The sequence below is a fragment of the Ambystoma mexicanum genome, chromosome 3p, assembly GCF_040938575.1.
Source record: "Ambystoma mexicanum isolate Mex_15411 chromosome 3p, UKY_AmexF1_1, whole genome shotgun sequence".
In the NCBI taxonomy this organism is placed as follows: domain Eukaryota; kingdom Metazoa; phylum Chordata; class Amphibia; order Caudata; family Ambystomatidae; genus Ambystoma; species Ambystoma mexicanum.
In genome coordinates this window covers 35,766,759-35,838,847 of record NC_090925.1, presented here as the reverse complement: position 1 = coordinate 35,838,847, position 72,089 = coordinate 35,766,759, and positions in this window count along the sequence as shown.

Sequence of the window (72,089 nt, the reverse complement as noted above, 5' to 3'; positions counted from 1 at the left end):
TTGGGATAGGCCAGTATCAAATCCAACAAACACAGTAAATATTGTATTTACGCCCATACGCTTCTTCACTATTTGGGAGCACAAATGTCAGGCTTCCCCCTGCCACTTTTCCTTCTCTCATCTCTGACTGTCTGTCTGCTATCCATGAGTGGTGTGTCGCCAAAGATCTCTACCTTAATGCCATTAAGACAGAGATTCTCATCATTGGCACACCTGCACGCTCCATTCCTACCAATCTCTGGCCGGCCTCCCTTGGCCCTCTTCCTGCTCCCTCCTGTGAGCCTAAGAACCTCAGGTCATCTTCAACGCCACACTCTCTTTTTCTCCTCACATCTCTGGCATCTCTAAGAAGTCCAACTACCAACTGCACCTCCTCAGAGGTATTCCTTCCTTCGTCTCCTTCCCCCAGAAGTTCACTGTCTCTAGAGCACTAGTTCTCTCTAAGCTGATCTACTGCAACAGCCTCTTTCTAAATCTGCCTGCTTCTACTCTCCGCCCTCTGCAACTCAACCAGAACAGGACTGCAAGACTTGTCCTTGGCCTCAAGCCTGGGATCGTATCGATCCAGCCCTGAAATCTCTTCATTGGCTCCCAGTGGCTGCAAGGATCAAATTCAAGATGAGGTTTTCTCTCTCTTCATGAACCAGATGTTGCGATCAGGAGTCTGTTGGAGCAGTTTGATGGAAATGTTTTATTTTAATTGTAATATGTGTTGAAAGCACTGGTTGTTTTAGTATCTTGAGTGTATGGTGATTAGCATAATTTGTTTTGTTCTCACTTTTTTAAGGTAATGTTCCTATCATACTGTGATACCTGCAGATACCGACAGACAATGAAACCCACCCATACAGAATTCACACCAGAGGAAAGTGCACTTCAGCTAAACCTGAAGCGCCAACCATGCCGTTCCTCAACCTCAGACATTATGCTGATGCTGTGCTGTAGAAGAAGAAGGCTCAACACACCTGGAGGCTGGCCTTGCCCCATTCACTGGTCTGGAAATGTGTAGCCTCTGACATCTAACAGACACAGATATGCAGCAGTGCAAAAGGAACACAACTCCAAGGAAAACACAATGAAACAGACATGCTCCACCCCCAATGCCCGCAATGTGTCTCCAGAAAAGGAAACGTAATTTATTAGACCTGTGGGAATTCCCCCAAAACATTTCTCATGTGTAAGACTCTGGTAGTGACTCAAATGGTATTCTGCAGAGATCATCGATCACTCGCGCCCAATTTCTGCCGAAACATCCATCAAACCCAACAATACTGATCAAGCTGCACTGGAGGAATAATTGACGTGTCACCGCAGGCACAAAATTTGACATGTCGACAACATACTACATGTAGGAGACAAATTAAGTTAAGTGATCGTACATCTTAAAAGTACTTCATCAAAAAGGAAAATGGATAATCAGACGTCTTCGAATGAATTCTTTATTGTTGGATTTTCTGATTTTCCTCAGCTGAAGGTCCCACTCTTTGTTGCTTTTCTAATGAGTTACCTGGCTACTCTTGGGGGGAATCTTCTTATCATCACGCTGGTTTGCTGTAACACACAGCTTCATACTCCCATGTACTTCTTTCTTACCAATTTGTCATTCATTGATGTTACTTTTACCACCACAATCTTCCCTAAAATGCTTGCAAACTTTTTTGTCGAGAGGCCTCAGGTTTCGTTGAAGGAATGCCTGGTTCAGCTGTATTTCTTCATGGCCATGGTGTGTGGAGAATTCCTCTTGCTCACAGTCATGGCTTACGATCGGTACGTTGCTATCTGCAATCCCTTGCGTTATGCAGTTATTATGAGTAAGGCTCTGTGTTCTCAACTATCTGCTGGAGTCTTGCTCTTTTGTCTCCTTGAGCCGATACCACACACTGTGATGACCTCTATGCTGTCTTTCTGCAGGTCCCATCTGGTCAACCACTTCTTCTGCGACATCACCGCCTTAATGAAGATTTCCTGCACCAGCACCCGCAGTATTGAGACACTCATCTATGCTATTGGCGCGGTGGTGGGGCTCTTCTCTTTGCTTCCTATCCTAATTTCTTACACCCACATCATTTCAGCCATCTTGAAAATCCAATCCGTCGAGGGGCGATCTAAGGCCTTCTCCACCTGCGCGTCCCACTTGACCGTGGTGATTTTATTCTACGGGTCGCTTATCATTATGTACTTGCGACCGCCCTCCATTTACTCACTGATTCAGAACAAGGTCTTTGCCCTCCTGTACTGCGCTATTGTACCGCTGTTCAATCCTATTATATACAGTCTAAAAAACAAGGAACTTAGAGACACTTTGAGCAAGAACAAGGGGGCAAGCAGATAATGAGAGCGCAAAATCACTCTGCATAGGTGTGAAAGAAATGATTCTCTGCAGTGAAAAAACTGAAGATCCTTTGGAAGAGAGACTTGAATAGAATTCTTTTTCAGCCATTCGATTGCTCCCCTCAATGCACCTGACCTGTGTGGAGGTGCCATTCACACTGTGGAGGCCAGAAACAGTCAATTTCACAAATATGGAATATATTGAAAAAGCATGCAAACAGGCGGCACTGTAGTTACACACATAATGGTGTCAGCGTTGTTGTACCTTTTATATATTCCAAGAAAAGAGCACACATACTACTCTGCAGTACCCCACCTCTTCTATTTACCCTCGCAATGGTCCTTCAAGACACATTAGCTATTTGGGATGAACATTTCAAAGGTTCTGCACTGAGGGCATGCCATTCAATTAGCTGTGAAGGGATTCTAATTTTCAATCTGTGTCGGTCATAATTACTCTTTTCCTTTCTTCTCACCCTGGTTCTTTCTTTTAGTCTCCCTGGTGCTCATTTACTCTTTTATTTTTTTGTTTTGTGGTATTATGCAGTTAACAAACAAATCAACTTTTAATACACATTCATTCATTCAATTTACAAAAATAAAAGTAAAATAAGTATCAACTTCATTAAATCAAATAGTAAAAATCCTTATAATTGCCTCTATCGTTGTCCAGAGCTTCATCAGGTGGAACATGCATGCATTATCAATTCCAGTCATATGGTATTTTCATATTTTCCTCATTTATTCTTCTCAGTTCATCTAATTGCTTTCTTTCTCCATGTTCCTCCCGTTGTCATGCCTGCCTCATCTCCTAATGTCCCTCCATCACCCATTCTTTCGCTTGAAGCTTCTTGTTTGTGCTCTTTTCTATCTTGCTTTGTCTCTCCGTGCGTGCCTTTCTCTGTCTTTTTCTATCCCTCTTACTATTTGCCCCTTCTTCTTTTTATTTGCCTTTCTATGACAAGACTGGAGGCGAGCATGATGCTTCAACTTCTTTTATTACTACTACTCCTCAGCAGTTTCAACAAACTAATCACCAAACACTGTAAAAATGTCCAAAGTGACTTTTCTTTCATAGAACTACAATCCCCATAGTCTCTGTAGTCCATCGCCAGCTCTGTTCAGCTATGACCACATCCTGTCCCTTAGCTCCTCCTCTTCTTTTACTGTTCTTCAAACAGATAAGTACTATTTCTCCTCATCTCCCTATATGTCATGTCATTTGGTTTGGATTAGTGAGATATAAACATTATGTGCAGATATTATATTGCATAATTTGTAGGATATTGCGTTGTACATGTGCGCATTTTAGAGCCTCTCCTCATTTAGAATTGTATGCGATATGCGTGAGATTTTCCATTCGCGCAACCTTTTTGTTTGACATTTTCATTATGGTATTGTTTTGGTGGCGATACGGGCTCCCGCAGTGGATTCGCCCCGTGCCGCATGACCTGCACATCGGGGGTCTGCCCAGCTCCACTCGCATTCTGACTGTGACGCGGAGCAAGGCAGCTCGATACTTGTGCCCGGCGGTGAACGCTCCATTGTTAAGGATTTCAATCAGGCACACCCCCAGTCTTGCCTAGCATGTAATGCGCAATGAAATACTTATTTTATTTGTGTCTATAAGTTCAATATTCTGAATGATATACCACTCATATGACACCCTTCGCAAAATACCCCGCTAGGTCACAGTGGATCAGGAATCAGGCTAGTTTGTAAAGGTAAATATTTATTTATTTGTTTAATATTCAAATCACACATACGTTTTAATAGATATATATATGGGGCAGCAATCACCAAGCGGTGACAATACAATTCAGAAAATAAGTAAAGCAATTGAATTCACCTATAATAATGCAGAATGCAAAACACAGGAAAAAGACAGTTTTGGTTTGTGAACAGATAGCGTTTAGGTTAATATTTCCCCCTGCACAGTTCTCAAGGTACAAATGAGCAATCCTACACAGATGTCATTAATCAGCAGGTATTCAGGAATGAAAGACAATGGGCCTCATCACGACCTCGGCGGTAACCCTTAAATCTGGCGGTAGCACTATTACCGCCAGATTTAAGGGTCCACCGAATCAGGGCCTCAGCGGTTTTCAACCCAGCTCTGAGCTGGTGTGAAATCCGCGAGAATTTGCGCTCATACCGCCGGCGGAAAATCCGCCAGTAGTATGAGTGCGAAATTTCCCCATTGAGCCCAATGGGGAATGGGGCATTCCCGAATGGGCTCAATGGGGAATGGGGACTTCCAAGTCCGCCCAACTCGTGATCCCGCGCTATTAGCGCCGGGGGCTATGGCGGTCGCGCTAATAGCCCCCACGCTAATACCGCCGGCGTTACTGCCGAGGTCGTGATGAGGCCCAATGTCTAGAGTTTACATTCAAGTTTCCCTCCCCAAACAAGAGAGAAAACCGTTTCTGGAGATTGACACTTTTTAAAATTGACAGGTGAAAATGGCTTTGTGACACAATGCAAAAGTTGCAAAAATGCTTAAATGGATAAAAATTCTGAGGAAAGCAACACTAAACGGGTCCTAACAAACATGAGCTACAATATAAACAAACGCACACACTTTAGATCAGGATGGGATTGAAAAACCTCTTGGGGAAAAAGACACGTGTAAACTTTGGAAAACTGCAAATTCGCGGCAAAATTCCACTATGCGATATTTGAAAAAAAAGGGGTCAAATACATTTTTTTGATTGTGGGTGTAGCTAAGGGACTTATGTATCAGTGAGAGTTGAACTTTCGTTTCTATCTTTAAAATTAAAGAAGTTATAGAGGTTTTAGTGAGAGGGGTTTTTTGCATAATAGGCGCGAAAATGAAAACAGAAATTCGGTTTTAAAAATGACAGATTGGTTTGATTACACTATATTATGACTATGATACGTGGCCAGCGTAACCCTTCACGTGGTGGATACTCTAATTCCTTTCTGGGAGTTACTTTAGTTACTCAAAATCTCTAATGACTTAAAGTGAGAAAAAATCAGCGCAAGAATGCTTCTAACAATACTAGGGTTCTGAAATTAAAGATGGGATGGTTTGAGATTGGGATAAGACAATGCAAATATACTATGGGTCACTGTTCTTCCTATTACTACTTACAGTCCCTTGTGATTAAAATGGACCGTCACGGTTCTGGTCATGGATCGGGTCAGGTCTACCGGCAGCAGGGCACTTCTGGCGGGATTGGATCAGCGGTGCAGTTCTGGTCAATTTTGGACTGCACCTGAGACTGGATTTTGGATGTGTCCTTCTGGTCAATGGACATGGCAGATTGCAGGATGCAAGTTTCAGCAGGCAAGCCTTTGTTGTAGCAAGCCAAACTGGATCAGTATTAAATCCCTTCAAGGTTGGGATGTTTGAAATTCGGTCTAGCTAGAAAGAGTTCAGCAATGCTAAAGTCTGGATTCTGAAAAGAAATCTGGATCCTCAAAGAAGTCTGGAGTCAGCTAAAAGATGAAGAGTTCTGGAACAAGGTGCTGCACGGAAAACTGGATGTGTTCTGGAAGCACTGTGTCCTACGTGTTGTGTAGTTCCTAGAATTTATATTACCAAATTACATCACCAAGTTTATGGTGTGGGCAGAATTTCAAAAACACACCCCCACGGCGGTGAGTGGCCACAGGCACTTGCCTTGTTTTGGTTGGCAGTCAGAACAGAGCTGTCATCTTTACTATGGGATTTAGGAACTCCCACATTCATTTTGACCACAATTTAGCTTTCCCATAAATACAAATGTTTACAACTATGCCCTCTACTAAAATCAGACACATGCATTACATTTTTTGTGGTTTATCCTGGCGTCCAATTCCCATCTCTGTGAGAGCTGTCTTTCTCATTCTACGGGATTTCATCAATTTTAATCATAACAAATTGGATTAATAATTTCTAATTTGGTACATCTCTGGGCGCTTATCAGTGGATCATGTACATACAATCTTAAGCTTGCAACATTAATAGTTCTGCTACAGTGAGAGTAACTTTGGTTCCTTAATTGATACAGGTTTCATCAATGTCTTCAAAGCAAAAGACTAAAATTAGGTTAACATCTAACAATTTTGTTAGGGAGAATTCTCTTTCAAGGCTAATTTCCCTTACCTATAGAGACCCCAGCAGCTTTGCTGGATTTGAGGGGTTTATTTTGTTCTCCTGCTTAGAGTGAGACCCTTTCTTCCCACTCTTAGACCGTTTGCTAGTGTGTGTTTTAGGCTATCTTGCGTGCTTATGGTCTATGGGGTTTTTCTCACCCTCATAGGAATCATCTTTTTACATGTGTGGTACACAGCACCCTCCGTGCCGTGCCGCAGGGGTGTCGTAGTGACCCCCAAACATAGACTCCTTACCCTGGTACTGACTACTTTCTCCCTGGGCATGTAAAGTTACCATTGACTTTACTAGTCAATAGTTATGAACCAAACCAGTACAAACCATCTTACTATGGAGGTACTGGGAAGGGTTAATAGTTTTTCCCTAGTGTTCATTTTCGAGGGGGTACCGTACAGTCCCTCTCTCAAAAGTTTCTGGCTGGTGGCAGTGGTTACTACTGTAAATATGTAAATATTCGACCGCAAATATTTCCCTATGGGATTTTCCCATTGTTCGAGGCTACCACTTTTACTGACAGCATCTAACATACCGCCAGTGTATTTTAATATTAACTTTACTCCAGTGGGTTTTTATTGCCAGAACTTTAATAATATTTCTTTCTCGTGTCTTCCTCTGTAAACCTAACCCAGGTCGGTGATACTTTGTTCGTCCTTTTGGTGGGCTTCTGCACAGAAGCCCTCCTCTAGGCGCCTCTGAGTCTGGGGTAGGCAGGATGTGTGGGAGGGGGAATCGGCACCCTGGACCGGGTTGCCTACGCAACCCAAGTCGCACTCTGCCCTGATGGGCGGGTGTTTCTTCCGCCAGGAGAGCCACCCCACTGTGTGATTGACAGCTAGGCTGTATGAATGGGGGTCTTGCTGCATAAAAGCAGGGTCCTGAGGACTGGAGGACAAGATGTGGCCACTGGAACTGAAATGCCAAAGAGGAGAGAATCCCAAGACATCTGCAATGACTAAACCACCGGTGAAGCCCTGCTGCAGATCCTCACCACTTTTCTCCAACGACTCGAGAAGATCTTCACTTGCAAGAGTCTTCTTCTCTTGAGCTGGTGGGGCCAACCAGTTTGCCAATCACCTTCCAGGACCTGCCTTGGTCGAATCACCAGTGCCAAGCACTAGGAGACCGGATACCCAGGCACCTGTCCACCACAACCGCGATTTAAAGGAGCGTACAATTTATTCGTCGGGCAGCACCGTGGCTGGTTTCATCCCTGGGCAGTGCAGTAACTCGAACCTTCCTCCATGACGAGAGCCTCTCTTCCTCTGCTGGATCTCCTGAACTGCAGGAACTGCCAGGAACTACCACCACCGCAGGAGCCTCTTCCACTATTAAGGTACATTGTTCCGCCAGGCCGCTCTTTCCGTTGGGTACTGTTAAAGGTGTTTTAAATCCTTGTCTTATCTACTGGGTTGGCCGCCCCTATCATCTAACTTGATCTTTCACCTTCTGCAACAGTCTTTTCGAATCATTAAACAAAGCCTCAACTGCAGTGACTAGAACATTTTGCTCCTGGGCACTTTGCCCTGTACCACTGACTCTGGCACAGGCCGATTGACTCTGGCTAAATCTGTTACAACTGCCTTCTCTAGATTGCTTCTCACCTAGAAATGTGTTGGTGCACCTAACTCTTATAACCACCTTTTCCTTCCCTCTTTTTAAACTTGTGAAGTGCCATTGTGCTCGGTGTTCACCTCAGTATTGCATATGCTAAAGTACTGCCTTGCCTAACTTGTTCACATTCTTCTTGGGAAGTGTTGCTGGTGTGTAAAGAGTATATTTGTGTATAACTTGTCCTTTCCCTCCCTTATGAGAAATTGTTAGAGTGCCATTTCTGCTTGTTTTTCACTGTGCCGTTTTGCTAAGTTTTCACTCTTGCTCAAACTTGTCTACAATTTAAATAGGGAGTTGTGTATACTTTTCTTGATTGATTTAAACTTGCTTTTACAATAGTGATTTGTGTGTGAACATCAGAGTGTGTAAAATAAATATATATTATTTTTGATACAAAGCTTTGGTCAGTGTTTCCTTGTTCCATAGTGCTATGGTCCTAATGTGTAAACCCTGAATACTGCTAATCTCCCTCTTGATATAAGTCTGACTGCTTAGCCACAGCTACCAACTAAATCTTTGTTGTACAGACTGATACCAAAGGAGATTTATTGCATAAACCTCTAGCCTTAATCTTCGGTAGTGCTCCCCAGGGGAACTGCACAGGATTCTGCCTAACAAATGTTCAGACTTATCCTTCTTTAGGTTGCACAGTTAAAGAGTTTCAAACTTAACCACAAATACAGATTTAAACACCAAGAAGTTCACACAACAGCTGTCAGATCCCTTTGATCAGGGTGGGGTGTAGAGGGAAGCATCCTGTCCCTCCCCAGAAGAGCCTGTCCTTTGTTCTTGGCTCAGCCACAAGACAAATGTCTAATTAAGTCTCATTTTGCTCCTTGTTGTCAATATGCAGGAACCATTAAGCAGCCATTAGCCTTCCTGTAGCAAGGGGTTTTCAAACTAAAGTGTCAAACCTTCCCAGGCTGGCCACTGTCCAATCAGAACTAAGCAGTTACTTAACTCCAATACTGGGTTGCTTTTAAAATTCACAAAAAACAGGCCAAATCATGGAATTAATGTGCACTGAAAATCGCAGCGCAAGCGTGCGAAAGCGTGCCAATCGCAGCGCAAGCGCGAAAATCGCAGCACAAGCGTGCCAAAGCCGCGCACATCGATTCATGGAAGTCCGTGCGCGTGTAAATCCTGGGATGTGCGCTGAAATTGTGGGTGGCGCACGCGGGTGCACACGTAATCAAGCGGTGTGCGCTACGCACACAGCGAAAGCGCACATAGCGCGGCGGACACAACAAAAGTGGGCGGAACACCAGGCGTAACGCGCGGAATGGGGAACAACGCGTGAAAATGTGGCCGTTATGGGGGAAGTACAGGAGGTAAATGCACGGAACGCCCACACGCGCGCCCACAACAAGTATTCATGGAATCGAACAGGGGAAAAACGTGTGCCAAAAAAGAGGCTCTAATCTGGAAGCACGTACACCAGCAGGAAGCAGGCGTACGCGGCCCCGTGCAGCATAAAAGTGTGCGCAAACAACAAACAAGCTCAGACGCTACGATGAATATACCATTCCTTGCAGCAGTGGTCGTGGGACACCGCAGGAGGAGGAGGATAGCCAGGCCCAGAATTTTTACACCCAGGAACAGCCTTTTTGGGATGCCTGATGACCAGGTGTATGTGAGGTACAGGTTCACCCCACACATAATACTCGACCTGGTGAGTGAGAGGGAGGATGACCTCACATCACCCACCCTGTGTTCCCAAGCACTGAGCCCCTTGGAAAAGGTGCTCAATGTACTGCACTTCTTGGCCACTGGTTCATTTCAGCGGAAAAGTGCCATAGTGGGGGGGGTGTCACAGGCCACACAGTCACGCTGCCTACACCAGGTGATGGCCATCATGACTGCACGCTCTTCAGTCCGCAGGGACATATACATGCCCAGAACACCTGCAGAAAGGCAGGCTGCCGTCCAGGACTTTTACGGGGTGGCACACTTCCCCAAAGTGCTAGGTGCCATTGATTGCACCCATGTGTCTCTACGTCCTACCAGGGCAACTCAGCACATCTATAGAAAGCGCAAGCACTGGCATTCCATCAACGTGCAGGTAGTATGTGATGCCAAGGGAATCATCACCTCAGTATATGCCAACTATCCAGGATCCACCCATGACAGTTTCATTTTCAGAATGTCATCCCTAAACCGGAACCTAGAAGCTGGGCGGCATGGCGATACATGGCTGCTCGGTGAGTATAAATGCCACAACACATGCATGCATGCGGGATTATGAGTAATGTCACAACCCCACTAATGATACCCATCACCACCTCCCCAGGGGAAAGTGCCTACCCTCTGAGCACCCACATGATGACGCCAATTCAGAACCCCACTACGCCACCCGAGGTAAGATACAACACAGACCATATTGCAACCCGGGGCATAGTGGAGCGCACATTCGGAGTGCTCAAGTCACGCTTTCGCTCCCTTGACCGTTCTGGTGGGCAGCTGTTATACGCTCCTCCAGTAGTGTGCAGGATCATAGTGGCAGCATGTGTCCTGCACAACGTTGCAACACACCGGGGCCTGCCGGTGGACATGGTGGTGCCCCCACATCCCCAACCACATGCACGCCCGCTGTGCATGGGAGGGGAAAGGGCACGGGGTGAGGCAGCCTGAACACAGCTGGTGGCTAATTACTTCACTTAGAATCACACCCCTGTGGAGTGCACACAGCCCTGGCACATACCAGCTGACAATCAATGATGATGACATAAGGGACAGTCAACTGTCACAACCATACCAGCCTGAGATTGGTCACCTAGAAGTGTTACATTGTGTGCATCCCTACCTACTTAAAGACAACCAATGCTGTGTGACAAAAAGACACACATTTATGCTGCTTGAATGACTACCCCCTTGCAAAATACAACATGAAAATAGTGCCGTCACCCAACCCCTCCCCATCTCAGCTACCCAACACACCATGGCATGTCATGCAATCTGAAAGCAACCAAATGAATGCACAACACATGACACAAGTGTCACAAAGTGCACTGTCCCAAATGTAAACAGGCCACAGACAATATGCTCCCAGTAATGAATAAGAAACAGCACACATGAAAAAATACTTACCAGCAACACAATACAGCAACACAGAATGAAACAGTGGCAAAATATGACAGTACAAAATCAAAGTAGTGCAAGTCTTACAACCTGAATAAGCCAGCACATCAACCCCTTCCAACTGCAGAGTGTTGTGTCAGTGTACTGCATACAAGATGAACTGCATCTGCAAAGGAGACGGCCTTGTGAAGACATGAAGAAGGTACATGTGAATAAGGAGGAAGACATGGATGCACAAGCACATATCAATATACCATGCAGTGTTCAATCCAACAACAATCCCCACTACGGATGTCCACACAGTTTTGACTACAGACTGCCCACACAGCTCATGGGAGCCCAATGTCACTGTGTAAGTCACTGTCACTTGGTCACACCCTATACAAGCCCATGGAAAGGGGAAGCAGGAGGGGTGTGTGTGTCAGGAACCCAATCATCTAACCCAAAGACAGGACAAGCCTGCATGTGCCCAGCTGGAATACACAGTGCAACACACTGTAAAAAAAAATAATACAAAAATCAAAAATGCCCACGTGTGGACCGGGGGAATGGAGACAACCCGGGAGGTTCGAGGACAGGGTGCACACCAACACCCACCTGCGTGGATGTTGCAAAAAAAATACCTCCATGGGCTCATGGCCTGCACAGCTACGCTAATGTGGGAGAACTGCTGTCGCTCTCTTCACCCTCTGCTGCTACACCAGGAGGTGGCGGTGCTATGGGAGGCAGCCCAGGCAAAGCCCTGGTATGGTCCTTCATGGCAGAAAGCATGCAGGTGTGGAAGGTCTGGTTCTGTAGGATGATAGTACGGAGATCCCCATGCAGCACCTCACGGGTTGCTTGCATTTCTGAATGCATGGCCTCGCGTGATGCCCGGATCTCCTCACGAGTTGCCTGGAGCTCAGCTGAGAGCGAACGTGTGAGCTGCTCCAGCTGCTGTTCTGACCTAAAATTTCGGGAAGCCTCAAGGTCACCCAGAGTCTCCCTGAGGAAATGGAGTTCTAACCTCAGGGCTTCCCTGTGGCCCTGTGACTTTACAGATATGGCTTCGTGCAGAGTGTCCAGTGGTGCCCGTCGGTCCCTGTTGGACGCCAACATGTCTTCCCTGTGTGATTGGCAAATGGAGTCTGTTGCCTGCTGTTGGAGCTCCATCTGCCTTTCAGGGGGGAGAATGGAAGTGGCCACCCTCTCCATTGCCTGAGCCATCATTTCAACTGATGCTCCCTGTTGTGCTGCTATACTGTGCATGGAGTTTTCCCATACAGTATTGCCTGGAGGCGTACGGCCACCGCGTCGGCGGGCACCACACCTGTTTGCGGCAAGGCGATCTGCACCTTGCTGTGCTGGCACTGCCTTAGGCTGCAGGACTGCATTCCCCCTCTGATCTGCTGGCCCAGGAATAGGATCAGATGTTGTGGAGTGTGAACCTGCATCCCTAACCGCCAAAGGCGGAGTCACCAACACTGACATCCCCATAGAGGGGTCTACCACTGGTGCAGGTGGGTTGGACAGAACAGCATCCCTGCCAGAAACACTCACCTGCGACGGCACATAAGTCCCACTGTCCGATTCAGCACCTGAATCATAGAGGTCTGGGAGGTGCACCCAGAGACAAAACCGTGGACAGTATGGTCTGCAGGAGGATAGGGTTTTCACCCACCACCACACCACGGCCCCCACTGGTGCCCGGTCGTGGCTGAGATTCCTCCTGGGTCTGCACCATCTCATCCACCTCAACAGCATCAAGTGCGTCATCACCTCCAAAAACATGAAAGACAACAAATGGAAACAGGCATGACATCATAGCACAAACATAGGCCTGACAAGCCCGACATCCAGTACATGAATTACACATGTCCCACATGACTATAACGCTGGCATGCATGCACTGTCAATGAGTTGGAAGGGTAGGCAAAAAGCAGACACTGAGAACACCAAGATGGAAAAGCAACACATGTGCTGCATGCTGGATAGCACTGGCATCACAGATTAGCCTGTGAGTGGCATGTCCAATACACGTACATGACACATGCCAGCACACAGATGGCACGTAGCATAGCCATGGTACATTTGACAAGTACAGCCATATGTCAGTGAATGAGTACTGTCAGCCATCCATGTGAGATGGAGGACATGATGAGATGAAAAATGCAAAGTAGTGTGACAAAATATGCATGTGCCACACACTGCAACACATCCAGTGTACAATAATACAGTGATGGCAGGCAGATGGATACACCAATGGTTGGTCACTTCAACATGACAGGAAACAACTATCATGTTCCACATTCAAACTGGCCCCAAAAATTAATGTGAGAAGGCCCTTACTCAATCAGCCTGAATGGTCAAATCATTCCCATAACAAGGTAATAAATGTGAGCCAATGTGGGGTGTAATCTATGACAGAAGAATGTCACATGTATGGCATTAGGGCAGAAAAATGCGTTGGAAAAATGGGGGGATTGAAACAATTCAGGACAATATTGTTGCAAGATGACAGTTCAAGGGCAACTGCAGTAATGTGGCGCTAGTTGGCTACTGTGGTCAGAAGGGATACTGTCATACCCAAATCCAAGGCCAGTTAATGGTTTGGAGGAAGCACATGGGTGACCCATGCCACTCAGGACTACACACCCTCACCTGGCACTCAATCATTACACATCACCCAAGAAACATACACATGGATTACACACATATACATGGGCACTCACCGGACAATGCCTCATAATCTGGTAGATCTCCCACGCCTTGGATCTGTTCCTCTGTGACCAAGGTTCCAGCAACAGACTCATGTTCAGTGAGTTGGTCGTCCTCTGGTGGAGACCCACCGCCAGAGACCAGAGTAGAGGCATGATTGGAAGCCAGCTTGTTCTTTGCTCTGCGTTTAAGGTCATTCCACCACTTGTAGCAATCATCAGCTGTGCGCCTCACAAATCCAAGGGCACTACTGTCTGCCCTACGTTGAGCAGGCGTAGTCTTACAGCCTGCAGTCACCACCATTTTGCGGCTATGTGCCAACACATAGGCCACAAGTGCATCAAGTTCGGTGTCATTGAAGCTAGGCTTCCTTGACATGCCAGAGTGTGTAGCCGTGTCTGGGGTCTCAGCCTGTAGTGCAAGAGCACCCTTCTTCTTCTTCTTCGAAGGTGGTGCGGATCCTGAGTGGCTTACGCCGCTCTGGTCAGTAGGGGCAGAAGCACAGGTGGACTGTGTACTTGAAGCCTGTAAAGGCAAAATAACCAAAGGTCTTGGTGCAGGCATTGTCTGCAGGGTGATGTTGGCAGGGCCAATGTCGGTGTGATGGTACTGGACCGACACTGTCCCGGCTGGGAGACTCAGAGCTGGGGTGGATTGAGCTGCAGCTGCCCCTGCAGCCTCCCCACCCTGGCTACTTGGGGCAGCAGATGACATTTCTGCCCAAGACCCACGTGGCCTGGTGACAGCAACTTTCACCGCCACACGTGGCTTAGACTTGTTGACCTGGAAGTCAGCCTGGGAGTTATCCTGTGCCGGTTCAGTTGACAAAATGGGCCGGTCAAACAAGGGCTGAGCTGGGATGGTGTCAGCTACAATTCCCACAACCACTGGGGGGGGGCATAGGTGGCCCCGATTGATCCTCCACACACTGGGCTCTAGGGGTATCCACGCCCACCCCATTGAGATCGGCCACCTTTGCCCTCCTTACTGCTTGGTCGCCTCCCAACCATGGCACTGATGTTGTTGTACGTATGGGAGTTGCAGTAAAAATTGTCCTGGGCAATTGGGGTGAAACGGGTAGGGTACTAGATGGAATTCATACCCTAGTGCTCTAGCAAGGCTGCCTGTGACCCCTGGGGGAAGATGACGGGTCACACAACGCACAGGCACCCCAAAAACAAAAGTACACATGCACGCAACCCCTGGTAGACCAAGTGTGTGGAAAAATGAACCCGCACTAGGCTGTGGCACCCAGAAACACAAAAATAAGCGTACACATGTTACACGCAGCCTACAATGACCTCTGAAGGGGTACGCGACACACGGGGGCAACCACAGTTGGAAAATACGTGCATGACTCACCGTCTGCCTTGAAAAAGATCGTGAAAAATATGCGCGTGTGCGTGTTGGCAAAACCCCCACCAAAAGAAGAAAAGAACGCAGTCTGAGGAAACAGGGAGTACGAACTGGAAACGTTGTGAAGTAATCGCGTGTGAACCGACAAGAAGTACAAGAATCACCCGCTCGCTCTCCACGAAAAGCACGTACAAGTAAATAGCGTCATACTCGTATCTTTTAAGCCAGCCCACACGTGCAACGTCACTTACGCACTTACGTGCTAAGGCCCTTTCCTCCAATAGCACGATGACGTGCATTTTTCTCACGTGCTGATTCACTATGCACCCGTGTTGTTGGGAAAGCCCGCGTGCGTAACGTCACAGACGCGCTTACGCACTAAGGGCCTTTCCTCGGATTTCACGCTGACGTACAAATTTTTCACATGCCAAATCACTCCGTATCAAGCTGGCCACGCAACAACACACGGAAGACCACGCTCCTGCCCAGAAGGCCAAATTACTGCCCCCCAGAGTCCCAAGCAGGCTCCCACCTGCCATCTGCTGCTGCCTGGCTGCTGTCCACGTGCCCGGCTATTTGCTGCCTGCACATCAGCCTGGGGTGCAGTTGCTGTGACCACCCCTGCTGGAACAGAAGACTCCCGACTGGGCTACCATCGCTCCACAGCCAAGCCCCAGGACCCAGTTGCCCACCCACACCTGCCTCTGGGATTGCCATGTCGGACGCAACACCATCTGGCACCACTGGCAACCCCCAGCCAGAGAGGCAGAGGGCCAACAGCTTCAGTGCCAGGGAAGTTGGTGTCCTGGTGGAGCAAGTCCTCGGGCAGTATGATGCCCTCTTTGGAAGTTTGTGCGCCGACAATGAAGGACGGAAGAGTATCTGGATGGACATTGTGACTGCCATCAAGGAGGAGGGGGTGGCAGTCCGCGAGAGGTGAGACCTTCCGCCATGCTTTGTTCTCCAATACACACGCGCAAGCAGGAGACACTAATCTGGAGGACATGCGCGGGCACAGGGCGCAGCACACCCCATGTCTTTCCATTCTGCATCCAGTACTCACGTTATTCCTGAGGTTTTACCGATGGTGACTGTTCCATCGCCATTACGCAGTATAAAATGATTTAATAACATTTGCCCAAAGCAACAACTGGAAAAAGCTAAAATAAAAGAAAGGGGAGATGCTTTGGGTACCAAAAGCCTATGTGTTAAAGAAAGAATCGGGAGAGCCGAGATGACGACTCGGATTGAAGACAGCACTTTTTCAACCACACATTTTGATTGTACATCATGAACCACCCAAAGTTGAGAAGAAATGCAATCTGAGACGTCAGATCATTATCTTTATAAACTAAAACATACAGTATGTCTCTGAGCAGAATGAAGAAACCTCGATGTTGCAAAAGGTGAACCCAAAAAGGCAGTACACAAGTGTTGAGAATTAAGAAGCACCTAGAGATAGATACCTGGATGGATGAAAATAAACAACCTGCAGGTAAAAGCCAGAAGATACCTTCTTGTGGAATTCTGGCCCAGAAATGAAACAGATGTGAACCGAACACATGAGCCTTGACCAAGAAGTATAAAGAATACAAGAAGACCGAATGGTCACTACATAACAGACTGTTGCTATACAAAAATTAACCCCTGAAGAATTTCCTGAAATTATGAGAACTGATAAAGGAAAGAAACATGTTGGGTAGTGTGAATTGTAGAATGAAAGGATGTATGAATGACATTAAGGGCCTCATTACACGGAAGGCAGTGATCCAGGGTGCTATTAGCACCCTGGACCATGCCGGTAAATTACCGGCACCGCCTTGGGGGAAAGGGGATTTACCGCCCCATTCCAAAGTTGGTGGGGCGGTAAATCCCCCTTCCACCATTGCCCTTCCCCATTCCCATTTCTGCCCCATAGGGCTCTATGGGAATGGGGAAGGCGCTAATTACGGCACCGCAATTTTGCGGTGCCGTAATTAGCTCCGAGGTCCCTTAGCGGGTTGGTTTTTAACGCCTGCAAAAGGCAGGCGTTAAAGCACCAACCCGCTAAGGGACCTCGTAGTAAGGCGGTAATGGTTAACGGTTACCATTAACGGTGGCCGTTAACCATTACCGCCTTCCGTGTAATGAGGCCCTAAGTGTGAATGAGTAGAGCACGATTTTTATGGGGAAGTTAGAGTACCCAGTGAAGAAAGGAGAAGATATAAAAAGTAAATGAAAAACTGAAAAATTTGTCTTCTACTGATGAACTATCTAATAACAGAGATATGTATTAGAAAATAGAATGTTATGTAGAAGTTGTCTGTGGTCAATGATACCAAAAATAGTGGCAAATGTGCAATAATTGAACTTAGACAACAGTGCAAGATGCTGTATTTTTTAGTGGTGTTTTTACGGAGAGTAAATAAATTGATATTTTTGATAAAAAAAAACTGTTTGGAATAAGTATGTTGTAATTTAATGAGTTAAGCAACATGCAGGACTGAGTTAGAAGAAGGTATGGAGAAGCAAGGGACCCTTTAAGCATTAGTGTGGTATGTTTAGTGGTTTTGACGTTTTGAGGGTTGTCTTAAAGAGGTCCAGATAAATATTCCCTCTAGTCTCTTAAAGTTTTTTCAAGTCCGCGACATCAAACATGTCCGGAAGTGCTGGGAGGACTTCAGGTCCAGGACCCTCGACAAGGCCTGGCGCCTCTTGAAGGGAGCGGATGCCAAGGGGTGGCGGGGCCACCTGACTGACCACCAAATGAGGGTCCTGGAACGCATACGCCCAGCGCTCTACGTCCAGGTCCTTGAGAGGCAGACACGTCTGGAGTCAAGCGGTAAGTGTATATGCATACTGATTGGACGCTGTGCGCGTTGTGGTGTGCCAGTAGTGTGCAGGTTGCACATGTGTTTCTGTAGGGCCATGTATGGATGTGTATGTACAGGGGCGTGAGCCTGCCACATGTGAGTCCTCTCATGTGTGAGACACATCGATGGTGTATGTGTTGGTAAGCATGCTGGCCAAATGCAGGTGTGGGAGCACACATGTTTGAGTTTCTGTGTATTTACGTTGGCATGGTTGTGGTGTCACACATGGATGGTGGTTCCTGCTGCATGTATCTGCACTGTGTACATGTGCATGTGCATGTGTGTGTATTTGACAAGTGTGCAACTGTGATGCAACATGGATGCATGTGACAATGACATGTAGAAGGCTGAATGCCAGATGTGACATGGATGACGATCTCATTACTGGGGCAGTCGGTGGAGATGTACACATGCATGTAAGTCCGGTGGCATGTGTGCATGTGTTATGCACTCCCTGTGTTGCATGTGATGTCAGGCTCACCTTCGGCTGCTCATGCTGTTGTATGTGTATGGATGGTGCTGCCTGGTGCAACATTCATGTTAATTTCTTCATGTGTGTGAGTTGAAATGACATGTGTGTTGGGGAGTGTGATGCCATGTCTGAAGTTTGATACTGCCACTCATGTACAACTGTCATGTGTGTATCAGTCCATTGTAAAGTGCCCTGATGCCTGTGTTCTATCTCTCCCTATCTGCAGCGTCAACTGATGAAGAGGGCGAGAGGGTGCTGTGGAGCAAAGCGGCAGGGATCGCACCACCAGCCGGAGATGCAAGGCCCGGCTCCCCTCCCAGTTTGTCATCTCGTCGGGGAGTGAGGAGTCTGGTGCCGCGTCCCAGGCCGCAGCTGCCGAGGGTAGGTCCAAGAGGCGGAGGTCTGAGGTGGACTCCTCGGCAGCAGAAGGGGCAGCTGAGACCCCACAGGGTCTGACGGAGGAAGATGGCACGGAGTCATCCAGGTTGGTGGGGGGTTCGGAGGAGGCCGTAGAAGGGACAAACACGGGGTCTGGAGGTAGGGATTCCACTGGTGCTAGTGGTGCAGCACAGGGGCAGGGACAGGAGGCAGCACAGGCCGCCGCGGAGGTGCCTGTGTGTAATCCTGTCCCCGATCCTGTGACTGCATCATCTGGCACCAGCAGGGATGCCTACTTCCAGACCCGTTTTCAGGGAGAAGATGAGCTCACAACAACTGGCCTTCCTCTCCCTGCAGACGTGGCTATCCGGAACCGGGTTGAGCCTGTCCTGGGTGGGATGGCGTTGCGTCAACGGGGCATGCGAGTTGACCTGCAGTGTTTTCATGAAGACACTGCACGTCATCTCAGATGCCTCGTTGACCTACTGGGACGGGTCACCAGGACTGGATTCCTCCGTATGCTGGACCTTTTTCCGACCCCCTCCTCACCTGAATCCCCTATGCGTCAGTTGTCATCCATGCCATCTTCCCACCCATGTGTCACCTGGGTACCCTGTGGGGCTGCCTCTGACCCAGCAGCCAGGCTGGTGGAGGACACATCCCTGCCACAGTCGGGAGTCGGACGTCCAGCAGGGGTGGCCACCACGACAACTGCACACCAGCTGGAGGAGGACGTGCAGGGAGCAAGAGCCAGGGCACAGGCACAGCAGCAGCAGCAAAAAGGTGGGAGCGATGATGTCTTGGGGCAATCAATATCGGAAGGGGCAGGCATCAGCCAGAGGGCAGGAGGACCCAGAATTGGGAGTGTCTTCCGTGTGGCAGCGGTTGGGCGAGGCCATATGTGCAGAGCGGCGGCGGTCGGAAGACGCACGGCTCACAATGGTCAGGGCGGAGAACTCCATGCAGAGGACACTGAGGCGGGCCGACTGCCTCGAGGCTATTTGCAGGAAGTTGGAGTCCAACATGGCATTGTCCCTGCGAACCCTCGGGGCTATGGAAGAGGACTGCCCCCAGGACATTGAGCGGGAGTTCGATGATGCCCTGGCCCGGGACATAGGAAAGTGAGCCGTCGGACTAGCCCGCCGCCATTTTAAATAGTTTTTAGTGTTAGGTTTCATTTTCGTTTTCCTTTGATTTGGGGTGATTGGACTATGCCCCACACATTTGTATATAGTTTGTTTCTAAGGTAGTTTCTTCGATAGGTTTCATTTCTTTCGTTGGGCTCATGTACCCTTGAAAATTGCTTGTACATAGTTGGACATTGGATTAATGTGGACTTTTTCTTTGGATTGCACCATGGATCAATGTTTTTTACTTTTTACGTTTCATTTGGATTTGCTTTGGTGGACGGAGAGTTTGGACAATTGATCATTTGGATTTCTTTGGATTGGTTATACTTTTCATTTTCTTATCTTTTGGACATGCTTTTCATTTCATGTTTGACATTTTTTATGCTTTCATTTCATTACATTATTTTTGGTCATAATACATTTTTATATTTTACTTCCATGTGTGTGATTTGCTCATTGGGTTCATGCATGTCAAAATGTGGGTTTACACTATCAATGGCAACCGGTGTGTGTGACGGACATGTGTTGATGTACATAGTTGACTTTTGGTTTGTGTCTTGAGATGGGCAAGTCAGTGTGGGGTGGATTGGGAAAATCATTGCGTGTCAAGACTGGGGTGGTGTGCTGTGGTATTTTGGTGGACATGAGGCCCATCATTGTGCATCTTCATGTTATGTTGGGGGGGACATGAGTTGGGGCCTGACCCTCACTGCCGGGGGGGCGGGGGTGCTGGGGGACATGTGTCGGAGCCTGCTGGCAGGTGCCTGTCACTGCTGGGGGGTGGGGGTGCTGCGGGACATGAGTCGGGGCCTGACCCTCACTGCTGGGGGGGTGAGGGTGCTGGGGGACATGTGTCAGGGCCTGCTGGCAGGTGCCCCTCACTGCTGGGGGTGGGGGTGCTGGGGGACATGAGTCGGGCCTGCTGGCAGGTGCCTGTCACTGCTGGGGGGGCGGGGGTGCTGGGTGACATGAGTCGGGACCTGACCCTCACTGCTGGGGCGTGGGGCCTGCCAAAAGGTGCCCCCCACTGCTGGGGGTGGGGGTGTTGGGGGACATGAGTCAGGGCCTGACCCTCACTGCTGGTGGGGTGGGGGTGCTGGGGGACATGTGTCGGGGCCTGCTGGCAGGTGCCCCTCACTGCTGGGGGTGGGGGTGCTGGGGGACATGTGTCGGGGCCTGCTGGCAGGTGCCCCTCACTGCTGGGGGTGGGGGTGCTGGGGGACATGAGTCAGGGCCTGCTGGCAGGTGCCTGTCACTGCTGGGAGTGTGGGGGTGCTGGGGGACATGAGTCGGGGCCTGACCCTCACTGCTGGGGGGGTGGGGGTGCTGGGGAACAGGTGTCGGGGCCTGCTGGCAGGTGCCCCTAACTGCTGGGGGTGGGGGTGCTGGGGGACATGAGTCGGGGCCTGACCCTCACTGCTGAGTGGATGGGGGTGCTGCAGGACAGGAGTCAGTGCTCACTTGTGCATGGTGACATGTGGGCTGGCTGGGGGGCTTCGCCAGGGTGGATGGGCTGCCTGTGGGGCATGGCCAGGGGTGCAGTGTGTTCCCATGTGTTGCGGTCTGCCTGCAGGCCCTTGGGAGGGGTGAGAGGGCACACCTGGGAGGACACACACTGCCAATTCGTTGGAGCACCCGCCAAATACACGTACCCCGCTTGCACAGGGCCAATCGCGTGTGAAAGTTCCCACGCACCCCCGAAATACACGTACCCTGCTCACACAGGCCCAATTGCGTGTAGAACTTTCCCCGTACCCCCGATATACACTTACCCCGCTCGCACAGCCCCAATCGTGTGTTAAACTTTCCCCGCACCCCCGAAATACACGTACCCCGCTCGCACAGGGCCAATCCCGTGTGAAAGTTCCTGCGCACCCCTGAAATACACGTACCACGCTCGCACAAGGCCAATCATGTGTGAAAGTTCCCACGCACCCCTGAAATACACGTACCCCGTTCGCACAGGGCCAATCGCGTGTGAAAGTTCCCGTGCACCCCCGAAATAAACGTACCCCGCTCGCACAGGGCCAATCCCGTGTGAAAGTTCCCGCGCACCCCCGAAATACATGTACCCCGCTCGCACAGGGCCAACTGCATGTAAAAGTTCCCACGCACCCCCAAAATACACGTACCCCACAAGCACAGGCCCAATCGCGTGTTAAACTTTCCCCGCACCCGAAATACACGTTCCCCCGCTCGCACAGGCCCAATCGTGTGTTAAACTTCCCCACACAGCGGGGTACGTCTATTCGGAGGGGTGAGCAAGGAGTTTTACGGATGTTTTCGTGGTTGGGGGGCTGTATGCTGATTCACTGGCCTATGCGCCATGTACGGTATTTGTGCGCTGTTCATGGCGCACGTGGAGGGGTTGGGGGCGTAACTGGCGCTGCTGCAGGATACCTGCGCTACTCTGCGCCACGGCTGGTTATGGATGTTGAAATCCATGAATACGCTGTGCGCGGAAATTTATTTTGGCACACGCGGCTGGTGCAGACTGCCGCACGTGCACCCTGTGCTCCAGCCGCGTGCGCCACTTGTGCGCTGAATTCTATGAATTACCCCCAAAGTCTTTTCTTTAACACATATAAAAATAAGCACGCTTCATAAGGGATTTGGACATTTAAAAGAATTAAGCCCTTCACAAACATGCTTTAAATGGGTGAATTTCGCAATTTCTTCAGGAAAAAGAAACACATTTAAACTGGGGTTGACAGCTAATTTTCTTATGCAGCTGTCAGTCAGTGAGGCCTGGATTCCTCTGACTGCCTGGAGAATCTATGATTTCAGCACACTTTTCCTTTCAATAATTCACTGGGAAAATGACTGAACTTAGCGCCAAAACAGCACGTTGAAGGTTGCCATTGATTAGGAAGCTGAATTTAAGGGCATTTTCAGATTTTAGCCCACTTCTGGGGCCTTGATTCATGTGACAGGTAACAGCACCCACTGGCATTCTCTCGCAGGGAGTTCTTGCTTTGACATCAACTTTGCCTGTGTGTGGCAGGGTGTGCCGCTCTTTTGTGGTTTATGAACCATGCACAGTATCGCAGATTTGGCACACACAGGGGTTAGTGCATCCATTTTTGGCAGTTTTCTTTCCCCATTGGCAAAGGTGTGTAATAGGACGCATTGGCATGGGTTGAAATATCCCACACATCCCCCCCGGCTTCAGCATGACGTCCAGTCGTGGCGAAGTCGGGCACGTGGGATTTCTTTTCCTTCAGTCCATGTGAAGAAATCCGGTTGCTTCTCACCTCAGTAATGAATGCAACACGCTCTCCTCGCTGGTTCTGATAGGAAGTGTGGAGCGACACTCCGGATCTCTTGGTTTTATTTCTTCCCGGTCCCCGAGGAGGTCCTCCTTGGTGATTAGGTGGATTTGATTCCAGTACTAGAAAACAGAACATAGCACAGTTATGGAAATGTCCCCACTGCTGTTCCCTGAGGGGTGTAGTGGGGCGGATGCATGCATTTCATGACAATTGACAATATTCCCCGCATACATTCCATGATAGTCTTAACACTTTCCTCGTACGTAATCAATGAACATTTAATAATTATTTTTAGATCTCTGGATTTTCCCCCTCTGGGTTTCCGGTATGCTCGTCTATTTGCCGTAAAGTATGCCTGGGTTGGCAACTCTTTAGCTGGTTTATGTGGACCCACTTGTCTTCCCCTTCTGTCAAATTTCTCTTGGGGATGCGAATTCTGTGGGCGACTGGTGACATTCTGTCCACAATTTCAAAAGGACCCCGCCAACCTGGGAGAAATGTGCGCTCCTTGGCTTGGTTCCTTTGGAAATTGTACAAGTACACCCTGTCTCCTGCTTGATATACCATTTTAGTTGTCTTAAGGTCATAGTGGGTATTCATACTGTCTGCAGATCTTTCTAGATTCCGCTGAGCATACGCAAAAGCATGTTGATGGTGTTTTCTCAGATTCTCAATATACTCATGAGTTGTGGAGGCATTTATCAATGTCTGCTCTTGGGTTCTGTGAGCAGATGTTGGGGTAGCACCATCCTTCATCCATTCATCAGCTCAAATGGAGACATTTTTGTTGCAGAAGAAGGGGTAGATCTGATGGCCATCAGGACAAGGGGTAATCGAATATCCCAACTTGGCCCAGAATCTGCCACATACTTTTTAATATGCTCACAATAGTTTTATTGCACCTCTCAACTCCACCACTAGAGGATGGTGGGATGCAATGTGTAGTTTCCTTTTTACCCCAAGAATCTCCCACATCTTTCTCATCACTTCGCTGGTGAAGTGACTACCTCGGTCTGACTCAATCCTTTGGGTAGTCCAAAATGCGGGAAGATTTGATTGATCATCAGGGCATCTGCCATTTCTGCCTTGCAATTTAGGGCCGGGAGACATTCCACCCACATGTACTTGTTCCCCCTAGAGGAGCGAATCACGGGCCAGATGAAATCGTCTTGAAAATCTGACCAAGGCAGTGTTATCCCCCTCTTTTGGAGGGGAGCATGGTGTGTGAGTGATGTTGGCTGAAATTGTGCACACACAAGACACCCCTTCAAGTATTGGTCGAGGTACAGCCCCATGTGTGGCCAGTATGCAACCTCTCGCAAGATTTCTAATGTCGTATGAAACCACTGATGACCGGGTGTGGCCGCATCATGGGCGTGACTTAGCATTAGGCTTTGGAACAAGGTAGGGACCACCCACTGGTCATAACCAGATATGGAGCTCCTCACCAACAAGCCGTCTTGGATTCGGAACATTTTTGGACATTTCATCAACACTCTGAGGTCCTCTTTCCCAATGCAATCGGTATCCGCCAGGGGAAAGTTCTCAGGGTCCTCATTGCGTTGATGAAACTTACCAATTATTGGATCCCCTTTTTGAGCCATAATCAAATCAGCATCTGGGGTCTCCTTACTCCACTGGGCAGTTGAGAGTTAATTGTGAGCATTTTTCTGGGACCTAGTAATAGCAGTGACCAACAGGGACTCAATCTCAAGTAGGTCCCCTTGGATGGCTCCTTGGATGGCTCTGGTTTTGTCCAGCTGATCAGCAAGGTCATTTCCAGTTTTGTCTGGTCCCTCTACTTTAGAATGACCCTTGCTCTTTTTCCAATAGATGGTCATCCCATTCGAGGTGACCAGATCATCAATATTCTGTATTAATTTTCCATGTTTTAGTGGTTTATTGTAAGCACATAGCATACCTCTGGTTTTCCAATTAGCCAGGCGCTCCGCGAACCCGTTCCGGACATAATCTGAATCAGTGATTACGACCAGTTTGTGGAGTTGGTGTTGGACAGCACTGAGGATGGCTTGATGCACAGCCATCAGCTCTGCCACTTGACTACTACAGGGACTAATTTTGTACCCAGCGGAGGGTTCTGAGGCATCATTCACCCATGCATTCCGCACGTCGGCCACACATTCCATTTACTAGTTGTTGTCAACATGGTAGGAGCACCCATCCACATAGACAATAGGCATGCCCTCACACTTGTCTTCTTCATAGACTTTTTGTGGGGAATTACGGTACGCCTTCATGTTGTCCTTGATTTTAAGACTTTCATCCTTGAGACAGTTTTCTCTGGCACAATCAAGCAAGTCAGCCAGACCTTGCGTGAGGGGACTCTTCTTGTTTTGGCCATATCTGACCTCCACAGGAAAGCCTTGCATTGACAGAATCCAGGAAGTAATTCGGGAATTACTCACATTTCCGGCCCGGATTCTGTCGCTTTGAAGATATTGCAGAGGCTGGTGTGGCGTCTCCACTATCATATGTTCCCCCTGGAGGAACGGGCGGTAATTCTTTAATGCCCACACCGTTGCCAGGAGTGCCTTCTCACAATCGTTGAATTTTTCCTCCACAGAGGAAAAAATCTTACTTGCATAGGAGATGCTCATGCTTTTGGTATAATACTGCAGTCAAGCATGTATTTGAGAACCCTGTCTCCAAGAAGAACTCCTTGTTTTTGACAGGGTAAGCTAGGCAAGGCGCTTGTGAGAGGCTTCTTTTGAGTTGTCTTACTGCCTTGGCTTGTTCTGGACCCCACTCCCACTTGACCCCCCCTTCAACAGATGGATCAGGGGTCTTGTGATCTCTGCATAATCCTCAATGAACTTTCTGCTTTAATTAGTCAGTCCAAGGAGGCTCCTCAGCTCACGCAGAGTTGTGGGGTCTTTTAGTTTTCGGAGCGCTTCTACTTTCTTTTCCTGGGGACAGAGACATCTCATGCCCCAAGAAATTGACACGGTTCCTGCACTACTGTGCATTTTGGAAAGATAGTTTTGCTCTGGCAGCCCTCAACTGTGTCAGAACATAACGGATCTCTGGTATGTGTTCCTCCACAGTTGAGCTTTTTATCGGAACATCACCTACATAGGCCAGGTTATCCCTTTTACCCAAGTTGGGCATGGCCTTATGCAAGAAGATATTAAATTCATTGCCAGAGTTGATGTATCCAAAGGGAGTCCGGGTCCATGTGTACTGCTGCCCCCGAAGGTAAAGACTAGCTTGTATTGGTCCTCCCTACTGACAGGTACGGTCCAGTACCCATTGGTCAGGTCAATGGCAGTGTATACCTTGGACCCCTGGATCTGGGCCAGCCCTTCGTCAATGTAGGGGAGAGGCCATCGGGAAGTGTGGACCCGTTTGTTGAGCTCCCTAAGGTCAGCACAGAGTCTCCACTGGCTGTTTGGTTTCAAAATCCCCAGCACCAGATTATTGAAGGTGCTGTGGACTGGATGAATTATTCCACGGGACTCAATGTTTTTAATTATTTCTGTGAGGGACTCCATGGATGTGAGAGGCAAGCGATATTGCTTCACAAACACTGGAGTCATGCCAGGGTCCGTGGGGATTGTTGTTGTGTGGATGTCGGTGCGGCCACAGTCATATGAGTCTACCGCAAAGAGATCTTGGAAATCTAAGAAACCTTATTTCACTTTTTGCTTCTGCTCCAGAGTCTCTCAGGCATCAGCTAGGTTGACCCTCTCTTCAACCATCTGCCTAAATCCCAGAAAGACTTCTGGTTTGGCTATCTCAGCTGCCTCCTCCAGCTGGGTGGAGAAGTCCCTGGTTAAAGTACTGACTTGGACTGATGGCTTCAGGTGGGGAAGGCAGTCCTGGTGGACTTGAAAGATCACCTCATCCCTGCTGAAGTCACAGGCCCGATTTTTGGAGAATTTATTTTGAGAGGTGCTTGTACAGTGTAGCACAGTACCCCAACCCAGCAAGGTGTCTGTACCCTGCAGGCTAGTATGCTGTGTTAGACTGTCATGGGTGGTATTTCAAATTCAGAATCACGGCACGAGCCCACAAGCTGTTAAGGATTTCAATCAGGCACACACACAGGTCTCGCCTAGCATGTAGTGCCCTATTAAATACTTATTTTATTTGTGTCTATAAGTTCAATATTCTGAATGATTTACCACTCATATCACACCCTTCTCAAAATACCCCACTAGGTTACAGTGTATCAGGAATCAGGCTAGTTTGTAAAGGTAAATATTTATTTATTTATTTAATATTCAAATCACACATACGTTTTAATAGATGTATATATGGGGCAGCAATCACCAAGGAGTGACAATACAATTCAGAAAATAAGTAAAGCAATTGAATTCACCTATAATAATGCAGAATGTAAAACACAGGAAAAAGAGAGTTTTGGTTTGTGAACAGATAGCGTTTAGGTTAATATTTCCCCCTGCACAGTTCTCATGGTACAAAGGAGCAATCCTACACAGATGTCACTAAACAGCAGGTGTTCAGGAATGAAAGACAATGTCTAGAGTTTACATTCAATCTTCCCTCCCCAAACAAGAGAGAAACATGTTTCTGGAGATTGACACTTTTTAAAATTGCCAGGTGAAAATGGCTTTGTGACACAATGCAAAAGTTGCAAAACTGCTTAAATACCTAAACATTATGAGAAAAGCAACACTAAAGCGGTTCTAACAAACATGAGCTACAATATAAACCACAGCACACACTTTAGATCAGGATGGGATTGAAGAACCACTTTGAATGGGAAAAAGACACGTGTAAACTTTGGAAAACTGCAAATTTGCGGCAAAATTCCACTATGCGATATTTGAAAAAAACGTGTCAAATACACTATCCCGCGAAGTTATAGAGGTTTTAGTGAGAGGCGTTTTTGCAAAATAGGCGTGAAAATGAAAACAGAAATTTGGTTTTAAAAATGACAGATTCTATAGCTCACTATCTTTCACAGAGGAGAAATATCCAACACATATCAGTCTTTGTGCTGCACTAGGGCAGTACAGCACCGAAATGTTAGGCTATTCTCTTCAGAACAAGAGTACCAACAGCACCCCAGACACGTGTTTCGGTCTAGTTGAACCTCATAAGTAGGGTGGAGCTGTGCCTCTCTAAGAATAGTGAGCAAGGGGTCCACCTCTGGATTCCCCTATTAATTTAGGGTGAGACCAAAAGTTACTTACATTATGCATATTAAGAAGGGGATACTGGGAGTCCCTCTGCCAGACATTAGTCCTAGTTACGAGAGCCTTACCCAGATTTTTTAGCTTACTATCTTTCACGGAGGAGAAATATCCAAAACATATCAGTATTTGTCCTGCAGAAGGGATGTTACCTAACAGTTTGGGCTGGACAACCCCTTTGGGGGTGTGACCAAGCATGGTTTGCATATGGTCTGTCCCCTATTGTAATGGCTTGGCAGGCAAAGAGTGATGTTCTGGAGGGTTGCCCAGAGGAATGCCCGAGGTTAAGATTTATTCTAAACCTTCCAACCATCACCTCTTTTGTTTTGCTATTGTCAACCCCAGTGGGATGGGTATGCCCAGGCGTGGGTCCTGTGCCTGCTGGGCCTAGAGACCCAAGATACTCCTCACTGATGATGCCCAACTAGGCTGAAACATTTCTGGGGATGCTTGTGGTCTTGTGCAGGTGGGATGTGACCTAGCAGTTTGAGCTGGCCTACCCCCTTGGGGGTGGAAACAAGCCTTATTTGCATATTGTCTTTCCCCTTTTGTAACGGCTTGGCTGGCAAAGAACAATGGTCTGGAGGGTTGCCCAGAGCAATGCCGGAGGATAAGGTTTATTCTAAACCTTCCAACCATCACCTGTTTTGTTTTGCCACTACCCACTAATGGAAAGGGATAAGTCAGGTAGCTCCCCACACAATTGATGGCTTTTGGATTGGTCTACATACATGGGAGGCTTTGTTCAGGGAAAACAGCACAGCTCCTCTGAGGACAGCGCAGATCTGGTCAAGGGCATCAGTCAAGTATTTTATCCTGCACCCAAACTCCCTCTGGATCCTCTGCTGGGTCCCAAGAAGCTTCAAGATTTCCCTGTCACTGTCTCCAATGCAAGGATTGAGGCCTCTCTGCTAGTTGTCCCTCAAAAGAGTCTGTCAGCAGGCTATCTCCTGGAATAAAGTGAAAAAAGCTGTGTTCTGATGCAAACATGCCCTCTTATAGGGGTGATGACACTCCAACATTGTCATAATTTGCACGGTAAGGATTGGCTAGCACTCTCCCTTCACCTCCCACAAAGATGCCCACTGACTGCTGATAAAACCAGAAGTTGGGAGATATGTATGATGTAGCCTGAGGGAGGAGAAAGATTTGTCATCTCAAAGTGATGTGTGGGTTTTACATTTTGTATTCTGAAAAATCTCACAATGTGGCAATGGTTTATTTGGATCAAGATGTAGGCCTGGGGAAAAAGAGTAGAATGTGAATGGCAGAGCGATGGTAGGGCTGCATGGTTCCAACAAATCCATGCAAGCCAGTTTAGATGTCTCAAGCTACCAAGATGCTTGGTTTAGATTTAGAGCACTAGCACCCCCACGACAGTGGCCGTCTTATTTGAACTGCCATGCAGCTAGAAAATAGAGTAAATAAATCCATCAGAATTGGGCTGATTAATGAGGTCCTCGAGAGAGAGTAATGAGGTGTACCGCAGGTGGGCAATTGATAAGGGGGGAGTGAGGAGCAGAACATCCTGTGATTTGTGATACAAAGAGCAAGAGGTGATGCCAACAAATCTAGTCCAGAGCTGGGAAGGCATGGCTGGGACACCTGCATGTCTGATATCAAGAGGAGCACACTATTATCTCAAAGGGTCAATTTGACCTCAGAGTTGTCCACTGAACTCATGCTAACCAACAGGTGCATACTATGTGACTAGTTCGATGGGGTGGGTCACATTCCAGGTAACTCGCCAATCCAGTAGCTGGGAACAAAGGTAAGAGAATAGGGGATCCAGGTGTTAGAGGGTGAGGGTAGATTAGGATGTGGTCAATTGGTCAAGGGACTATAGGGAACTGGTGGCATGTATATAGGTGGTAGCCAATGAGAGTGGGGGAATATCACGAGTTGGGCTGTAGCCCTTAAATGCGATGGTAACGGTATTACCGCCGTATTTAAGGGCTGGCCCTATCACGAGTTGGGCGCTAAATCGGCTGTTTTACCTCCAGCTTTTTTCTGGAGGTGAAAATCCCTGTTTTCGGCTGTATTACAACCAGCTGTATTAGTCCGCAGTATTAGCACCGAAAATTCCCCATTGGATCCAATGGACCCAATCCGGAATGGGGATTTACCGTTAAGGCCCCAACCCGTGATCCGGTGGTAATACCACCAGACCGGTCGGTGCTAGGGCTAATACAGTCGGCGGTATTACAGCCGGGAATACAGCCCAACTCGTGATGAGGCCCTCTATATTGTTTATGTCATAAGTGACGATTTCTTTTCTTAAAAACCTTGTACTTCCTTTGAACTAACAGAGAGCTCCATGTCAGTTTGGTTCTACAGGACCTTCTGATTACTTTTTCCTTTTTGTATACACAATAAATCGTGTCTTCCATGCAAAGCGGTGGACCAAGTCTTTTACCCTAGAGGAGCATTTTTATTATCTCGTTTTCTAGAGGTCTTGCCTTACAATAGACAACTGTTTTGAGTTGTGTCTTCAATGACATGGGGCCTCATTATAAGTTTGCCGGACTGGGAACTATGGTACCGGTAAGCATGCCGGTACCGTAGTTCCCGGACCAGCAAACTACGAGTTGTGCTCGCGGGTGCCTTTCAGGTCGGACCTGGCGGGCAGAAATGCACCCGCGATAACAGCATGTCGGATGCACCGGGGCCAAACGGGAATGGGGAGCATCTTTTTTCGGGTGCCCGCAAATGGCCAATTACCGGGTCCAGCAGGGCCGTAATGACCCGGTTATTGCTCATTCGCGGGCGCTGGAAATTTTCGGAAGTTTGGCAGCAGCCTGCTGGTTTTACCGGCAAGGCTACCGCCAAACTTCTAATACGGCCCTTGGAGTTGGATGTTCGTTGTGTGCGTCTTTTAGGTGACAGTTGCCAAATACATGCCTGTGCATGTGAGTGGTTTGTATAACCTATAGGGAAATATATTAACATCTTGACATTTTGGTAGGTGTGACATTTTCATGTTGTTTTGTTCTTCAATGACATTTACTGTCACTCCTGTGTTAATGAGGAATTCAATTGGGTGTTTATCTCCAGGTGATCAACGTCTGTAGGGACACTGGTGACAGACTTGGAGAAACCGAGACATGAAACTCCCAGGACATGGTGGTGCTGCGCGCACCTGAGTTACTCTGCATCTTAGGGAGCCTGTCCCAGTAGGTCAGCGTCTAATGAATATAAGTGGGTGCTCCATGGAGCAAGATCATGATTGGGTGGCACTTGCCGGGGAGCGAGGCATTCTCCGAGATGCGTGTTCTCTTGCCTGCAGCCCCTCTGCTGCTGATTGTATGTGAGTCCTGCTTCCCACTGCGCGGCTATCACGCGTATTACGGTATTCCCCGGTTACATTCTGCATGCAGTAGTCTGCAGGTGGTATGGTTTCACAGGGGTGAGGACAGTAGGGTCACCCCTGCTCATACACTGCGTGCCCATGATATATATATATATATATATATATATATATATATATATATATATATATATATATATATATATATATTTTAAAGTACCTGATTTTCCACCCCTGTTTGAGAGACGGGGCAGCAGCAGCTGACACTGCTCCTGTCCTACGAAGGCCACATGCACAGCACTGCCATGCGTGCATTGTACATCTCCGTGCACAGGTGTGCGATTGTGAGCATCCGAGATGCTAACACTGTCACGCATTTGTTACGCAGGGAGAAAGATGCGCTATTTCACCGCCACCTTTTGCGTGGAGGTGAACATAGGAAGGAATATCTACTGTTTTTAGGAAGAATTTCATCACAATCGTGGAGCACTTTCCGCAAGTGATATATTCCCAAAATACCGCTGGCGGTAAATGCTTCAATGCTCGTGATTCCAAACTCTGCGCGTATTTACCATAAAGAGTTCCCTCCGTTGGCCATCACTGCTGCCTCTGGGTGACAATCCATCAGTTTGGGGGTGCTTGACTTGACCAGAGCCCTTTGGCCTCAGAAAGGGGTGCATGGTCAGAAGAGGTGCCCTGTGTTCTGTAACTTGGGGGTCAGGGATCAGTGATGCAGCTCTGCACTTCCAGGTGACTGACCAATGGCCTGCACGTGTGTGACAACACTCGGTTCCGGGCAACATAATGTTCAGCAATTGTCATAATTCATATTGGGGGGGCGACTCCCCTTTTTCTGATTCGTGGCAATCAACACACAGAGCAGAAGCACTGGAAGATACAGGCATGAGAGAACGCTCACCTCCGGCTCAGCTGAGTGCTTGATTTCAGGAGCTTGCTATACAGCACCCCGAGGCAGGTTCTTCCTACTTCTAGGCGCTGTACTAATAGGTGTTATCGTTACCCAATTCCTGTGGGGTATCAGTCCTGCTCCTGTTGGTAAGATGAAGAGGTCTTAATGGGACACTTACCTCAGTGGTCTATGTAGCCACCCCCAGCCCTGCATCACACACAATAGGGCAACATCGCAGTCCATTATGTGTTCAAACCAAATGTAGCCACAGTCTAAATATGCGCTTTCTAATTTTAATGACTGCAATATAAAGTTGCAATACAATGTATTCCTGTTCCTCTGTCACTTACTAATGTACTGTGTCCGCAAACATCCCTTGGCCGACTGCTTACTATGAATTGGGGGCGCTTATATGTATCGCATCCATGGCTAGGAATGTCCAATGTAATTCACAAATGCGCATGCCTAAACTAGCCATCACCGCGCTTCTAAAACGGACCTGCGGGAGCCCAGCACAGTGACATCACATTATGACGCGGAGTCTGAGTGGGGGCCCAGCACAGTGACATCACATTATGGTGCGGGGTCTGAGTGGGGGCCCAGCTCTGTGGCATCACATTATGACGCAGAGTCTATGTGGGGGCCCAGCTCCATGGCATCACATTATGACGCAGAGTCTGAGTGGGGGCCCAGCTCCATGGCATCACATTATGACGCAGAGTCTGAGTGGGGGCCCAGCTCTCTGGCATCACATTATGGTGTGGAGTCTGAGTGGGGGCCCAGCTCTGTGGCATCACATTATGGTGCGGAGTCTGAGTGGGGGCCCAGCTCTTTGGCATCACATTATGACGCGGAGCCTGAGTGGGGGCCCAGCTCTGTGGCATCACATTATGGTGCGGAGTCTGAGTGGGGGCCCAGCTCTTTGGCATCACATTATGACGCAGAGTCTGAGTGTGAGCCCAGCTCTGTGGCATCACATTATGACGCGGAGCCTGAGTGGGAGCCCAGCTCTGTGGCATCACATTATAACGCGGAGCCTGAGTGGGGGCCCAGCTCTTTGGCATCACATTATGACGCAGAGTCTGAGTGTGAGCCCAGCTCTGTGGCATCACATTATGACGCGGAGCCTGAGTGGGAGCCCAGCTCTGTGGCATCACATTATGACGCGGAGCCTGAGTGGGGGCCCAGCTCTGTGGCATCACATTATAACGCGGAGCCTGAGTGGGGGCCCAGCTCTTTGGCATCACATTATGACGCAGAGTCTAGGCAGCTGTAAAAATTAGCCAGAATTGCTTACAGTGCGATTACTTCATATTGACTTTAGGGGGCGTGCTTCACCAGGGGCGTGATTTATGCCCTGTCTCTTCTCTGGTCACACTGAGAGTAGACACAGTCTAAAGTGCAGCACTACCTGCAGTGTTGGCAACTAGTACTTCCCCCAAGCTTCCCACCTGCATAGAATGTTCAGGGTGACTAGCACGTGTGTGATGCGGGCAGCAGAGTGATTGTATACAGAGAGTGTGCAGGTGTGATGGGGTGAACAGGAGGAGGCCTGCACATGTTCTGCAATATTACATTTAACTTGTGGAGGGGAACACATGCTCCAGAAGGGGATTTTGGTGAGTGCGTTATTTTGATTGCTATAAAGGACACAGGAAGCGGCAAGTCCAGACACCGCAGAGATCTGGGGTGACCTGGAGGTGAGATGTGGGACTCGGGGTCCTCTCGCCCTTCCATTCTTCATCTCATTCATAACATGTGTACTATTGACTTGGCTAATACTAGCAATGATTTAAATGCCAAGTTTGTGTTGTTTACTATATTCATTTATTTTCACCATAATTATGGTCGCAACGCGCTTTTGGTAGAACGCCCTCAGAGTGACAGGAGTCCAATAATTTTGGAGAGTTTGGTGAGGTGCTATTATGCGTGTGTGCACTTCAGCCATTAAAGTTATGCGAGGGTGGTCAAGACCCTGCTAGTCACTCATGTCTAAATATTATTCATTTAGGTTTGCATTTATCGCAGCGCACACAACCCTCGGGCATCTAGGCGCTAGTTACAGTAAGTGTGAAGTGACATTCTACAAAGTTCGAGAATATTCATGCAGGTTACAGCATACAGGTGGCTCTAGAAAACAATCTCCGGCAGCGCCTCGCCTCATGGTACGGAGTCAACGGCAGTTGTACAGGTAAGTCTAGGTCAAAAATGAGTGTAAGTGCACAGTTCTGCCAACAAGCCTCATGGTACGGGGGCTAATTCAGGTGTTCAGGTGAGTGTAGGACAAGGTTAGTTTGCATAGTCTGCAAAGCCACACCTCATGGTGCGGGGGGCTACAACAGGTGCACAGGTAAGTGTAGGGCAAAGTAGGGAAAGCTGTTGCGCGGCTACAAGATGGCCACTGCCTGAGAAGGCTCCGACTCAGCAACTTTTTATATCCTACTACACCTTTGCTATTATATTTTCTATTATTTTTGTATTTTTTTATTCCTGTCGAGCCATAGCCCACAGGCATCAGGTCGCTCAACCGACAACGTACAAATAACAGAACATGGGGATGGATAAACTAGGATTGTTTTCAGCTTTTTCCGGAAAGTACTGTGACTTTCCTCTGAACGCATGAATGTGGGAAGTTGTACTCTGAGTGGGAAGGATCTGCCTTTTCCTCGAGCTCATTTGGCGTGTGGTATGACACAAAGATGTGCAGCACTTGAGCGCTGGGTCCTGCTTGGGGAATACTTTCTCAAAGATAGCTGCCTCTGCATGTAGGCCTTTATGAGCCAGAGCTTGTGTTTTAAATTGGATCCGTTTCCCCACGGGCAGCCAGTGGAGCTCCTTTCTGTAATTTGAAATATGTTCTCTCCTTGTGACATTAGAGATTGTCCTGATGGCGTCATTTTGAATAATCTGCAGCTTTTGAAGGTTCTTTTTACTGGCTCCACATAGTAAGGCGTTGAAATTGTCCAGCCGGGGAATGATTATGGCTTGAACCAAGGTCTCACAGTTTTTACGTGAAACGAATGGGTTTATTTGTCTCAAGATTTTGAGGTCGTAGTGGGCATTTTTAGTCACGTTGACGTGAGCATCTGCAGTAAGGGATGCCTCAAATACTGTGCCTAGTGTTTTCACCTTCTCAACCACCCTGATGCGGCAGGTGTCTAGTGTGAAACTTGTGTCAGCTTGGTCAAACTTATTTCTTGCTTGGCTTGTCCCAGATATCATAAGCTCGGTTTTAGAGCTGTTTAAACACATCCAATTTTCAATCATCCACTCGTGGATGATTGAATAGATGCGATTGAGAGTTGTTGTGTCTTTAGCATGATCACCACTAGGGTCCATGATGAAGTGGAAGTCATCAGTGTAGTTGGTGAAATGAAGGCCCATGCTTTCAAGTTTTCCACATAGAATATAGATGTTGAAAAGGGCTGGAGAAATATTGCGGCTACCGTGGAGCGTAGACACCACCACCTGATTGGTGCTGGGATGCTGCTTCACCCGATCCCTTTTGCAGTCCTCCCGAATGCCTACAAGTACTCCTGGAGCCCCGCGACTCTCATCGAGGCTGCCTTGCGCCCCTGTAAAAAACGCCTTGCCCAAAGGCGCTGTCGGTGAGGCGGCCCTAACAGAAATGTTCGCTGCTGCGACATTAATCTGGACACCCGCTGGAGGAGAGCTCCCCTGTCCCTCTGTGAACAGTGAATACCTCCATGTGACATGCATAAGTGTCCTCTGAGTCCCTCTGCGGCTCTTCCTGTCTCCACGGCCTGCACGCCACCCACTCTCCTGTCATTCTGCTGCGTGAAGCCTAGCGGCTTCTCTGCCACTCGGCCACGGGGGACCTGGCAGTGCCGTGCTGTTTGACGGCCCTCAGCCACGGCTGTGCCCCTCACCTGGCCCAGCCCAAACATCAGCTCCTCACTGACAATCTACTGGCCCAGGAGGGTAGTGACGGCCAGCTGCCCCCGAGCTATAGGTGCTGTCCGCCTGTGCTTGGGTGGGGGTGCCCCACACCACTTTCCTTTCCTTTCACCTCTGATGGGATGCCCACTACTCATGGTCTAGACCCCTGTTGGCTGCTATCCTTTTACTTCAGTTACCCCGCCTCGCCTGGACCAGCCCCTACATGGGGGGGCTTGGTGCAGCACCTGGGGTGTGCTGCCTTGCCTCTTCTGACTCTTTCAATGGGGCCCCAATGGAGGCAGCTTCCCTCCCAACAACTTTTTGTCCAGAGGTGATCCTTCCAATACGATGGGGAACAACAAAGTCAGGCCAAAATGTGACAGTTTGCCCATCAGGACCATGCCTCTTCCCCCTCTGCCTCCTCATCCACCACTATAGACGTGTCCACCTTGAATCAGACTCTTCTCGTCCTGAAAAGTAGCACTGACAATCGAGGCTCTAAAGCAGATACACTCACATTCAAGGTGGAGACCTCAGCTATCCAAATAGATAAACTGTGTGGCTGCATGACCGAGGCAGGGCAATGTATCAGTGATAACGAGGATAGGCTGTCATCTCTGCAGAGGGAAGTGGCTGTGCTTCAGCAATCAGTGAGGCGTGTGTAGTCCAAGAACAATGACCTAGAGGGGAGGTCACGTAGGAACAATGTCTGCATCGTAGGAGTCCCTGAATCTACCCAGATCGATAACATGGAGAGATTTGTTTAAAAGCTCCTCATAGACATACTTGAGCAACCCCTGCTGTCCAACATGTTCTTGGTCGAGAGGGCCCACTGTTCCCTCGCCCTTAGGCCGCTCCCTCGCATTCCGGACCGGCCCATCATCGCTAGGATCCTCAACTACAGGGACAGAGACTTCCTCCTTAGGACCGCCAGGGACAAAGGTGAGCTAAAATGTGGCTCATCGATCACCAAACTTCCTGATTTCAGCCCACAGGTACAAGAGCAGCAGAAATCATTTCAGGCTGTCAAAAGCAAACTTAGGCAGAAGAATCTGCGATATGCTATTATGTTCTCTGCTAAGATCCATATTGTTCCCAATAGAAAGACCTGTTTTTTCACTAACCCCTCAGCAGTGGACAGATTTGTCTCTGAACTGCCTGACTCACCCGAGGCCAGGCGATCCCCAATGGCTGACCTAAGTTTCCCTTCTCCTCTTGGTCATCTTGCGTGACACTATATCGGTTCAATGCCCGCTCTTGCTCATCTCCTCGCTGGGTAGTCGCCTGTCATCCCACTAATTTTCCTACAGAGACTGTATATGTTGTTGCTCCCCTCAATCTGAATAGCAATTTGTTTGTTTTGCAGTAGTATGAAATTGTGTTTTGGTTACTGGTCACTCGAGCAACGTGGCCGCGCTCAGTATCCCATTGGCGCAGCCACTGCGTCCATAGCTCCATGCGGTTTGGTTTATATGGAGTGGGAAATATGCCAGTATGTGTGAGTTTCCGGCGTGGGTGGGTAGGGTGACAGGGAGTTTTGTGTTCTGTTCAAGGTGCTCATACAAAAATGGTCTTCTGTTGCAATGTCATATATTGTTTGGTTTGCGAAGAATACAAGGGAAGGTATAGGAATTGCGTGCACACTGTACACTCCGGTGCACCTCGATGTTGATCCTACACATACTAGATAATGGGAGGTGAATCCTTAAACATAATGGCTTGGAATATTAGGGGGTTTACTAACACTAGAAATTTCGGTTGGTGGTCAACCATGCCAAAAGGCACAAGGTCCATGTTTTATGCCTATAAGAGGCACACCTGCCGCCGGACCCTTCCCTTCGGAAGAGGGAGCTGGATCCAAACCCCAATCTTCCACTTTAGTTGCTCTAGAAATACTAAAGAATTATCATCAAAAAGCTTGGAAGGGGAGGTGGAGACCATTATTCCCAGATACCTCATCCCCCTGGGGCACCAGCGAAATATGTTGCCAACATCGGTTGGAAGTACTACAGAGGTTAATGGTAAAATCTCTCATTTGGACCAGTTAATACATAGCCCTGAGAATCCACCGAAAAATGGAAATTTGCAGACCCTTCTGTGATTCCCCAAATTGGAGTCCCATAGGAATACACAGTGGTTGGTATTTACCGCATGCAGTAACTTGTGCATGATTCATAGGCATGCAGACCTTTTTCTGTTTCCCCATTTTGGAGTCCCATAGGAATACACAGGGGTTGGTATTTACTGCATGCAGTAACTTGTAGGGTTGGCATGATTCATAGGCATGCAGACCTTTTTCTGTTTCCTCATTTTGGAGTCCCATAGGAATGAACAGGGATTGATGTTTACCGCATGCAATGAAATGAAGGGTCAGCATGATTCACAGGCATGCAGACCCTTCCGTGATTCCCCATTTTGGATCCCATAGGAATGCACAGGGATTGTCCCAATATTGGAGTCCTATAGGAATGCACAGGGATTGGTATTTACCACATGCAGTAACTTGAAGGGTCGGCATGATTCACAGTCATGCACACCCTTCTGTGATTCCCCATATTGGAGTCCCATAGGAATGCACAGGGATTGGTGTTTAAAAAGTGTAGGACAAAGTTAGTGTGAGTGCACAGTATGAGGAATCCTGCAGATCCCTCACTCAAACCCTGTCTAATTTCTCCTCCCAGGTGATCAGGGGAAGGCAGACGCTTCCTGATCCCAACCCTGGGGGTGGTGTACTGTGGCAGGATCACCTGGGAGGAGACAGGGCCCAGTGTGGTGAAGAGATTCCCTGGGATGAGGCACGGTATTGTTCCTCTGACAGGAAGAGTCTTACCACTGTACCAAAAGAGGTTATGGCTTATTATCGTTTTTTCATCTCTAAACTTCACATTAACTCTAAGGTTGTGAAACCGAAGGTTATAAAGTCAGACAAACTATATCAAAAGAAAGACCCTTTTTTGATATTTAAGGCTAAATGCCCTCCTCAATCCCAAGGGTACAATGCAAAGTATTGCGGAAATGTTGTCTTCTCTGAATCATCTTCGTCTGTAAAAGCTAAATCGTACAACCCCTCTGTTCAAACTCTTAAAGGAATTAAATCTATGTTACAAATATTACAGAAGTAGAAAAATCTAACTTTGCTGGAACAAACTACAAGTCGCAGAATCCTAGAGCGACTGAGATGAATGAGGAAGAGGGTTGAAGAGGCATGCAGATGAAGTAGTCCGGCAATTAAGCCTAGTAGCCATTGTGGTAATCAGGCAATTGGAGCTAATAGCCCACACCTGAATCCTATTGTTAGTCTGAGTGGCATAAAAGGCCCGCTCAGGAAAGGAGGAGTAGAAGGAGCTGGAACATGAGCAGGGAAGCTGGCTGTAGTAGGAATAGCAGAAAAGAAACACGTGGCTGGCAGTTCACAAGAAAGTGGGAGCACATAAGGGACTCTGGAACGTGGAAACAGCTGATTTCACCTGCAAGCTCTTAGAGAGTCCTGTTCTCCTAAAACCTGAAGTGCAGAGGCTGCACAGCGGAAAACCTGCTGCAGGCTGAGTTTTCCACATGTGAGCCGTGTTGCTGTGATTGCAGAGCTGTGAATATGCAGGAGACCAAGGCCAGAAGCAGAAGGCAAGACAAGGGTATCAGGGGGAAATGGAACTCCCAATTTAAGTGGCCGGACCAGAGACACCCGAGAAGGGTTTGGGCCCCCAGTGAGCCAAAAGTAGGAGAAGTGGTTCAGGAAGTAGGAGAAGCAGTGCTGCACATAAAGGCAGTGTCCCTGAAACCGGTGAGTGAAGCACAGCATTCAGATACCCTGTGCAAGCCTTGCCAGTAACAATTCCTGAATACCTAATCTTACCAAAACACGAGATATAAGTAACAAGGAGTGAAAATCACATCACGGGAAGGTTGCATGTGCCCAATTGTGTTTCCCAAAAGAAGTCAGAGTTTCATCCTTTACCGTTACCGTTACATGGAAATACAATACTTTCTTAAACTTTCTAAAGTTAAAAATCTACTTTAAAGAGAGGCCTTGTGTCCCCAATTGTGTTTTCACATAAAAGACTGAATCCTATACAATATTCAGAAGGACATTCTTAACAATTCTAAGAAGTAAATAGTCTAAACTAAACATGCGATGAAAAAGCATTGATGAAGCCAAGACGCACAGCCTTTGTATAGTGAAATTCACCTTGCCAAGAGTTGAAGAGCCATCTAACTCTACTGCAAAGTTGTTAATAGTTAGGTGGCCTAAGATACAAGTGTGCCATTGTTATTTCAAGCTGAAAGAGTGGCACTACAGCTTCTGGGTAACTACTTGAGCTAACGCCTGGCAGAAGGGTATGAGCAAAGCAGTGGAAGGGGATCTATGTGTCTGTAGAGAATAATCTGAAGTATATTGGCAGAAGGCAGGAGAGGCAAAGGGGCTGACACTTTTTAGATAGTCATTAAAACAAAATATTGCGTTGCCTGCCTTAAAAGGTTAAAGAATATCATGTCGTAGCCTGCCTGGCAGGTGAACTACTCAGTTGCAGTAGTCAGACAGACGGGCAAGGCAACGAGGCTGCCCCTTTTGAGAAAGTCATCAAAAAGAAGAGTGCCTTGCCTACCTGAAGAGGTTCAAAAGTATCCTGTTGAAGCTTGTCTAACAAATCAAGGTACTGAGCTGTAGTAGTAATACACTGAGGTGGTATAAAGACATTTTCAGCAGATGTCACATTGAAGTAGTTGAAATAGTAACGTACTGTGGGACAAAGGTGAATGTTCTCACAGTACTAACAGCAGAAGTGTGGATGTTAGAAATAGAAGCAGCAGAAGCATCCTGACAAATATACCAATGTACAGTTATAACTAAAGTTGAACTGTAGATGTCTTAAAGATCTGTGTACTATTGACATTGAGGAAATATTACACTTCTTTACAACTGTTGCAATTGGTCGGGTAGGAGAGACAATTTATAATAACCAGGATTAACATTGGTGCTATTTTGTTTCTGGAAACTGGAAGAGTATGTTGCATCTAGGATTAAAAATTGGCTACCAGTGGATTTTAATTTGATGCACTTTGCTTTAACTTTTCTTTTCCTTTGAAGAACTTTTTGAATGCACTTTGAATCCTGGGGAAGGAATTTTCCCCAGGATATGATATGATATAATAGATTACTTATAACGCGGTTAATATCCAGGGGTTTCTAGGTGTGAACTCGGGGATTGAACCTGTGTTGCTCTGTATCGTCTTGCTTCCAAGGCGAGCATGTTACCCCTGAGCTATCCTCCCGAGAAGGGATAAGGACATCTGGATACTGAGTTTATTTTGTTTAATTTATGGTGTTGCTATATCTCTTCTTTGTATATTTGTTGTTTAGTGTGAGGGCCAGTTTACACATGCTAGAGATTGTTCCCTTAGTTTCTAGACTAGGCAGGGACTTCCCCAGTAGAGTAGGACAAGCAAAGCTTTCTTTTCAATTATTTACTTTCATAAAATAGCATATCTGGAAAAATCTAGAAGCAGTTGTCCGCCTCGTATTACTGACAGGTATAGGGGGCTACTTCAGGTGTACAGGTAAGTGTAGGACAATGCTAGTGTGAGTGCATAATGTGGCAAAGCCACACCTCATGGTATGGGGGGCTAGTTCAGGTGCACAGGTGAGTGTACGACAACGTTAGTGTGAGTGCATAGTGTGGCAAAAGCCACACCTCATGGAATGGGGGCTACTTCAGGTGTACAGGTAAGTGTAGGACAACGTTAGTGTGAGTGCATAGTCTGGCAAAGCCACACCTCATGGTATAGGGGGCTACTTCAGGTGTGCAGGTAAGTGTAGGACAACATTAGTGTGAGTGCATAGTCTGGCAAAGGCACGCCTCATGGTACCGGGGCCTAGTTTGGGTGCACAGGTGAGTGTAGGACAACATTAGTGTGAGTGCATAGTCTGTCAAAGCCACACCTCATGGTACCGGGTGCTAGTTCAGGTGTGCAGGTGAGTGTAGGACAACGTTAGTGTGAATGCATAGTATGGCAAAGCCACGCCTCATGGTACGGGGGGCTAGTTCAGGTGCACCGGTAAGTGTAGGACAACGGTAGTGTGAGTGCATAGTCTGGCAAAGGCACGCCTCATGGTACAGGGGCCTAGTTTGGGTGCACAGGCGAGTGTAGGACAACGTTAGTGTGAGTGCATAGTCTGTCAAAGCCACGCCTCATGGTACCGGGGGCTAGTTCAGGTACGCAGGTGAGTGTAGGACAACGTTAGTGTGAGTGCATAGTCTGGCAAAGCCACACCTCATGGTACCGGGGGCTAGTTCAGGTGCGCAGGTGAGTGTAGGACAATGTTAGTGTGAGTGGGTACTGCACATAGCTTTGAAGGAGGCCCGTCGGCTGATGCACAGTGGAGAGTCCGGAGTGCGCAGAAGATGTGTTCTCTGGGGGAGAGCGCAAGGAGGAGGCTAGCTGCAGAGTTTCTAATCCATTGGAGCTTTCTCAGTTGGTATGTAACCATGAACTGGTTAATCTTACTGTTCACTAGACAGCTATGTTTGTACATGCCGCGTTTTAATCATCATAATGGCCCTCGCGACTGTTTTCATGCCCGGCTTTTAAGACCATGCAACAGAGCCTAATTTCGAAATCAGCATGGGTTGTAGCGCCTGGAGGCCCTGTTCCCAGCACACAGAGGCGCACAGTTCTCAGGCTTCTAAGCATTCAAGCACGTGTCATTCTCATTGTGCTGGTGGACCTTTGGGTGAAGCATTCACCTGTGAACATAGAGCTGTTGGTCCAATGCTTCCCTACCAATGTTTTTTCCCTGCGTGTGGGATCAATTGAACCCATTTTATATTTTGTTGTCAGTTAGTACTTCACAGTTGTTTTTTTTATTATTCTTTATGTTTCTTTTTACAAGTATCATATTTCATTGAGCACTCAACTCCTACAACTTGGCAGCCCTACACTGGACTGCAGCACTGGACTTTCCCGTCCAGTGACCGCGCATACAGACAGTATTAAAAGGCTGATCAACCGGGTCAGAAAGGGAATCGCTAGCGGAGGAGAACTGGTGGACTCAGACATTAAGCCCCTCCCCAGTTTCAGTTCAATATAATCTCTGCAGGTTCCATTTAATAATGTCCCCGCAAAAATATCTGCTGACAAAAATGTTGCCGTTTTTTGCAGACATTATTACATTGAACATGTGGGGGACACCCCTGCATCTCCTGAATTTTCTTTTTTTTCTTTTTTACCGGGGGAGCAGGGGACATCCCTGCAACCCGTCCCCAAACATAATGTCACCATGTATAATGTCGCCAATGGCTTTTCCCAGCAACATTATGTATGGGGACATTATTGATACCTCACTCTTTTTTACTTTTCTTTTACATTTTCTTTTTGAATTCACTCTGCATTTATAAAGAAAGGATTTCTGTAACAAAAATAATTTCTTTATGAAGGCACAATGAATACACAAAGAATCTTTCTTTTTGAGGTGCAGGGGCTATGCCCACCCCATGACATGAAGACCCTGGGCTGGAGGCCTCCACGTCATGCGGTGGGGGAAGCCCTATGACTTCAAAAATAAATCGTTTATTTTTGAAATCACTCTGCTTTCATAAAGACGTTATTTCCGTTATGGTTCAGTCCATAGCGGAAATAATTTCTTTATGATGTCAGAGTGACTTCAAAAAGAAATAATTTGTTCTTGAAGTATTGTGGCTCCCCTCAACCCCATGACATGTGCGTGTGTGAGTGTATGGTGAAAGGGTGCACACAAATGTATGGGTGGATGGGTATGCGTATGTGCGCGTACAGTGAAAGGATGCACACCTAAATTTAGGTGTGGCTGCCTGGGTGTGCCTGTATGGTGAAAGTGTCCACACTTAAATGTATAGCTGACTGTCTGTGTGAGTGTATGGTGAAAGGGTCACACAAATGTATGGGTGCCTGTGTGTGCGTGTACGGTGAAAGGATGCACTCTTAAATGTATGGGTGGCTGTCTGGGTGTATGTGCCTGTATGGTGAAAGGGTACACACTTAAATGTATAGGTAGGTGCCTGGGTGTGTGTGCCTGTATGGTGAAAGTTTGGACACTTAAATGTAGGGGTGGCTGCCACGGTGTGCCTGTATGGTGAAAGGGTGCACACTTAAATATATGGATGGCTGGGTGTGAATGTGTATATATGGTGTGAATGGTGTGTGTGCTTGTGTTCAGGGGCGCAACAAAACCTAAATTCCATGGGGGCTAACCCTTCAAATGTTGGGAAAGGCAGTAACTTCACGAGTGGTGGGGAAGAGCAAACCTATTTGTGTGGACGCATCTACATTCTACACATTTTAATGAGGCTATTCTAGTGCAGCTTCAATCTTACAAGCAGTTAACTCTCTCCTTTAAGTCTGAAAGCACCCACTTATGGACTGCTGTGAGAATGACTGGTCTCCTGTTCCCTCTCTAAAAGCACCCACTTATGGACTGCTGTGAGAATGACTGGTCTCCTGTTCCCTCCCTACCCTTCCAACCACTCCCCTGGCATGCAAGTACTAAACCCACATCACAATTTCAATTGCTTAAAAAATGTGGCATTTGAATGCAGGTACTAACAGTGAAATGCTGTACATTGGTAATTGCTGGGCCAGGCCGTTGTTAACAGCGAAACCCAGGTGCCGTTTAACATCTGTGTCCTTTTCTGTCCGGCAACTGTATGCCTCATACACAAGTACTGGAATGAGGTAGAGGTACAAGAAGGTAATGCCTGACTTAGCTACCTGTAATCTTCATTACTCCTAGTCCCACTCTTCCTCATCCCAGTACTTCCCAATGAGGCAAGGTGCCGCATACATAAGCACTGGGAGAAGAGTTACGTGAAGGCAATTCTGGGCCAATTAGCTGATTTTGGAGATGGGGTAGGGGATGGGAGGGAGAGGGGATGTGTGTGGGGATGGGATTGTGCAATAAATCACATTGGTCGCCCATGTCCATGCTAAGCAGGCATGATATGTGGTATTAGTGGCTAGAGAGGCATTTTAGAGCAGCCAGTCTAGTCATTGGTATGACCTTTTTTAAATGGGCATTTCTGATAAAGCAGTCCTGCTAAGTGTAAATACCTGGCTAGACTGGCATTTGGGTTCTGCCAAACTATCTGTTTCTTACTGCGGCACTGTATATTTTTCTGGGCATCTGTGATAAAATGATATGATATGATATGATAAGTCATATATAATGCACATGTACACAAGTGTTTTTAGGCACCACAAGACAAGTGAAGGAAAACATAGGGAGGACAAGACAAATTATCTTACTAAGCCTTGTGTAATTCAGATCGTGCAAGTGCGAGAACAAGAAGTGCAAGGGGAAAGGGAGGGGGGAAGTGCAAGAGAAAGGGGAAGGGAAAACAGGGCAGCAATGCTAAGAGTAAGTGCAGCCAGCGCAGCGCGGCTCTGGGTAGTGCAAGGAGAACAAGGGACTGTAGGGTTACAGTTACAGCCCCTAAATGCGTAGTAGGCCCGGATGCACCGCAAGGGTGACTGATCAAGAAAGAGCCTGGACAGAGGGTAGCCAAGCGACCAGTTGGTACAGCAGACAGGTGTGTCAGGTAGGTCAGCAGGGGAGAGAGAGAGAGAAAGCAGAGGAGAAGAGGAATGTTTTGAGCTGCTTCCGGAACTTCAGGTGGTTCAGCTCAAGTTTGGGGGGGCAGGGAGGCCATTGCAGAGGGAGGCTCTTCCTGGAGAAGTATCTAACCCTTAGGGCTCGAGAAGGAAGGTACTTTGGAAGAGAGCGTTGGATCTAGTGCAGATTGCAGCCCCAGAAAGCCTTGTGGACCATGCAAAGGGTCTTGAACTTGATTTTTGCAGCCACCGGGAGCCAGTGGAGTGATTTCATGGCTGGAGAGATACTGTCCCTGTGCTTGAGGCCAAGGATAAGTCTTGCAGTCCTTTTCTGGATTAGTTGCCGAGGAGAGTAGAGGAAGGCAGATTGAAGAAGTGACTGTTGCAGTAGTCCAGCCTAGATAGAACCAGAGCTCTGGAGATAGTGAGCTTCTGGGGGAAAGTGAGAAAGGGAAGAGTCCCTTTGAGGAGGTGCAGCTGGTAGTGAGACTTCTTGGCGACGTCCGAGATGTGAGGAGAGAAAGAGAGAGTGCAGTTGATGATGACACAAGGAATGAGCGAGAGAGGAGAGTAGGCTGAGGGGAGCCTGAAGGAAAGCTGAGTGTCATCCGCATAATAACACTGTAAGTTAGAGGAGAAGGTAGAGATCAAGTGGGCCAAAGGGGCCAAGTAGAGGTTGAAAAACCAGGGTGAGAGGATAGAGCCCTGGAGAACATCACAGGTAGAGAGAGGTGGCAGACTGAAAGGGACCAAGTTGGACCTGGGAGGGGCGGTCCAAGAGGAAGGAGGTGAGCCTGTTGAGGGACCAGGAGAGGTAGAGACCGCAACTGGATTGGCCAGCTCCTTTCAGATTTTAAAGATTTTGGCCATGGTGTTTGAGGTTGCAGAGACCCGGGCTTGAATGTGTGCTCTCTTCTTGATGAGTCTTATTGCTTCAACTGGCATTTTGGTGCAACAAGTCTAGCTATGTCTTAATGCGGCCTTGCATGCTTTACTGTAATGTTATTATGTGTCTACAATGGTCTATGTTGTGCAGCCAGTTGGACATGTTTTCATTGTGGCATGGCATTTTTAATAGCAAAGCATTCATGTTCACGTGCACTGTTGGTGACTTGCATGTATTGGATTGGTGTTACCCTACACAACAATAGCAAACACTGTGGCTTTTTAGCCAATTTTTCTCAGAAAGTGTGCTGTATATTGCATTAAAACAAATATTTATACTTTTATCCTACTGCAGTGTGTGGCATACCCCTTCAGCAACACGTTCGTGCGTATTGCACAAGCGTGGTAATCTAGACCCGCCCAGAGCGTGGCGCGACTTGTGATTTGTTGCCAAGTTGGGGGGGCCCCCTCAGCATGGCTCGCAGGGGGGCCCCCAGATTTTGTGTTACGCCACTGGCCCATAATACATGAAATCATTCTTTGGCCCATGTCATTTTTATTGAGTCCTATAGAGGCATGCCTCCCTTGTCAGGCTGTTTTTTTCTGCCCACCCCAACGCCACAGCTGGTAAAAGTGGTAACTTCTATAAAATTGATGCTCACTTTAAGAACCATCTCCCACTTCCTTCACACCAGACTGGCTACCCACAACTACAGTAATGGGGTGATCAAGTTTACCTTACAGTGTTTTGCACCCCAGAATGTATGTCTATCCCATATGTCTGTGCCCTGCCATGGGTGTGTAAGCCACTCCCATGGTAGGGCAGCACCTCAAAGAGAAATAAAGTAAGGAATGTGTAAACTAGGACTTCTGTTAATATGACAGTGGTCCTGAAGGAGATATTGCAAGTGGCACTGTAAGAGCCATGTGAACACCGTATTTGCCCAGACATGATATGTTAATGGCACCAATCTCTGAATGGAAACAAACAAGTATTCTGTGCTCATATTAGTCCATGGCATAAGCTCACGTACATGCATGGACCAGTGCTGGCCATGAAAATAAAAGGATGTAGGAAGGGGAATGGGAACCTCTCCCCAAACACCAGAAAAAGAAGCGCAAAGTGTGCTTCATCACTGAGGGTAGGTTTCTTATCTGTATGTTGTGCATCTTTCCTGCCTAAACTGATACATTGCCCATTTGAATTGGATGAGTGTGTTATGGATGTTCATTTCTTTGTGTTACAGTCTTTCCTCTTGCAAGGATTTCATTAATTTTCTATTGCCATTGGATGTCTGTATTGTGGTGCAGTATTGTGTGTTGTGACCTGCAGTGCTCTGTTCTGGTATTCCTATTTGTGAAGGCCTGTGTATGCATTCATTGTTGTGTGTAATGGCACAAGTCGCAATGCAGTTGCTTTGTAGCACCCAAAGTGGAAAACAGGACGAGCTAAGAGAGGGGGATGGGGAAGAGGGTCTGGGAAAGGAATTGAGAGAGAGTTCAGAAGAGCTGATAATTAATCCTTCAGAACAGGTATGTACACAGGTCTAAAGATGCCAATGATGACAGGTAAGTGGGATAGGTCCTATAGTGCAGTAGATTACGTTAGCATTCTGTATGGTCGAATAATTAAGGAACAAAACCTCTGCTGCCCCTACCAGTGCTTGACATTGTCTTGGAGTAGGCATTTATTATAAAAAGGTCGGACCCATCAATTTTTCATTAACGAGGGGCCTGTGACATATGGGTACTTCTACAATGAGAAAAATGGGGGGGAGTCCCAGGCTTCCTCGTGCTCCTGTATTTTCCTTGACTCTATGTAGTCAAATCTGAGGATAAGTGTCTAAGAATTTGTAATCTTTCAAAATTCTACAGACCACATAGAACACCTTTGTGTTTCAGTATAGAGAACCATTGTTTGTTTAAGAATCATGGAACGTGTTTTTGCCTATAAAGAATTATTTTTACATAGAAACATACAACATAATATACATATACACATTTTGCCCACGCCTTCAGCTTCCCATGAAGGAAGCAGCTGTCAAAGCAACTCACCTCTCGGTGCAAAAGTTGTATTTTGGATCCACCTCATCGCCCCATGTTTTCACTTGGGTAAATATTGACCAAACTCAAAAATAATAAACTTGCCAGAGCAAGAATGTCTGAAGAGGGTGAGTGGGCACATCTGGGCCACATAGGTTAGACAGATATTTTTTTAGCAGGTGGTTTCTACCAACCATTCAATCTCACCAATCACCAAGTCAGACCTCTCTCTGCTTTTGCCAGAGCTGACTTTTGTCCACAAGATTGATGTCAATCAGGAAGGGAAACATCTAAGGAAATGAATATATAAATAAGGAAGAGACTCTTAAAATACTAATAATAAAAGAACGATATAATACAATTTGATAGAAAGTGTAAACGAAGGAGGAAACAGAATATCATTGCAAAGACTTCTAAAATAAAAAAAGTGAGCAGTTAAAACATATCCTGATTGGGATCGTAAACAGTGATGGATGGGGCCTGCGTCAATTGACTGGCGCGGTATATTTGATAAAATAAACAATTGAGTAAAACAACGGGTAAGTATTGCTGATCAAAACCAATCGTCATCATGGGGGATACACCTCTTTTACATTTGTGTAGGACATTGCCGAGATACAGAGCGAAGATAAGGAAATATTATTCGGAACGGGTTTGAGGCACGACCAATAAGACACTAATGCCGTGGCCTCAGGAGGGTTTGCTGTCAAAAGATGTATTGCAGCTTATAATTACATATTTGCATGCCACATAAAAGGGAAAAAAGTAGCAGAAAAGGTTGGCCATTTAGAACGTTGGCAAATGTATCAGAGTGAGAAAGAAGATCCAGGGCCTCATTACAACCCTGGTGTAATTCCCCATTCACCATTTGCCCTTCCCCATTGCCATTTCTGCCCCATAGGGCTCAATGGGAATGGGGAAAGGCGGTAATTACGATACCGCAAATTGCGGTACAGTAATTACCGCCAAGGTCCCTTTGCGGGTCCCTGCAATAACGGCTGGTTCCAGCCACCATTATGGGAATTGGGCGCTAAGGGATTACCGGTATCGGTACCCTTACCGGTACCGGTAATCCCTTAGCGCCTGGGTTGTAATGAGGCCCCCAGCCTTTAGGGAGTGGATGCTCAATCAGCATAAAGGGGAGGATAAAACGCCTTCGGCTCCTCTTTCCCCTCCTCAAGAGAAGAGTACAGATACAGAGGAGAAGGGATTTTACCCTTTAAAGTTTAAAGAAATTTAAAGCATCAGCAGGGTTTGTTAACCCAATGCGTGCGACCGCCGCTTATAGCAGTAATATTTATGTGGAACAGAGCAAGAGCATAGAATTCAAAGATATATTAGCAGACAATGAAAGTGAACAGCGTGCTGTGAGAAAGGACAGACAAATGGAGATAGAGGAAGAAGCAGGAAAACAGAAAGAAATAAAGGATAAAGCTAAGGGAACGACAATAGTACAGAATGAATGGATGGGAGGACAAATATTGCTTAAGCTAGGCGATAAGGGCATTTATGGGGTTTGAGAAAGAGAGGCGAGGGAAACAGAGGAAAAGAAAGAGAAGGAAGAAGAAAGAGTATACAAAGAAGAGAGGGAATAAGAATGCAGATGAAGAGAAGAACGAAGAAGATATGAGGCAAGAACAGAAAAGTAGAGATTAGAAGAGAAGAAACGGGAAGAGATAGAAGCCCAAAGAATTAAAGTACATAGGTTGCAACGAAGGCGAGAGGAAGACAAGTTGAGAGAGATAAAGAAAAGAGAAGAAGAAATGAACAAGAGTATGGGAGTAAAAGACAATGAAATAGAATATTCATGCCATAGGAGCATAGTGCCGATTGACGCACAAGTAGGATTGGAGGAAGAGAGAGGGTCACAACAGCCCTGTATAGAGCTTCAACGAATGCTGAGATCAGCATGGGCTGGTGGGCAGGATGCAGAAGACAGAGAGCAGAGACGTGGGAATCTATACAGGCAAAGGAGGGACAAAGACAGGTATAAAACCCAAGAGAATATAGAAGGATCCCTATTAAAGGGAACTGAAGATAGATTAGATGATGTCATAACAGATGAGTATGGAACGTTGTCTTTAAATAAGTTAGACCTTGACGATGCGGAAGAAGACAACAGTCGCACAAGCTAGATCATAGTGATGTCAGATGAAAAGAGGAAGGGGAATAAGAGGGCGCAAAGAGAGGGCACATGCAGGTTTACAAAAGAATCGGATGTAAAATCACGAGTATTGTTAGAATTGTGGAAGAAACGGACACATAGCTAATTCAGAAGCAGAGGAGGCATGCAACAGAATTGGCAAACTCGAGGAAGGTGGATGGGTTATGCTCCACAATATAATACAGAACCACAGTAATATTATGCCCAAGATTACAGACAGGCTCAAACATATATGGAGCGACCCCCAACAGCAGCCAGCACTGCTGCAAATGCAATGACTGGAAGGGCAACCACAGCAGGTACCCATGCAACCACAACAATCACAACCACAGCAAACACAGACACAGCAGGCTATGGTACCACAATGGAGCATAGCCCTAGGAGCCCAACAAGCACCCGCACCCAAATTAGGGAGTGTGACTGTGATAGGAGCAAATCCTTTCACAGGTGCAGGGATTCATTTGTATCCACAATAGGACATCCCACAGAGTGACTTAATGTGTTCAGTGCTATCAACGACACCAGACCCCCAAGAGGAACCAAGGGTCAAGGTGAAGATAGGAGGCAAGGCATTTACATTTCTAGTAGACACTCGAGCCACTCGTTCTTGTGTCTGCAAGGGAAAATACTCAGTGATATTCTGATACTGCACTTGTTACCTGGCTACCTTCTGTACCACAGACCAAGTTTCTTGCCGTCACAGTTGCACACCTGCACTGCCCCCCTGACAACCCTGCACTTGGGGCTGTATCTGCAACCCTACAACCCCCCATACTTGCACTTATCTATCACCTATTTGTTCTGCACTTACCCTTGCACGGCCACCTGCTGGCTGCACTTCTTGTTTTCAATGTTTGATCCTATGTCTTGCACTTGCTCCTCCTCCCCCACCCTAAGCTCTTCTCCCCTTCCCTCTCCCCTGCACTTGCACGTTCTCAATGTCACTGGGCCTAGCAAGAACGATGTCTTGTTCCCTCTTGTTCCCCTCCCTTTACTCGTCGCTCCTCGAAACACTTGTGTATAGGTGCGATATAATTAAAAATATCATATCATAACAATGTCAGGTACTGCCATGAATGCTCAAGGATTCTCTGGGGCGACAAGTTTAGTTCCTTTTTCAGATGAATTACCAATCTCTATACGAGAACATGATGTGTCAATACCTTTACTATACTCTAGGCAGACACCAGTTAATATATTAGGACATGCCTTAATGACAAAACGTATTATGACGATATCTTTTACTGACAAAGTTATAGTGTGCTCTACTCCAGGGATACACTATATGAATGTGGATAGTTTATATTAGCCTTTACAGGCCAGAAGGCATTACGAGGAGTACCTTTTAGATCCAGAAGTATTTTAGGTATGGATTAATTGTAATTGTAATTGTTTATTTGTAAAGTGCTTATACACAAGTGAAGTGATTCAAAGCGCTTCAAGGCGGGTACATGTGAATGCAGAGTCATTCTTCGGCCTTGAAGTTTCCGAATGATCTAACAAACGAAAATGACTAGCATACTTGTCCTGACAGCATTACTACTAGTGCAAGTGCATGACATGAAGGAAGGAGAGAAGGGGGGAGAGTGAGAAGAACATACAATCCATAACTACCGTACTAGGCCGACAATGTTTCATATAGAGCAAGTGCATGGCAAAGAGTGAAGTGATAAGTGGGGAGGGGAAGGAGAGGACCATACAGAAACAAAAATAAAAAACTACCATACTAGGATTTGGTGAGCTAGGCCTAGTGCATTCTGGTAGTGTAAGTGCGCAGACAGGAAGTCAAAGGGCGGGGGAGGGGATCAAGTGTGCCCAGTCCAGCAGGGCCCTGGTTAAGTGCAGAGAGGTTAACCTTCTCATGGAGCGAATCCAGAAGTGCAATAGTGGTGAGCAGAGTGCAGAAGCCCGGAGTAAAGTGCAAGGAATGGCAGGGGAGCCTGGGACCTGTGTGGCTCTGGGGGTGCACCAGGCGACCAGTTAGGGAAACTGAGCAGAGTTGGGGAGGATAAAGGAGGAGGGAGCTGGAGAGAAGAAATGGGGATTAGCAAGGGAGAGGGAGAGAGAAAGAGGAAGGTCTTGAGAGTTTCTGGAACTTGAGGAGGTCCGGCTCAAGGCAGAGAGAGGCAGGGAGGCTGTTCCAGAGGGAGGCACCTGCAGAGGATAAAGATATGCCCCCAAATCTCTGCTTGGAAAAAGGGTTTACCCGCAGAGTTGGAGGAGGTAGAGTGGAGGACTCAAGAAGGAGAGTATTTATGGAGAGATAGTTTTAGATAGTGCGGGCCCTGGTCCCAGAAAGCTTTGTGGACTATGCAGAGGGTCTTGAACGTGATCATTGCAGCCACGGGGAGCACTGGAGGGAATTCAGTGCCAGAGAGATGTGGTCCCTGGGCTTGAGGCCAAGGATAAGTCTTGCGGTTCTGTTCTGGATGAGTTGTAGAGGACGGAGAGTAGAAGTAATAAGATTAAAAAAGAGAATGTTGCAGTAGTCCAGTCTAGAAAGAACCAGGGCCCTGGAGAAGCTAAGCCTCTGGGGGAAAGTGAGAAAAGGTAGAATAGCTCTGAGGAGGAGCAGTTGGCAGTGAGACATTTTAGAGATGTCCGAGATGTGAGAGAAGAAGGAGAGAGGGGAATGGAAGATGACCCCCAGATTTTTTGCCTCACTAGTGGGTGAGGGTGCAGGGCCAAGGGAGGCCGGCCAAAGTAAAAGTGGGAAGGCGAGAGCAGGGGTCCCAATGAGGATGATCTCTGTCTTGCAGGCATTAAGGCAGAGATCGTTCAAAGCACACCAAGACTGAATTGCGGACAGACAGTCAGGAATCAGCGAGAAAGGGGAGGAGGCCGAAGGTAGCCTGAGAGAGAGCTGTGTGTCATCCGAATAACACTGAATGTTGGAGGTGAAGGTGGAAATCCTGCATGCCAGAGGGGCCATGTAGACATTGAAGAACCAGGGGGATACTTTTGATCCCTGTGGGACACCACAAGAAGAGAGAGAGTGATAGCCAAGAGAACAAAGCCAAGTTCCACCTTGGAAGGACGGTCAGAGAGAAAAGAGGCAAGCCATGCCAGGGCCTGATCTGCCAGGGTAGCACGGAGACGGGAGATCAGGATGTTGTGGTTTACCGTATCGAAAGCAGAAGAGAGGTCGAGAAGAATGAGGACAGAGGGAGAGTTGGAGTCAAGGTTTGAGAGCAGGTCTTCACAGGTGTTAAGAAAAGCAAGTTCCATGCCTCTGGATTCTCTAAAGCCAGACTGATGGTCATGAATACAACCAACAGATTCAGTGTGGAGGGTAAGCTGAGAGATAGCCAACTTCGCTAGGAGTTTACCCAGGAAAGGAGTGATAGAGATCGGGTGGTAGTTTGCCCAAATAGAAGGGTTGGCGCAAGGTTTTTTGAGCAGAGGGTGCACGAGATAGTGCTTTAGAGGGGTGGGAAAAACACCAGTGATGAAGGAGAGGAGTGGTCTGCCAAGGCTGGGGCAAGAGTGTCAATGTTCTTGATGGTTTTGGAAGGGCAGGGGACCAGCTGTTTGGATGGTTTTGGAAGGGCAGGGGACCAGCTGTTTGGATGAGGCTTTCATAGACCAGACTTCTCTAGAGATCTCCTCAGTTGTGACAGGGGAGAGGGTACAGAGAAGAGAAGGAGTGGTGGGGACGACCGAGGGGGTCCAGGAGATGTTGGTGGATGAATGGGTGCGGAGGCGAGAGATCACAGGATGTCCAGTGTTTTGGCGGTGAAGTGTGCAGCTATCTTATTATCATGGTTAACCAGATTGGTATGTAAAATATTGAGAATACCTGATGAATTTTTGTTCAGACCAGAAGACGATGAGAAAGGGCAGATAATTCCCTTAGAGTTAGAAGCAGCAGTGGTCAGAGAAGAAAGGGGGATGCTTCATGGGACAGATGCTGAGGGAAGAGGATGGAGGACAGTGATAGCCCTCAGTGAAGGATACAGGTTGACAGATTTGACAGACGAGGAACTGTTTAGAGATGACAACTCTGACGATGAACTAGTGTTTTTATAAATATTACTTCATATAGAAAAACTGCAGAGAATGGCGTTGGTAAAAAGAAGACCCTCATTCTTTCAGGAAGACTCAGAGAAAGTGGCAGACATTTTATTGACTACAAGCCCATATGATGTGGTGCAATTAAAATGAAATTATCACCAGGAGCTCTTTTACCATGAGCAAAGCAATACCCGATGTCCAGAGAGGCAGATGAAGGTATATTTGAGACCATTTCCGCTTTAATGAAGCAATGCATATTGGTGCCATCAAATTCATCATGTAACATGGCTGTGTACCCTGTGAGAAAATCAAAGGGGAGGCAGTGGAGATTTATTCAGGACCTTTGCCCCCTAAACAATTTAGTCGAAGCTCAGTTTCCTTTAGTTCTAAATCCTGCGATGATACTGTGTAACATGCCATCGACGGCCAAATATTTCACAGTTGTCGATTTGAAGAATGCATTCTTTATGATTTCCCTTCATGAAGACTCACAAGATTTGATTTCCTTTTTGTATAGAAATATGTGCCTGAAACATATTTGTTTGCCCCAGGGGTACTGTAAATCCTGTGAGAAACCTGAGGGTATTCTCACAAGTAGATCCCGAGAATCCCTTATTCGGGTTGGCCAGGGAAGAGCTGGCCCTCTCAGATCCCAACCCTGTGGGTACACGAGCGAGGGAGGATCACCTGGGTAGGTGAACCCAGGGTGATGCTCTGGTAATGCCCCAGGTGAGACACAGTATTATACCAGGGAACAAGGTGAGGAGGACAAAGTCCGTGAAGCTTTTGTAGGCTGTTCCAAATCTACCTCCCTTCCTCCCAAAGAATCTCCCTTATCAGAATCCAACAAACCCTCCACCTATGATAAACCCATTAGGAACCCAAACACCAGTGACATGGGAAACTACATCTCCCAGGATCTGTGTTTTCCTGTTGCCTACCCGAATACTCCAAGTCATTCTTCTCCCCATAACTCTGATTGTTATTTCACAAATTCCCAGTCTGGTTTAACCAAACACTGACCCCCCCAGCCCACTATTCATCTCACCTTTCTGAATTCACCAACCCCCCCAGGACAAAGAATATAGTTTCTCACAACACCTTTTCCTCATCCTACCCCGTAGGACATTTAGAAGCTCTACCCCCCACACACCCACCTTCTCCAGCATGAACACTTTTGCACACCATTTAAGACAACGGACGAGCACCAGAACCGTTTACCTGACATGTCCCAACCCAAGGGTCAGGCAGAGACAGGCAATTGACACTAGTTATACACACCTAACGGCCCTTTCCTTTCCCCATAGGGATAAAAGGGACGAGAGCACACTTGGAACAAGGACAAATGCACGAGGAAGCAGCTATTCCAGGACGACAGTTCAAACACAGAAGAAAGGCGGAGAGACCCGAAAGGACAACAAGGAGGGAAGTGCACTTTTGACCCGAGCCTGCGAAACCTCAGTGAAAGGAATCACAAGACCGTGAACTACAGCTGACGTGTGGTGTAACAGATTTCAACGGAGCACAGGACCCATCCGCACTGATAACCGAGGTGGGATAATGTACTTGCTACGATGGCACTGTCCTTGACTCCAGAGACAAGAAACTACAAGGAGATCAGCACAGCTGCTGAGTCGGAGGGAGAACCGATAGATAACAGGACTGTGTTGAGCGAAGGTTGCAAATGGCAACTTTTTATGAACAAAAAACTTGTGTACTACTGAACTTTTAAAATCAAGGGAAAGTCCCGCTGCAGAGCAGAGCAATCCAGCGCCACGTGGGCGTCCATTCGAAAGACTCTAGTGGGTCCCCTTTTCTTGTGAATAATATAGTAACAAAAGGCCGTAAGAAAGGCTGACATACAGAGTTAAGGTGGTCTACGTGGGTCAAGCCAAAATCCCTTGCACAATCGAAAGTCCTTAATCCATTATCAAAGTTGTGACAATGTGAAACAGGCATGTGCACCCGGGTGAGGGAAAACGCTGTATGAACGATGAATGTGGAAAGTCTTACTGGGGCTAGAAAGCTAAGGGAAGTGAATCCCGCAAGGCATCATAAATAAGTGAACTGCGTTAAACTGGCAAGTGTGAACCCGGCTGAGGGATGCCCATGAATGAGAGCAAAACGTAACACCACCTAAACCTGTCGACAAGCGTGAACCCGGCTGATGGATGTTCACAAGGGATGGTTGTTTGAAAAGAAAATAAGACTCTTAAATGTTACCAGTTGCTGAAATCTTGACCGAAAGGCTGTAATGAACCAGACTGAGGGAAGCCAAGGTTACAAAATGATCGGAGCCCGGTTAGGGGGATCCACGGGTGAAAGGAAATCACCCAACAGGAAGATTACTGAAAAGGAACTTTGTGTTTGTTGTTAATAGTACACCAGGTCCCCTGAGTCAAGCGAATTGGTGTAAAAGAGACTTGGCCACAGAAGACTCTGATAATTTGGAAACAAACTGTAATCTCATGCTGTAGAAGCTCAGGAGTGTGCTGTGCTTGAGAGTCCCTCCTTGTTCCGTGCTAAAAAATGTGGGGAAGGGAGTTGCCAGTTATACCGTCCTGACTGATCATTTTGTGAACACTATTTTCTTTTCTGATGAGCAGTATCCCACACTATTTCGTTATTAGGGTAAGGATTGGCAATATTCTTTTTAAGTATAGACCCGTTTTATTTGACAAGACGCCACTAGGACTGCCTTGTTATTATTTGATGGTCGTAACTTGCTCCCATCTTCGATTTAGGTTTAGATTAGGCCTTTTCTATCACCCATTTATACAATTTTATAAACACCTGTGAACTGTTATCACTTGTGTCTGTCTTTATTGTGGCCACCATGAGTTTCTTACAGTCCCCTTTGATCTTTAATAGGGAATGCCATATGGACTTAGGTTATGTCCAACTCGAAAGTGCAATAATTCAGTTCATGGATGACATGTTTGTGTGTAGTGAGACAGAAAAAAAGATGTAGAGAAGACTCAGTTACCCTTATGACCATACTCTCAGAGAAAGGAGAAAGGTAGACAAGGAGAAATTACAATATTGTCAAGAAGAAGTCTTGTACATTGGACAGTTGATCTCTCACAAAGGGAGAACATTGACTCCTGAAAAAGCAGAAGCAATCATGAAAACCAAAGCACCTAAAAATGTGAGGGAAATGCAACAGTTTCTAAACTTATGCAATTATTGCAGGCCTTGGGTTTCCGATTACAGTACGTACATTCAACCACTTTTAAAGGGACTCAAAGAAGCATAGGTAGATAAGAGCGCAATTACATGAACAGATGAGATGACAGAAGTGTTTGAAGAATTAAAAAAGTCAATCAGTACAGCCCCTGTATTGGGGATCCCAGATTATAATGAATAATTGTATTTATTCTCCCATTCAAATGGAGAAGTCATGACAGCAGTTCTGACACAGAGGACGACATTAGGACATGGACATAAACCATTGGCGTATTACAGTGGGATTTTAGATCCAGTAATGAAATCTTTAGCTGCTGCTGCATTCACAAGTGAAAAAGCTTCAAATATAATGATGGGGCACCCAATAATGTTATTTGTAGAGCATGCATTGTTTGCAATCTTAGAGAAGCCCAAAAGTACATTGACCACACAAAGAGCATTGGGGTACGAGGTGATTATTTCCAACCTCACAAATAAAATTGTTAGATGTAAAACAGTAAATCCAGCAACGTTTATAGCAGAACCAGTAGGAGAGGATTGCTATGTACATGATTGCACTGACTGTTTTAATGATTCCCCAAGCTCGAGAAAATGCCCACAGGAGGGTCGACATTTGGCCTCATTACGAGTATGGAGGAATGGCTACCCCCATACCGGGTACCAGGTCCGGGTTCCAGGAATAGGGAATTACCGGGCCATGCTGAATTTGGCAGGCCCGGTAATTCCCATTCTCGGGACCCAGACCCAGTACATCCCCATTCCCATTTGAGCCCCCGTAGGGCTCAATGGGAATGGGGAGGATGCTAACAACGGGCCCGTTAATGACGGGACCATTTTTAGCATCCTGGTCTGCTAGCGGGTCCCGCTTAGGACGCCTGGTCTGACCAGGCATTCCAGAGCGGGACCCGCTGCAGGCCTTGTAATAGGGCGGCCCGGAATGAACGGTGCCGGTCCCTTACTGGCACCGTTCATTCCGTGGCCGCCTAACGTGTAATGAGGCCCATTCTTTTTATTGATGGTTCTTCAAAAATTGACCAGAGAACTGGGGAGAGGCATACTGGAGCAGCAGTAGTGAAACTAAATAGAGAAGGTAAATTCAAGATAGTAACAAGCATGAGGTTGGCTACGAATTATTCAGCAAAAGCTGCAGAATTAGTGGTGCTCATCGAAGCACTGCGGTCCTTTGAGTTTAAGGAAGTGGCAATGTACTATGACTCCGCTACATGACGTCAACCGTACATGCAGGTTTGTCACACTGGAAAAGGAGTGGCTTCCTCCACAGAGACGGCACTCCAATGTAATATGCAGCCCTATTGGATAGGCTTATAGAAGCATTGACTCTCCAATTGACCCTAGCATTCATAAAATGCTCAGCGCATTCTAAACGAACAGACTTAATTTTCAGTGGAAATGAAGCCGCAGAAGTAGAGGCCAAAAAAGCGGCCTAATATCCACCCACATCTAATTTGGAAAGAGGAGATGTGAAACACTTTACCCCACTTCTTCATTTCACACGTCACGTAAACCCCCCAACCTTGGCTTTCTCCTCTTTTTCGCGCAATGCGACATGTTCTTCGGTGACTCGAAAGGTGCTGGCTAAAACTTAAGACAGGAGGGAACTATAATTCATACGCATCTGATCATGCTCTCTATGATAATTGTCTTCATTCTGCTAAACAATCCTACTTCTCCAATCTACTTCACTCACAGTCTCTCATCCTAAATGGCTTTTCCAAATTCTATCCCATCTGCTCTCCTCTCCTATCCCGGATCCCTCAACGAATTCCACTTTCACTGCTACAGATTTTGCCCTCTATTTCACTTCCAAGGTCTCTTCATTTCGATCAGTTATTGAATCTTCTTGCACACAGGTCAATTCTTCGACCTCTGTCTCTCAGATATCTCCTAAAGAAATCTTTACTGGATGGGCCCCATCACTAATGAAGATACCTTCTGTCACCCTACCTCCACCCCTCTGGATCCCATACCATCTGCACCCATACGTAAAATCTATCCTTTACTTGTTCCTTATCTTACAATTCTATTTTATTCTTGTTTATATTCCTGTTTTTGTTTCTTCATTTAAGCATGCTATTACTATCCCAATCTTGAAAAAGCCTTCTGCTGATGTATCTTCTGCCTCCAATGTCCATCCCATTTCACTCTTGCCATATCTTTCTAAAATTCTCGAACGCATTGTTTACTCCCAAGTTTCTACCTTTATCTTTCGAAATTTTATTCTTCCTTGTTTTTAATCTGTGTTTTGCCCAGGGTATTCTACTGAGACTGCTCGTCTCTCTGTCTTGGACTCTCTTCCTTCTGCACTTCATGCTAAACAGTCTTCTTTTCTTATACTCCTGGATCTTTCTGCTGCGTTCGACACTGTTGATCACACACTCTTAGTGTCTGCTCTTTCCTCTTTTGGCTTTTCTGGATCTACCTTAGCCTGGTTTGAATCATACCTATCCCAGATAACTTTTTCAGTCTCTTGGGCTGGGGCTTTGTCTGAAACATGTTCACTTACGTATGGTTTCCCTCAAGGTTCGGTCCTTGGTCCCTTTATTTTCTCACTCTACACTTCTTCGTTAGCTGGGGTTATGTCGTCTTTTGATTTCTTGCATCATTTGTACGCTGATGACATACAACTCTTTCTTTCATTCCCACACTTTACTGATGACATCCACCATAAACTCAGCACCTGTCTGATAGCCTTCCAATTATGGATGTCAGATCACTTCTTAGTACTGAATGCTGCAAAAACTGAGGTTATCTTTTTCCCTTAATCTATTATTTCTCCTTCTCCATCACCTCCCTTCATATAATTTCCTCCATCCCAGATACCTGTTTCTTCGGTAACCCGTAATTTGGGTCTCTATCTTGATTCAGATCTTTCTTTCAGGCACCACATTTCCTTATCTGCCCATTCCTGTCGATTTAATTTGTATAATATTTGAAAAGCCCATCCTTTAATAACTTTTAAAGCCACACAGCTATTGGAGTCTGCTCTAATCTTTTCACGGCTCTTCTACTGTTCTTCTGCACTCGTTGGACTTCCTCTATCTTGTCTAGCTCCTTTGAAATCTGTATTTAATGCTTCTATTTGTGTTCTCTGTCTGCTTGCTCCTCATGATTCTATCTCCTCTTCCTTGACTAACCTAGGATGGCTCTCCTTTCATCACTGTTTAAAATTTGATTTTTTTATGTTTAGTTTTTAAAGCTCTGCATGGTATTGCTCCCCCATATCTTTCCTCTCTTGTTGCACTCTACCTTCCTTCTCGCCCACTCCAATCTAGTTCTCATCATCTCCTTATAATTCCCTGTCCTCCCTGTGCTCAATCTTGTTTTTGATATCTCTCTATCTTTTAGCACCCTTATAAAGGAACACTATCCCACTTTCACTCCGTTCTATCACTGTTTTCCCCCTCTTTCGGATCTCTCTGCGATCCCACCTTCTGGTGTCTAGTTAATGAGGGTTACTGCAATCCCAGAAATATTCTGTGTTTCAAATGTTAATTCATTATGTGTACTGTGCATGTTCTTATGTTCAGTTCTTTGGTGTAAGACACTTTATAAATCCAAATAAAATACAAAAAAATACAAAAAAACAAATGACAAGACGATGCCAGGGCTTTAACATGCTGTCTATTGTCCAGTTAATTGAAATACAAGTTCGATCTCCACAAGAAGAACAGGATTCATGGAGAAAGCGTGGATGTTCCTTACTGTGGATGTTCCCCACTGAGGTAATTCAGAGACAGGGTAGCATTGGAAAGCCAGTTATGCCTCTAAGACTATTGAGAGTAGCGCTGGAGCAGCTTCACTGCCCAGCACACACGACTTGAGAGAGTCTAGCTGCAACAACTGCAGAAGAGTGGTTCTCACCCAATCTATTAGAACATGTGACACAGTTCATTGTGAATTGCACAGTGCACCAGGAATTCACTGCAAGAAACACTTTGCGAACAGTGAGCGGAGCAATCCCTAGACCCAATGGTCCATTTCAGCATCTACATATAGATTAAGTAGATATATTACGAATATGCAATGGCTACAGATACATTCTGGTTGCAGTATGTCCTTTTTCTAGATGGATAGCGGCAGGTCCATGCACACACCCAGATGCCCCATGCGCTGGCAAGTTCTTTGTGTGCCAGGTTTTCCCCAGGTGGGGGTTGTGCAAGGTTTTGTGGTCTGACAATGGACCACATATTGTAAATGAACTATTTGAACAGATAGTAGTTCTGTTAGGTATAATACATATGTCTTCTTCCACTTATATCCCACAGTTGAATGGCATCTGTGAGAGATTAAATGGATTGTTAAAGGAGCGCATAGCTTAGTTGAAAATCACTGAAAAAGGGATGGCTCCATTGCCTGCCCCTTGCCTTATATGCTTTGAGAAATCCGCCTGGTTCAGATCACCATCTAACCCCTCATGAGTTGGTGAATGGATTTTACAGACTCACCCCCATCTAGAAAGTCAATAGGTTTATGAGTTGGTATTATAATTTGTGTTTTTCTATTTTTTATTATGGCAGTTCGACATGTAGCAAAAAGTCGTACAGATAAGTAGGGTGTTAATGAAACGTATATTATTGTCCCCACTAAAAGTACAGACAGTCTGTTTTATAATATAACTAGGAGTCTCTTTCGATTTAAAAGGGATGCTGAGGGAATCCATGAAGATGTAAATACATATCCTAATAATTTGGCTCATCTACAAAATAACCTATGGTATCAGCACATGAAGGAGGTCGGAGAGAGCAAAACACAAGGGAGATGATGTCTCACAGAACATCAAGAATAATGATGTATAAGTAATGGACTTCTACTGGTGAATAAGTGGGTGGACCAGGTCAGGAAAACGTAAAGACCAATATATAATCAAATTTCATTAATATGATACACATGATATAAAAAAATAGCCAAATGTTCATTCCATAGTTCATCCGAACATCAGGTGATGTAAAAAACTTTCCAATTTCAAATTGCACCAGTAAAAAACAATCATCACAGACAAGAAAAACATATATTTTTTAATTTCCATGTGCAAAAAAGCTATTGAGTAGATACCAATGTATTATATTAGAGGAACATGGCTACCCTTACTTAGTCTATTTTTCATATGGGGTTTTGGTATGATCCTCTAAGGAATCTAGTCAAGTGCAGAACATGTGCAAAAATGTCAATGTGCTATGAGTCGCCTACAGGTTTCATGGACAAAAGAACTGTCATACCGCCAAATATCCTATTATTTGTAGTTTCGACGATTTGTTAAATCTAGTCATACAAGTTTGATATTCGTCTTCCTCAGGACAAAGCACTAACAGACATCTGTTAAACAATACACATTCAAATTCATTTCTGGTACCGCAAGAATATCTCGGCTTATTCTTGTCGATGATATTCTTATAAGCGTGTCTTTTGATGAAATGGGGACATACATTCCTTGTTTCTTCCAAATTAGAGCCTGGGAACAATTGCTTAAAAAAACCTAAGGTCAATCAGAGAATAGATACTGTACAGTTTATCTCCCTGCATGAATCGATTGGGTATGGAGACATCTAGTCTGAAGAAAATGATTGCAAACCAAAAGGCTAGGAATGTGTATGAAATCCATATGTTCCAATTTGGATATACTCTCAATTGGAAGTCTAACATGGGACCTCAACTGGGAAAGTATCCTTGTTCGGCAGTATATAACTACTTTCTGCACTCTGTATTTCCACTTAATTAATTCCAAGTTGGTAACAAATTTCTGTATATTTCTATAAATCCACAATTCCTAGTTGACCACATTCTCCTTCCGTCCGACAATCCATGCGTAAGGATTCGGGACGTCAAACTTTCACCGAAGTTGCCACCAAACCGGCCAGTCCAATTCTAAATTTGACAGTCGTCGTTTTTACTTCCTTCTTTCCTTCAGTCCACAAACAAGGTCTACAAACGTAAAAAAAATCAGCAACGCTGTCCATGAATCACTGCAGGCAGCTAGCAGCAGCGCACATGGTGTGATGGCAGGGTCAGCGAATGGGAGGTGGGATAGAGAATATAAGATGACAGCTGCTCTGTCTGTTCCTTAATATCATATGCCATGTTCTCAGCAAGGATATATAATGCCACAGAGATGCCTGCACACAACGTAAAATGTCTCAATCATCTAGCAGCTGTAAAGAAGGCATGGTATCAAAGTAAGACAGACACAAGTGACCACAGTTCAAGAGTGTTTATTGAACTTTATCAAGGGGCTGCTAAACACCTATCTAAGCCTAAATCTACGAGTGGAGCAAGCTACAACCATCAAAATAATAATAATGCCGTCCTAGTGGAGTCTTCATCAAAATAAAAGGGCTTATACTAAAAAACCTATTGCCAATCCTTACTGCTAAGTTACAAATAGTGTGGGGGACTGTTCGTAAGGGACAAGGTGGTTCACTCGAACATAGCACACTTCTGGGCATCTTTGGCACAAGCACACAGTTCTATTGCACGCATCTGGGGCTTCAATGCCCAACTCTCTTACGTTATCAAAAAGTCTCTTGCTTCAGAGGGCCTGATGAATCAAACAAAAAATTCCTTTCCAAATAATCACACAGGGTGATTCACTCTTCACCCTGGATCCCCCTCAGCTGGGCTCAGACCAATTACAATTTGTATATCTCTTCTCTGGTAATTCACAGCTCACCCCGGATCCCCCTTGGTCGGCCTCAGGTCCCCTTCTCACAATTAGTCACCTTCGGCCGGGCTCGGACCAATTACAGTTTGTTTTAGTTATCAATCTCTTCTCTGATGACTCACAGTTCACCCCAGATCTCCCTCAGTCAGGCTTGGATCCCCTTTTCACAATTAGTCTCCCTCAGCTGGGCTTGGACCAAATATAGTTCAAATTTTGCAATTGAAGACTTTCGATTGTGCGTAGGGTTTGGCATGAACCATTGAAAGACCCCTTTAATTCCACAGTTACAATGTTACACTCTCATTTGGATGCTTAACAGAGTCTTTCAAATGAGCACCCGCGTGGTGCCAGACCACTCTGTTTATGGCATCTACCCCAGTTTCAAGAGTTCAATAATTCCTCGGATATTCAATAATATTTGCGTCGCTCATCACATACGCCTAACACTCCGTTCTTTGCAGATTTCTTCATACAGTGTTGCCGCTTACAACCTTAGTTCTAACACAGACTGGTCTGCTATCAGTTTCCCTGACTCACCAGCTGTGCTAATGTTTTGGAGCGGCATTGTTGTGGGAGCCAAGGACAGTACCGCAGCAGCAACTGCTCTTCCCTGCCTCAGCTATTGATGCGGGAGAACCCCGGTACTTTTGACACACAATGCACCTTTCTGCAGCTTTAATTCCCGGTCTTATGTTTCTTTTACTCGAGGGCTTGTGAAAGTAGTGGTTTTCATCCTCTGAAAAGACCAAGGGCAATTCTCTCCTCGCACCCCTTTCTAGTCTGGCCACCTTTCTCCTTGTGTTAAACCGCCATCTCTGAACTGCTGCTGCCTCATGTGTTTTGCCTTGCTCTGAGTGTGCTTTTGTGCTCCGCCTTTTATCCATGTGGGGAAGTGTGATGGAAGTCAGGTGTGTAATTATCAGTAATTTCCTGACTCTGCCTGACCCTTGTGTTGGGACATGTCAGGTATACGTCCCTGGTGTTAGTCAGTTGTCGCTCACGATGAACGTTTCATGTGAAAGTGTTCGTGTCGGGAAGGGGGGTTTAGGCTTCTAGGTATCCTACCAGTTAGGATGGGAGAACAGTGTTACAGGGAAGGGGATACCACGTCTGTCCCTTCGGTGTCCCACCTCCACTCCTGGGGACCCCTCATCCAGGTGATCCTCCCGCGCTGGTCCACCCCAGGAACTGGATCCAAAAGCGATGGCTGTGTCTTGGCCACCTGGATGACAGACCCACGGGGACTGGCGGGTGAGACACCTCCAGATATCTCACAATGGACTGCTCAGATATGACTGAAAGAGCAGGAGAGCCAGGATGCTGGGAGATACATCAACTATGGGACTATGGGCGTCTTGCCACCAGTACCAAATGGGAAGAAGGATATTACCTTTCCCTGCACACCTACTGAAGAAAGAACCAGTAGGCATAGTGCAAATAGTGAATGACAAATGTCTAGAATCATGGGCCTAGTCGTCTGAGCTACTAACATGGGTTGACAACAAAGCAGGGCCAGTATCCATAGTACCATTGAAGAATGCAATAAAATGCTTCAAGAATGGAGGCTCAGTTCTGGTTGGAGCGAACAAAGGACGTGGACAGACAAGTGAGGTCCCAGGAATGAATGGAGGAACTGCAGTACTGATGGGCCAATATTGGGCCTGTGGATCCAGAGCTTACATGCAGTTGCCTAACAATTGGGGAGGAGTATGTTCCATTGTAATGATACATGTTCCAGCATTAGTGATTCCTCAATGCCATTTCAAAATTGATGAATTCACAAAAATGAATGAACATCAGAAAAGGAAGAGGTTGCTTATTCTTCGCCGGCTGAAAAGGGAGAACTATTTTTCGGTTATAGGTCATTTGGTCGAAAACAATTGGTCGACTGGACAACTGGTCGAATCAATTTGGTCGAAAACCAAATGGTCGAATTTTTTTTTTTTTATTTTTACCCCTTTTTTGGGTTTTTTTGGGGGGGTCCCCCCCAACCCACTTTTTTTCTTTTTTTTTCCCACACGAAAACCCACAAAACACATATATAAATAAAAAAAAAATTTCAACCATTTGGTTTTCGAACAAATGGTGTCGACCAAATTGCAGTCGACCAGTTTGCAGTCGACCAAATGACTGGACACCCTATTTTTCATCAAAATCAGCCTATGAAGACATTTCAGATGAGCATAAACTTTTCAGCAAGACTGCAATGATAATGACATCTATGTTTCTGCCAGGACTCCAGACTGCAGGGAATGCCAAGTGGCTGCAGATTACCAGGTGGGAGCTGTTACAGAGGATTAATGCAACAATAAAAGGGTTCAATGGATTCAGAGAAGAATTGAGAGCCATCAGGCTTATGACTCTCCAGAACAGGTATGCCCTTGACCTCATGACAGCTTTGGAAAGAGGCATGTGCGCCAACATCTGGCCTTCTTGCTGTACATTTAAACCATCCCATGATGGAGACAATTAAACCCTGACAGAAGCAATAACCATGCTGAGGGCTTTGCATACGAAGATGGAAGATGAAGCTGATGAGACAGCAGGAGAGGGCTGTTTTTCATTTCTGTTATCATGAATTCAAACTTGGCTGGCCAATGCTTTCCAAATATTCAGAGTAAAACTAGTGTTGGTATTGCTAGGATTCTGTCTTATAAGGATCATATTGAGACAGTGCCAGAAGACAGCCAAGAAAGCTATTTGGTCGAAGATAATGGTTGCTATAGATGCTTGAACGAGTGAACAGATGCAAAATGAAGCCAGTACTCATGAGAATAGAAAGAAAAGTACCCTTGCACCTCCAGGATCCAAGTTCCATTACCCTAAGGATTGGAAAAGATATGTTGGACATTGAATATTCTGTTCACCCTCTGGAGAGTGCTGCCACATGACCTGGAGTGTGGATGAATCAAGGTCCCCTGAGGGGGGTGACAAAATGTGGATCCCAAAGAAGAAGCAGGATGAAGAGAAGATGCTGATAAATGATGAAGAGGAGATAAAGACCATGGAAGAAGAGAATTTGGTCGAAAATTCGACCACGTGGGGAATGTAGAGCAGCAGGTAGATGCTATCTCACCGGTTTGTGCCCCCTCACTGGCATCCTACTGGAACTGTCGGAGAAGAGCAATAAATCGGACCTCCTGCATTGTTCCCATACTTCATCGAGTGTGTGAGAAATGTTATGCACTCAGACACCCTTACAGAATGTACCCTCGAACTGAAAGTGTGGAAGGATGTCACATGGAAGAATGCTTCATGGAAGGATGTCACCTGCCAAGATGTCAGAATGCATCAATGAATATTATGGACGGACGTTAATGTGAAATCTGCTGAGAACCAAGTGATGTCATAAAGAAGATATATGAACCTATGCTGAAACAATATGAAAATACTTAAAAGTAACAATGTAAATAAAGCACTAAGAGTAACATGTATCTAAAGCTAAAGTAATCATGGATCTAAAGAAGATGAAGTAACTTACGATATGATATGATATGATATGATATGATATGATATGATATGATATGGCATTTGTAACGCGCCTATACACAAGTGTTTCAAGGCGCGACGAGGCAGGGAGGGGGGAACAAGGGGAGACAGACAACGATCCTACTAGGCCAGGTGTCATTCAGACCACACAAGTGCATGGGTGGGGGGGACGGGAAAAGTGCAAGGGGGAAGGGAGAGGGGAAAGTGCAATACAGGGTTAGTAATGAAAGAGGGCCAGCTAGTGGCAAGTGCAAGATAAGTGCAGAACAAGTGCTGGGGGGGGCTGTAGGGATACAGAGACAGTACCGCAGTGCAGGGGTAGCAAGGAAGGCAGTGCAGGGGAGAGTGGCTGGGCCAAGGACCAGGGTTAGTGAGTGGCCCAGTTGCTGATTCAGTACAGTATGAGTGGTTTAGCAGGGGAGAGGGGGAGAGAAAGCAGAAGCAAAGAGGAAGGTTTTGAGGTGCTTCCAGAACCGGAGATGGTTCTCCTCAAGTTTCAGGGAGGCAGGAAGGCTGTTCCAGAGGGAGGCCCCTGCTGCGGAGAGAGATCTCCCCCCAACTCGTTGCTTGGAGAAGCGGCTGACCCTGAGGGAGTTGGAGGTGGAAGAGCGAAGTGCTCGAGAAGGAAGATATTTAGGAAGGGAGAGTTGAAGGTATTTTGGCCCCAGGCCCCAGAAGGCCTTGTGGACAAAGCAGAGGGTTTTGAACTTAATCCTCGCAGCCACAGGGAGCCAGTGTAGCGCTTTCAGTCCTGGAGAGATCTGGTCCCTTGGTTTTAGGCCAAGGACAAGTCTCGCAGTCCTGTTCTGGATAAGTTGCAGAGGGCGGAGAGTAGAGGCAGGCAGATTTAGATAGAGGCTGTTACAGTAGTCCAGCTTCGAGAGAACCAGGGCTCTGGAGACAGTGAGCTTCTGGGGGAAGGGGAGGAAAGGAAGGATACCTCTGAGGAGGTGCAGCTGGTAGTGTGACTTCTTAGAAACGTCAGAAATGTGAGGAGAGAAAGAGAGTGTGGAGTCGAAGATGACCCCGAGGTTTTTTGCCTTGCAGGTAGGAACAGGAGGAGGGCCAAGAGAGGCCGGCCAGAGAGCTGCAGGGAAGGAGGGAGTGGGTGTGCCGATGAGTAGAATCTCAGTCTTACTGGCATTAAGGCAGAGGTCGTTGGCGGCACACCATTCCTGGATAGCAGAGAGACAGTCAGAGATGAGGGAAGGAGAAGAGGAGGCCGAGGGTAGCCTGAAAATGAGCTGGGTATCATCCGCATAGCACTGAAAGTTGGGGCAGAGAGCAGCGATGTGGTGGCCGAGAAGTGCCAGATACTGGTTAAACAGCCAGGGGGAGAGGTTAGAACCCTGGGGGACACCACAGGTAGAGAAAAAGATATCAGACAGGAAAGACCCCAGTTGGACCTGGGAGGGTCGATTAGAGAGGAAAGAGGTCAGCCAAGCCAGAGCCAGACCAGTGACACCCAGGTTATCACGGAGACGGTTGTGCAGGATGATATGGTTGACAGTATCAAAGGCAGAAGAGAGGTCAAGTAAAATGAGAACACATGGAATATTAGAGTCAAGGTTTGAGAGCAGGTCCTCACGGATGTTCAGGAGAGCAGTTTCCGTGCCTCTGGCAGCTCTGAAGCCAGACTGATGACTGTACATATAAGTAATGCAACGTAGAAAGAAACTGTATAGAAGCTTGCTATAGGGGAATATATAACGTGGCAAGGACGACCATGTTGGGAAAATGAACGCTTGCTCACCTTGAACTTAACAAATCTACCTCAGGGACAGGCTGAGGTGGTAGAATGTGGAGACGAGGAAAAACGATGAGTCAAGGTTGGCCCAGAGGTAAGGATGCTATTACGAGGGATAAACACAAAGCACAAAGGGACTACATGGATAAGCTCTGAATGTGTGACATTCTTCATAGATGAAAGAAGAAGAAAAGACCTGGAAGAGCCAAACTGTTGGTCAATTAAAGTATACAAAGTTTATATGAGATAGAGTAAGCAAGTCTCTAGAGTCCAAGAGGATCAACAGCACCCTGCATAATCAAATCAAATAGCAGTAAATAGAAGGCTGACATTGACACATTTGTGGTCTCATCAGATGTGACTTAGAAGTGAAAAACAAAAGCTATTCATTAGAGCCTTTGGCTAAGATAGTGGTGCGCTCACACTCCCTTGAATGTTCCAGGACATTAAACAGGCAACAAGGTCAACTACAAACAGAAGACTTTGGCTGATGGCCTACCGATGAGAGATGATAGACTAATTGGGAAAACAAGGAGAAGTCTGACTGGATTCAAACACCTAGATTTCATTTCACATACCTGCCAAAGAGCCAAAAGTCCAAGGTTGGGATTGTATGCCAACCAATCAGTGGAGTTGAGGGACAACACAACGTGCAATATAGCAGAGACCAATCCACTCTTGTTTTGCCTGCTATAATCAGTACGATACATATTGAGAGGTGGCTCAAGGCTTGCCCTACAGATAAGGGGTTGCCAATGATGCGCTAATCCTTATATGTTCTATAAGTAGATATGGTCCCTGAACCAATCCATTCCCTTGATAGGGTTAGTATTTTGCCACATAGAATGACGTCATAGATGACGCATGTTGGTGTATAAGACCTCCATGTAATCAAGCTCTTATGTAGGTGTGCATGCATCAGTCCAAATGTCTGTGAGATCTTCGTACTTTATTAAATTGACAATAAAGTAGTACTTTGCCATATTCTTTGAGTCTGTCTGATTATTTGGTTTGAGATCATTATTGTGATTCCATCTAGCACAAACAGACGCTTCAAGGTGCTAGAGCACACTTTCCTTTGTCCTCTATGAAGAAATACAACCCATTGCTTTTTCATGTTGTGAACTACCATGATAATGTGGCCTCTGAGGTGGTGGTAGGATTTGGGGTTTAGCTTCCACCTACTAATCCTTTGCACTTCCAGGCCTTCCGGGTTGTAGTTGACAGACTTTACGTCGATGGAGGATTAGCTTTGTATTTCCCTTCGCTCTCAGTAATGTGGCATCGGCAACCTCAGAGTAAGTGTTTTCCAGAATCATGTTTAGAAGCTTGGACTCTGGTGGGTCATAATGTACATCTTGCTCCTTGTCAGTCTTGGACTCTTCTTTTTATTTGAGTGATGATGGAGACTAGGAACTTCCCATACCCAGTGCCTTTGCGCTGTGGTGTTTCTCCCGCGTCAGCAGTAGATTTAAAGTGCATCTCTCCACCATCAGGCCCAAGATTGTAAAATGAAATACCTCCTCCTACCACTGAAACATATGTGTTACTTTATCTTCCACACAAAGGTGGTAGGTGCAGAAGGTGCCATTTAAATACATGTTGATAACTTAAATATGCAGCACACATTTCTGGCAAATTCGGGGCATGTGTTGATGATGTAAACCAGTCTCTAGAAACATGCCGTCTCAGGTTCTCCAGACAGATTG